The sequence below is a fragment of the Panthera leo genome, chromosome B1 (genome assembly GCF_018350215.1).
Source record: "Panthera leo isolate Ple1 chromosome B1, P.leo_Ple1_pat1.1, whole genome shotgun sequence".
Taxonomy (NCBI): domain Eukaryota; kingdom Metazoa; phylum Chordata; class Mammalia; order Carnivora; family Felidae; genus Panthera; species Panthera leo.
Window position 1 is genome coordinate 194224378 of NC_056682.1, and position 72089 is coordinate 194296466.

Sequence of the window (72089 nt, forward strand, 5' to 3'; positions counted from 1 at the left end):
AGAGGATTCCCCTCTCTTTCCTCACTCTCAACCATGAATACTGTTCTCTGCGGGACCTGCCTGGTGAAGGTCTCTGTGCTAAGCCCTGAAGGCAGAGAGGATGGGAACATTTCAGGGGCAGAGGATGCTTTATTTTCATTCCACTGTCTTTAAAATTTTAATAAATGGGAATTTCTGCTCAAAAACATACACATCACAGGATAAGCTTATTCTTTCTGCACCCCAAGCAAACCACATGGATCACATGGCAGTTGATCATTTTGAGAAGGATTAATGGCAACAGCGGGAACCCTAGTGGGCATTTTTGCTACATTGTATAATTTCAGTCCTTGCAACAACATGTGAGCTTATCATGACAATCTAATTTTACAGATTAGAAAACTGACCTTCAAAATGTTAAGTAGCTTTGCTAGGATCATCCATCATGTATGGGCAGAGTTGGGATTTAAATGCAAATTAGGACAATGTTTACAGTGAAACATATAAGTATCAAATCTCACTTGTGAAAGACATCATAATTCTTACTAGCCCTTCTTTAAGTGAACCCACCTTCTGTCCTTAGACCAACCTCACCAAATTTTCATCTACCTGTAAAAGGTAATATATGTAAATTCTCAGGGATATTACAAAGCTTTTCAGGGGATACTTATATTTCCTCTGGAACACTATTGCATGTTCTGTACCTCATCAGGCAGTAAATAGTTTGCTGGCTTAATTTAATGGATGTTGGGATAGAGAATGTAAGAGCGATTATGTTGCCACATGAAAGACTATGACACCTGAGAGGGGCTTCCTACGTGGGCAATGGAGACCAGAGAGACTTGGCCAGACACCTAGAAGGAAGCACCAAGTGCAACAGGAGGTGGGAATGGTGCCAGAAAGACCTGGGAAACACTGTCTACATTGAAATGATTGATTTCTTTATTCATATGCTTCCTCCTGCACCATCAACTCCTTGGAAGTGGGCGCCATGTCTTAATTGAGCTGGATGCCTAGTTCCTAGCAGTGCCCAACACAGAGTATGTCTTTATTACACAATGTGAGACAACTGGTGACTTCTAGGTAAGATGAAGATTCCAAAAGAGTAGAGTCTTCATGGATAGTGCTGGTGCCTCATAATGCAGGGGTTCTGTGGGATCAACTCCTGCCTCTCTATACAGCCTCATTCACAACACGCACCCTCACTCACTGTGCATGCTCCCACCACACTGAGCTTCCGCTAGTTTCTGGAATAGGACAACGCCCCCTCTGCCTTAGGGTCTTAAGTCACAGTTGCCTGCCTAAGATGATCTTCTCACATTCCACTGCATGACTCTCTCCGTCTTAAGACCTCAAATCATACCCTTCTCTGACCCAGCTTTTGTTCCTCCCTCCTTTCATGAGCTCCCAGAGAATGACATGTTTTACCCACAGCATTTACACAATTGTAAGCTCAATCCTCCCATAGTAAACCTTTGTCATTAGCTGTTTCTTGCACTAGACTAAAATCTCCATGAGGTCGAGAGACTGTCTAGTTAGTTGTTGCGTTATTGTTGTATTTATTATTTACATTATTATTGCTTGCCACAGCGTTAAAGACACAGTAGGTACCCATCACTTGTTGAATAGTTGATCTTCAATAAGCTATGTGCCAGAAATTATGATGCCCAAAGGGATAGGTAAATGTCCCTGCATTTATGCTCTTTATGATTGAAATAAAGAAGATGAAAACCATGGGGAATTGAGTAGTATAGAGAACAGAGGACTTGTGGTGCCATGTACTAGATACTGTGTTAAAGGGGATGGGCATTACTTTTTGTTTAATCAAAAATTTAATATAGTCATGTGCCAAGGGCTTTATACGAGATCTAATATGTGAGTAAAGAACATTGCTGCGTTGACGGTATTAGATATTCCTACATACAGCCTACCACAGCTATCGATTCAAATAAGACAGAAAAATCTAGCACGAGAGTTTTATAGATAAAATGGTGGGTGTATCAGTTACAGTTGTTGGATGGTGTGTGCACATATTATATTTTATGATTCACACAACCTTTTCTTAATCAATCATCAATGCTTTTGATCCTAAGGGTATTAAGATACAACACACGCCTCTTGAGAGTGAAGATCTGTTGATGCTCACTCACCAATGGGAGCCATTTCTGTGAGGGTTGGGATTCTGCAAAAGGAGTTGACAGGACGATTTCATTGGTGCACGTTCACAAAAGATCTTAAATTTAGATTTTTTTTTTAAATGTTACCTACAAATAGAGGTCACTCTGTGTGTGTTTGTATTTATTGTTCATAATCTAGTCTTGACATTTTTTTTTAATCTTTTAGTATCCTGGAATCCTCAAATATATCCTACGTCCTGTGTTTTTGAGAGACCCTGTGTCCATAAAGGACCCATTCAACAGGCACTAGAACCAGCAAGGCTCTAACTTCTCCTTCCTCTGTCCCCAAGAGTCTCTGGGAGCACGAGTGTCACACTCATTTCAAATTTCAGTGCCGTTTTTCTCAGCTCTGTGTTTACTGGTGGATCATGTCACCTCTTTGGGTGTCAGTTTCTCCATCTATTCAATGGCAGTGCAAATTACATTACACAACCCCTATTCCACAATTCTGAAATCCAGGAAAAGTCCTGAAATCTGAAAGATTTTCTTTTTCATAAGTTTGGGGCAAAAGCTATTTTTGTCAGCAAAACCTTTTCTGAATTGGCATACAACTATTTGTCACCGTTTACCACACTTTGTCTCAATATTCACAACACGAGAGCAGAAATATTAACGTGATTATGCTGGAGATGTTATATATTATACAACATATATATTATGCTTTTGTATAACCATGAACTTCTGAATCTCAAAAGCCTGCAGGCTCCAGCAGCTTTATGTGAGGGATTGTGGCCCTGTTCTTCATGGTATTCTTCTTGAGTTTGAAGAAGATAGAGTCCTTGGCTCATAGCAAGAAGTCAACAAATTATATTCACTTTCACAAGGTATTCTTTGGGCTCTCCCTCATTAAACGTTAGCACCGCTGCCCCTTTGCTGTCTATCTGGTTGGTAAACATCTGGCTTTGGATCAAGCTTTCATTCCACTTGTGACAGAATATAATATTAGCAATTGACTGTGTAAGAGAGAGGAGGAGGAATACGAAGAGAGGAAGAAAGATGAAGAAAAAGAAGTGAAAGTATAAACAAAACAAAACCAAGGAGAGACCAAAAAGAGGCAAGGATATAAGAATGAAACATGCCTCAAGGTGCCTGGGTGGCTCCGTTGGTTAAGGGTCCAACTTCGGCTGAAGTCATGATCTCATAGCTCCTGAGTTTGAGCCCTGCATTGGGCTTGCTGCTGTCAGCAAAGAGCCTGCTTCGGATCCCCTGTCCACCTCTCTCTCTCTGCCTTTCCCCCGATCTCTCTCTTTCTCTCTCTCTCTTTCTCAAAAATAAATACACTTAAAAAAAAGAATGAAACATGCCTGTAACCCCATGAGTGGAATGGGTTTCCCCTCATCAGCCCTGTAAAACTGTACTCTCTTGAGTCTCTGGTGATATCCATGTTGCCACATAAAGACTATTAACAGGACATATTACCTTGGTATGATTTAACATCTTGAAAGCCTTTACAAAATTTTGTTCTTTTCATTTCCCTCCTAGTTTTGCTCCTATATCTCAGTCTCACTCACATACTTTTCTTCTCTTTAGCCCTTCCATCAGGATCCCACCTTCTTGTCTGCTCACCTTTAGCATCTCCCTGAGCACTCCAGGGAAGAATTCCTTTCTCTTGCCCATAGTATACCTGAGCAGTTCTAGAGAACTAGTTCCCTGCAGACCCTGATGGAGTCGTTTCGCCAAAAAGGAATGAGAAACTCTAAAAACAAATGATGAATTCACGTAACAATAGTAACAATTGCAGGCCTCCGGTGCACCTGAGACATTGTCCCAGGTGCATTCACATTGTGTCATTCATCCACACACCTGTCCCATGACATTAGAATAATTGGCACCAAGGAAAGAGAGGTGTCAGTGTGAGCAAAGGAAAGAGTGCTCGCCTTGGGAATAAACCCGGTTTCAAACTCGTCCTGTGTCTCTTGACAACTGGGTGACCCTAATATGTTGTTTAAACTTTCTGATCAAAACGAGGATAGGAATATTCATATGGATGGTAGGTAGGTACAAAAATAAAGGACAGAGAAATAGGCCATAGCTAAAAAAAAAATCATACAGGCCTTGCTGGTTGATGGAGAGGGATACATGGCTCAGGAAACACACCTGTGTTCCAGACGGCCTCGAGAAGGTCTGGTGTTGCTGATTTCATCCATCACGAGGCTGTGATTTCAAGACGCTAAGTGAATTTTTAAGGCAAAACTCTTGGCGCTTCATTCTTAAAGCCTTAACACGTGCCTGGCTCCATGTGTCCACTTTAACACCTGATAATGCCAGTGTTTCTCTTGTCATCGTGTTCAGTGATGTCTTGCCATAAAAACCCATTTATTTTAGGATTCAGTTACCTCTGACTGGATGGAAAGTTAGTTATAGGACTCTGTAAGGAAGCAGGGTCTGAGAGATCCATAGAAAGAATTTACCCTAAAGGAATAGGTAGCCAGAATGCCCAAGTAGGGTCTAAGGAAAGGAAGTGAGTGGACAAAGGACTGGGGACTCCCATGATCCTTGTCTACCTTTGGCCACCTTCTATTCCCTACCTACGATGCCCAAATTCCAGCTACTTTGGGCATGGGAAGAAGAGGTCGTAGAAACAAGGCCAATCTCACTAAAATCTCTCTAATTCTTAGAGAGAGAAGACATCCTTTTTTACTTCAGTGTGAGGGTGAGGGGCTCAGGAGTCTGGTCCAAGGGAAGATGTTTTTGACGGTCTCTGATCATGACAAAGCAGAGAACCGGGAAAGAAGACAATCTCAAGCACCCCTGAAAGGCGTGCTGAAGCAGCTGTGAAGAATGTGAAGCTATCTGTATATTCTTCTGACCCAAGTGAAGGTGGCAAAGTTCTGTTTTCTATACGTAGAAATGGTGTGCCTCTATAAATATTTTTACATATAGAAAGTTTGTATTTTGGTAACCATCGGGAAAAAAAATCCCTGGATTAGAGAAATCCTGAAAACACGCTGATACACGAACTGTTGGACCACGTGCAGATAATGAGTGCAATTATGTCGGTCGATACAGCGGCAATCAGCAGCGGTATCTGCTCACTTTGTAAATGGCTAGTGAGGACAAGCTGTATGCAGCTGAGTCGCGAGTCAGGGAAACACCCGCATGAGCAGGAAGGTAGTGACTCCAAAAACCAGCCCTGTGAAAGACCTAGTTTCAGCCACCAGATAGCACCTTTAGGAGATTATGTGCTGCTTATTCAAGAAGCTGGGTGGCTGGCCGTATAAAGAAATCCCTTGCCAGCAAGAACTCTTTTCCTAAGGTAAAGCTAGACCATGCCTTATCATCCCCGGCCTGGTTCCTACTTTTTATTTCTTTCTATTACCATATTTGAACCTCAATTCTCATCTGTGACTCCAGCTGTTGTCTTCTGCACTGGATTCTCTATGCCGTGTGCCCCAGATGCCAAGAAATTGGCTTTGCATCAATACCTGTCCTTGTCCTCGATTCCCAGACTGTGTTTGACGTTTGCCTGCAGCTCAGTTGGAATGGTGACCTCTGAACTACCCTTTAGTCTTCCTGTTCTCCTTGTGGAAGGTCTTCGCTTATACATGCACATGCAGTCCCAAATTCGGCATTGAAACAGGGCAAAAAGATTATCCCTCCCACCCTATCCTTCTCTTAAGATATCTCTGGGCTTTTCTTGTCCACTTGAGGCTACTGACAAATAGTCCGTTAACCCGAGTTTACAACATATTTGCAAATAGGGGTTGAGGGGAAGCCTGATTTTTCTTGGGAGTAAAATTCCATAGGGTAATTCTTTGAATGAAATATTATCACTACCCCTATCAGAAGGAGAGAGAGAAAGCTGATCAGATTTAAAGGCGGAAGAACCCAAGCCGGTGGAGAAGACACTGCCGAGAACACAGAAGAACTTGTTGATGTGATCTGAAGTAAATGACTCTAAACCTACCCAGCTGTCGATTGTAATCAGGGCATTTTGCTCCTGAGGATGGTTCACTGATACACGTAAACACATACAGACCCATAAAGGGTGCCCTTTTGGTGAGTAAGTCATTATTAGCCAGTGATGAACCAGTTGCAATTGTACCTGAGTTCTTCAGTACTTCCCATAAGAACAACAGTGACAGACATTTATATACATGTATAAAAGCTCTAAAACCAACCAAAGCAGTAGTATTAATAGTTACAGCAGAAAAAAAAAAAAAAAAAAAAAAAGAGTGGCATTTCCAGTGAACCATAGAGCACTTTAAAGAAGACTAAAGACCTAACAAAGGTTGTGAGGACCTCCTATTTAACTTTCAAGTCTCCAAGGGCCACCAATCATCCTCAGTCCATTTCAGGTTATTTCCTGAACTGTTACTTCTCTACAGTCTATAAAAACACTCTTTCTCCCTTCATCTAATACCCTTATTAGGATTGATTTATGTCTCAACAAATTAGATTGGTGTCGGCATCTGGCTCATATGGCTCCACTCTATTTGTAGGAAATCCAGAGTCATGGGAAACATCTGGCAGATGTGTTTCAGGGTATTCTAAATGGGTGGCTATGGTGACCGTTAAGAGTCCTTTAAGGGAGGTTGTAAAATTTCTTCTCTCTTGATCATCATTCCACAGACTAGAAATATTCTTCCATGCCAAAGCTGACATGAACTAAAGAAATCCTTTAATCTAATGGATTCCTTGTGCTAACAAGGAAACTGAGGCTCACAGACACTGTGGTATGTATACATCATCCATGTTTAAGAAATTTGAAAAAGTGCTGTTTCAGACGTCATAGTAGAGATAACAAGATCGTTCTCAAACATTGCGTGCTGCCTTTTTTACCCCTCTGGGTGCCTGGCACGCTCCATGCATGCCTACCACATTCACATTTCCTAGCAAATAAAAGTTTCACTCTTCCTTATGCATTTGCTCAGAATAAGTCCTTCATACCACAATATTTGTTTCTGTGGAAGACGTTGTCTTGTCTCCACATGTGCTGTAGTATGTTTGTTGTTGGCCTCACCGCTGAGTCCAAATGACAGTGTGTTTCCACAAGTCCTCTTTCTGAACCAGACTCTCCCAGCCATTTTGTTCTCTTTGGCGAAAATCTTCTCTTGGGGCACTCAGTATTGTCTGCTCACTCCAGTAGAGGGAGGGGCACTTTAAAATCATTTTGATACGAAAACGTGTTTCTTGCATGCATTCTGAGCTAAAAGTGGATCAATACTTCCCCTTCCTAAAAAAAAAAAAAAAAAAAAAAAAAAGCATTACAATGACATTTCCAGTATTCATTCCATAAACAGCCATCTCTGTGTCCTTACTGACCCACATCAATTGTAATTTAAGGTATTTCCCCTAACCGCATCCTGCCTGCTACCATGTAAGTCCCAGGGATCAGTAGAACTTACATGATTGTACCAATTGTACATGGCAGGAAAAATGAGGAAGAGAGCTAGTATTTATTGAGGTTTCCATACATGGTGTGTGGGTCACCCCATCCCCATCATGTGGATATTTAGTTGTTCCAGACTCGTGTATTGATATATTTGTATTTGGTATTTCTATTTGGTATTTTTGTCAAAAATCAATTGACAATATTCATATGAGTTATTTCTGGAATTCCTTTTTCTCTCTGTATGTCTTCAATTATCCTCAAAAAAAATTTTTTTTTTAAATTTCAGCACGTAGACCTAGACATATTTTATTAGTTTCATATTTTTATGTTACTTTATTTATTTTTAAATTTTTAAAAATATTTTATTTATTATTGAGAGAGAGACAGACAGAGAGAGACAGAGAGAGACAGAGTACAAGCTGGGTAGGGGCAGAGAGAGGGAGACACAGAGTCAGAAGCAGGCTCCCGGCTGTGAGCTGTTAGCACAGAGTTCCACACGAGGCTCGAACCCATGAACCGCAAGATCATGACCTGAGCCGAAGCCGGATGCCCAACTGACTAGGCCACCCAGGCATCCCTTTATTGGCTACTTTAAATGATAGTGTTTTTATTTTAAATTCTAAATCTTCACTGCAGTTTATAAAAACAAAATTAATCATTACTATTAATCAAAACATTATTAATTACATTAAATATCATTGCTAAAATCACTGATCATTTCTAGCTCTTGTAGATCCCTTTTGATTTTCTACACTGATGGTAAGTCTTCTTTAAATGGACTGTTTAGCCTTTCCCTTTCCAATTGGTGTGCCTTTTATGTTACCCCAATACAAAGTTGAAGAAAGATGAGGAAAGTGAACATACTGCCTTGTTATTGATTTTAAGGGAAAAGCATTCGGTCTTTCAACATTGCACATAATGTTAGCTAGAGGCTTTCTGGTAGATGCCATTTACTAGAATGAGGAAGTTCCTTTCTATTCCTAATGCTCTGAGGTTTTTTGTTTGTTTGTTTCGTTTTAGTCTCATAGGGTGTGGACTTCCACCCGATGTTTTATTTTGCAACGGTTTAGAGGTTCATATTATTTTTTTCCCTTCATTCTGTGAATATTGTGAATTAAGTTGATTTTTTGAAATGTTAAATCAACCTCATATTCACCAGGATAAACCAAACTTGATCATGCATTATTATGCTTTTATATATTGCTGGATTTATTTCCTAATATTTTTGCTATGAGTATTTGTGTAATAGCTTTATTGAGGTACAATTAAGAAATAAAAATTGCATATATTTAAGGTATGCAATTTGATGTTTGATCTACACATATGCATTGTAAAATTATTACCACAATCAAGCTAATTAACATATCCATCACCTCACATAATTACTGTTTTCTTCTTCTTTCCTTTGTGTGATGAGAACACTTAAGATCTACCCTGGCAGCAAATTTCATGCATACAATACAGAATCATTCACTATAGTCACCATGCTGGGCGCTAGATTTCCAGGGTTCATTCATCTTTCATAACTGAAACTCTGTACCCTTTGAGCAACAGAACCCCATTTCTCCCTCCCCGCAGCTCCCCACCCCCCCCAAAAGCACTATTCCACTCTCTGCTTCTACAAGTTTGACTATTTTAGATTCTACATATAATTGAGATCATGCAGTGATTGTCTTTCTCTGCCTGGCTTATTTCACTTAAAATATATAATCTCTTCCAAGTTCATCCACGTTGTCACAAATAACAGGATTTCCTTCTTTTTAAGGCTAAGTAATATTTCGTTATATATATATATATATATGGGCATATATTATACATGTTATACACACACATACACATGTAGACCACCTCTCCTTTATTCAACTGTCAACAGACATTTAGTGTGTTTCCACATTTTGGCTATTGTGAATAATGCAGCAGTGGGTGTGGGAGCGTAGATCTCTCTTTGAAGTCCTGATTTTCAGTTCCTTTGGATACATACCCAGAAGTTGAAATCTATGCTGAGGGATATGGGTCTGAAGTTCTTCTCACGATGGCCTTGTCAGGTATTGGTATCGAGGTAATGATGGTTGGAAAGGATTCTTTTGTCCTCTATTTTCTGGAATGTTTATATAGAATTCACTTGTGAAGCTCTTTGGGCCCAAGGTTTCCTTTGTGTAGGAATTTTTAATATTATGAATTCAATGCTGTTAATAGTAATAGGGGTATTCAGATTTTCTATTTCTTCTTGAATCAGTTAGGGGGATTTGTGTCTTTCAAAGAATGTTTTGCTTCATTAGTGTAGTTTAAGTAACTGGTATCATTTTCTTCCTTTATCATCATTTTTTTTTGACGAAACTATAATGATTTCCTTTTCATTTCTGATATTGACAATTGGTTTCTTCTCTCTTGTTTCCTTCATTAGCCATATAGTCTAGCCAGAATTTGATCATGTATTGATCTTTCCAATAGACCAACTTTTGATTTCATCGATTTTCTCTAATATTTGTTAGTTTCTTGTTTCATTGGCTTTTGTACTTATTTTTATTATTTCCTGCCTGCTACTGACTTTAGATTCTCTTCCCTCCACTTTTCTAGGTCCCTATTGTAGAACTTTTATAATTGATTTTGTGCCTTTATTATTTTGTCATATGTGCACTTCAAGCTTAAAATTTCATTTTAAACATTGCTTTAGGTGCATACATATATATATATATATATATATATATATATTTTTTTTTTTTTTTTTTACTTTTTACTATTTCAAAGTATTATTTAAATTCTCTTTGATTTATTCTTAGATTCAAGGGCTATTTAGAAGTGTGTTGTTTAATTTCTAAATATTAGATGTTTTCTAGACATGTTTTAAAAATTATTTTTAATGCAATTCAATTGTGGTCAAAAGACATACTCAATCCTTTGAATGCCTTAAGATTAGTTTCATAGCCAGGTGTATGGTCTCTGAGGGAATGTTCTTTTTGTGCTTGCAACAAATGTTTACTTTTCCGTAGTTGGGTGGAGCTTTCTGTAAATGACAATTAGTTCAAGTTGGTTGATAGTCTTATTCAAAACCGGTCTGTCTCTTCAAATTTCTCTCTACTTGGTTTATTGATTACTGAGAGAAGAGTGTCAAAATTTCCAATCATAATTGTGATTTGATCTATATCTACTTTTGCTTCTATCAGTCTTTGCTTCATATAATGAAGCATTTTTATCAAGTGCATACACACTTAAGATTATTAGTTGTACTTTATAAATTCACCTTTTTATCATTTTGAAATTTACCTTTTTGTCTCTGGCATTATTTTTTATTCTGAAATCTATTTTTTCTGGTATTAATATATCCAATGAGACTTTCTGAAGATTATTTGATGGTTTATATTTTTCTAATTTTTTATTTGAAAAACTATTTATGATAATATAGTGGAAAAAAGATTCTTAAAGACAATTATATTTTGACATTGCTCTTTGATCCAGTCAGGAAAACTCTGTCCTTTAATTAAAATGTATAGATAATTTATTAAAAAAAAAAAAAAAACCCTTGTTCAATATTTTTATCTTTTTTAAATTGAAGTATAATTAATATACAGTGCTAGATCAATTTCAAGTGTACAATATAATAATTCAACAATTCTGTACATTATCTCAGTAAGTGTGCTCTTGATCCCCTTTATTTTTTCACCCATTCCCCCACCCACCTTCCCTTTAGAAACCACCAGTTTGTTCTCTACATTTAAAAGTCCTTTTGTTTCCTTAGATAATTTGTTTTGATAATTTAATTTTAATATAATTGTGATATGGTTTAAATCTACTATCTCATTATTTTTTAATTTATCTCATATATTCTATTTTCCTTGCTTTCTCTTTCATAGTTTTCTTCATGAATGAATTGACTATTTCTTTAGTGTTTACTTTTACCTCCATTACTGACTTATTGGCTATATTTAGTTGTGTTATTTAGTAATTTTTCTAAATTTTCTAAATTTTTCATTTAACCTGCCAAAGTCTAATTTCAAATGTGTTAAGAATTTTATTAAGATATACTTCTTTTTCCTCCTCCTTTCACTTAGACAATGTGATACACCACATTATAAAAGAAAGAATCAGAGCCATATGATCCTCTCAATAGATACAGAAAAACCATTTGACAAAATATAGCATCCATTCTTGATAAAACCCTCAACAAAGTAGGCATAGAGGGAACATACTTCAACATCACAAAGGCCATATACGAAAGACTCACAGCTAATATCATCTTCAGTGGGGAAAAACTGAGAGCTTTCCCCCTAAGGTCAGGGACAAGACAGGGATGTCCACTCTTGCCACTGTTATTCAACATAGTATTGGAAGTCTTAGCCTCAGCAATCAGACAACACAAAGAAATAAAAGGCATCCAAATTGGCAAGGAAGAAGTCAAACTTTCACTGTTTGCAGACAACATGGTACTCTAGAAGAGCCAAAAGATTTCACCAAAAAAATTGCTAGAATTGCTGATGCACAAATTCAGCAAAGACTTAGGATATAGAATCAATGTACAGAAAATTATTTCAGGGGGTGCTGAGTGATTTATTCAGCTGGACGTCTGACTCCTGGTTTTGGGTCAGGTCATGGTCTCATGGTTCATGGGTTGGAGCTCTGTGTCATACTCTGTGCTGACAGCACAGAGCCTGCTTGAGATTCTCTCTCTCCCTCTCTCTTTGCCCCTTTCCCACTTGTGCACATGCTCATTCTCTGCCTCTCTCAAAAAAAATAAATAAATTTTTAAAAAAAATTATTTCATATATTTCACTTCATATATTCTATAAATCCCTTAATACATTGCTATTATTCTTACACCATTTAATTACCTTTAAAAGGAATTAAAACATGAGAATAAAAACTGTTTTTAACTTTTTTTTTAACATGTATTTATTTTTGAGAGACAGAGAGAGATACAGAGCATGAGCAGGGGAGGGGTAGAGAGAGAGAAGGACACAGAATCCGAAGCAGGCTCCAGGCTCTGAGGTTTCAGCACAGAGCCTGATGCGGGGCTTGAACCCATGAACTGTGAGATCGTGACCTGAGCTGAAGTCAGATGCTTAACTGACTGAGCCACCCAGGCACCCCGAGAATAAAAACTTTTTTTTATATTCACCCAATATTTGCTATTTCAGTGCTCTTCATTCCTTTGTGTTCATCCAATGTTCCATTTGGTATTATTTTCCTAAAGCCTGACAAAATTCCGTTAACACTTCTTATAGTGTAGGTCTTCCGGGAATGAATTATCTCAGCTTTAGCTTCTCTGACAAATTCTTTATTTCATCTTTATTATTAAAGAATATTATCACTGGATGAAGAGTTGTAACTTGAGAGTATTTTTGCAGTACTTAAAAAATATCTTCCCATTAGTTCTGGCTTGCAGTTTCTGATGACCACTTATTTGAATCTTTGTTTAAATATAGATGACGTATATGGCTTGATATGAGATTTTTTCCCCCTATGAATCATGTTCTGCAATTTGGTTATGACACATTTTGATATTATTTTATTTGTATTTATCTCACTTGATGCTCACTGAATGTTTTGGATAATAAATGCTATCAAATTAGGAAAACATTTGGCTACTTCTTCAAATTTTTTTTTAAACATTGCATAATCCCTCCTTTAGACACTGTGGTTACATTGTATGTTGAGCTGTCTGATACTGTTCCCTGGCCCACTCATGCCCAGCTGATTTCTTTTCTTTGATATTTTATTTTCTCTTCATTCCTTTTTGCATGATTTATATTGATATTTTCCAAGTTCACTGGTATTTTCTTCTGCCATGCCTGATACCACATTAATCCCATCCTATTTTTTAATCTTACTATTAATTTCACATATTATATATTTTCATTTCTGACAGTTCTATTTGGTTATTTTTTTGTGCCTTCTATATCTTCCCTTCTCTGTATTTAAATAATCTTAGATGGTTACATAGTAGCCAGTTTAATCTCTTTCTTGGCTAATTCTGTCTTCTCTTACATTTGTCTGTTTCCATTGACTGTTTCCCCCCCACCCCCCACCCCCCCGTTGTGGTTTATTTATTCCTGCTCCTTTGCATGTCTAGTAATTTTGACGGGATTCTGGATGCCATGATGTTTCATTGTGTATTGCCTGGGATTTGTTGTTTTTATTTGATGAGCATTGGGCTTTGTTCTCGAACACTGTTAATGATTTCCAGTTCAGTGTGAGTTTTTAGGCTTGCCTTTAACCATAGTTAGGGCAGATCTGAACTGTCTTTACTTTGCGGACTATATACTCCCAATAATAAGATGAGGCACTTCTGGGCTTTCTCTTGAATGCCCTGAGTTATCAGTACTTAGTACCCAGGTAGGTCAGAACTCAAATATCCTGCCCTGAATTTGACAATGGGACCATTATGATTTCTCTGTTCCTTGCCCTTCTTCACGGAGTTTCACCCTAGACTTGTGTGCTTTGGTGTTCAGCAACAAGCATAGCTATACAGACTTCTGGAACTTTCTCTTCCTTCCTTCCTTCCTTCCTTCCTTCCTTCCTTCCTTCCTTCCTTCCTTCCCTTCTTTCCTTCCTTCCTTCTTCTTTCTTTCTTTCTTTCTTTCTTTCTTTCTTTCTTTCTTTCTTTCCTCTCTCTTTTGCTCCTTCCTTCCTTCCTTCCTTCCTTCCTTCCTTCCTTCCTTCCCTCCTTTTCTGCTTAGCTCCCTCCTTTATGAACCCCTGCAGCTCTCATTTACCTCAGTCTCCTTGAAGTCCAACCTTTGTTACCTAAATTCAATGAGACCAGCATTCTATTTTTGCACTACTCCTCCTTCTATCCTTGCTCTGTGATCTGACCTTCTAGTCAAAATGCCAGGATGATCATAGGACCCACCTTACTATTGTCATTCTCTTCAGGAGCCACAGAACCTTGCTGACTTTTTTTTTCAATACCTGAAAATAATTGTTTTATGTGTTTTGTCTAGTTTTCTAGTACTAAGTGTTAAAAGAATAATTAGGACTTTGTTATTCCATTATGGCCAGAAAATAGTTCGTACATTTTTCAATTTGCCCCACTTGTGCAAAATAGTTTGATGATGATATTATTGGTGGTATAATGAATGACTGAAAGCCACCAATAAAATAGCAAGTATCGGGTGAGTACTATAATGAGATAGTTAATTAATACTGCAATACTAGATTTACTAAATAATTCAATTCAGCAGTCTCCTGAAACTAATTCAGTGCATTAATAGAGAAGTCTTAAAGTCTTAAAATATTCTCATGGACTGAGGTTAGCAGGAGTCATCATCAGGAGATAAAATCACAAGAACATTACCATACATTTCTTTATTCTGTATTTATATAAAAAGCTGATTTTCAGGAAGAACAGCATCAGAAACAATCGCTAAGACATTTTTTTCAAAAAACACATGCTCCTTGAACATAAGATATAATTTATTATTGAATATGTGCCCTGAATTTGAAAGTATTTTTCAGTATTTTTCATAAGACCTCTGGAGTTATGTTATATATAATATATAATGAATATGTCATATGTTACATAGGCAAAAACTTAAGTGGTTATAAAAATAATTTTAGCTAACTTTGTGTTTCATTTTACCAGGAAAAAAAAATAGTAGTAGTTGTACTTCAGGAATTGAGATTTTGCTTTCAATACACTTTTGTTCATTAGATCTAAACTATGTCATATGGGCATGTAGAACTCATGAAGAAACATAACTTATCAGAAGTTATCATAACAATGTCACAAAGCACCAACCAAGAAACATTTTACCTATTTGTACTTTTACAAAGCTTCGTGGTGGATATGTCCCATTTACAGTACTTACCAGCTCAGTAATATTAAGGAAATTATTTTGCCCTGAAAGATACCCTTTCAGTGTCTCTATCCTCTTCTTTAAAAATGGCAGTTATAATGATTCATACCCTGTAGACATACTGGGAAGGCTAAATGTGCAAGTAATTGTAATGTACTTACACAGACTGTCTCCCATAACAAGTAGTAAACCCACGTTGACCCTCTTATTATTGTTATTAAAGCTAATCCTTCATCTGTGTCCTGATATTTTTATTTTCTTCATTCTTTTCTCTTAAATCATCATTTGGCCTTGATGAGATAAAAGCAAAACCTCTCCCTTGACCATGTGTTTCCCTGTTACCCCAGTCTTTCTCCTTTCTGCACTGTGATTACCATTCTATGATTCTTGTGCTTTTATTTTCTCCCGAACCCTCACCTCACCCTCAGTTACCCACCTGTAATACCAAACTTTCAGTCTTATCTTCTTAGAATCAAGGGTTTTCTTTTTTCATTGTTGAAAAGTTTTCTAATTTGTGAAAGAGCCATGATAATATTTCAAACATGTCTCAGTCTCCCGGATGGAGGAGATGAATGTAACGATACTGAGGACACAGAGTCGTCCCTTTTCGGTTCATCCAGGCCCCAGCTCTGGGCCACACTTCACTTTCCAGAAACACATCATGCATCCTACTGCCATCTTCTCTTCTGTGCTAGTTCCTCTACCTGGAAGGCATTTGACGCCTTGGAGGAATGTCATCTCACTCAGGAAGACTTGCTGACTCAGATGTTCCTCTTCTGTGCTTATTTCATTTGTCACAATGTAACATAATTTTCCAATTATGGCTTTTTTTAAAACCCTGTAGTGAATGAGTTTCAAAAGCAGGGATTGTGACTCATCATTGTATTTTGAGCACTTTACTAAATTTCTGGATCTAGTAAGTGTTCAATAAATGCATGTATGTGTAAACATTTTACTAAGTAAAAGCTTAATATGTGTCTAAATTGTACTGCATTTTTACCATCCAAATTATCTCTTAAAATCCTTCTGAAAGGATTGTGAATATTGTCCTTGTGATGAAGAAACTGAGTCTGAAAAAATCTATATAATTTTCTCCAAGTGCAACTAGTGACCAGAGAGTGAATCAAATGTGTAGAGCTAACCTTTTGTCTGTTCCAGCTATGCATAGGTTTCAATAAAAGGGTTCTCTGTCTGAGCAAGTCCCCCTGTTGTTTTCTGTCCTTGTGATCTAGCCATGTCCTTCATGGTGAGCCGCCCAAGGTTAATGGCGTGTTCATTTATGTGTTTACTTATGCGTCTTCTATCTCTAACGCTAGATTTCAAACTTGTCTCTTCCATGACTTGATTTAAAGAGTGCAGCTCATGTTTGTTCTCTTCACTGACGTACCCTAGCACTTAGCAGAGCTCCCAGCACCCAGCAAACACTCAAGATCAAGGCAAATCGTATTTATACCGACTTCCTTTTTTGTTGTTTTACGTTTTCTTTTTTTCCAAACACAATGCCATTTTTAGGGTGAGTGGGAACGCAATGCAAAGGACCTTTAAGGCAAATTGAGCCCAAATAGCTTTTCCACCAATTTCACCAACTACTTGGAGTAAAACATTTAATCCCACATTTTTCTTCTGTCAAATGGTGCTAACAACGCCTAAATGTCATGGCTAGTATAAGAAACCATTAAAATAATAAATGCAATCAGCCTCAGTTCCAGAACATACTTTGTCCCCATCCCTTCAAGGATGTTTCATCCATATATTACACTCAATGTGGAAAGAAATTTCACTTAAATTGTGAAAACAAAATTGTCATTTTAAAGAACAAACATATTGCTGATTAAAATCATCTGAAAGAAGTTCTAGCCTTTAAACTGAATGAATTCATGAAATGAACATTACCACAGTTTTCTGCCTGTGCTCTGGATAGAATTATTATGAAGGGGGAGATTTTTTTAAAAAGAGAGAAGAAATTCCAGCTGGCCCCCATTTATGAGTTGAAGGGAATGCATACCAAGAACCTATGGAGATGCGTTTAGCAAACGTGGATGGGGCATCTATTATGTGCCTCTTGCAAATTGCCCCTCATCTAAAGGTGATTGTCATGCCCAGAAAAAAGCCGGGAATTTACATTCCTTTTCTGCATGGTTTGGGGCAAATATGCATCCTTTCATGACTTAAGCTTTTACACTTGTAAGAGAAAAAAATCATTCCCAGTCCATCTTCACAAAATGATGGACAATTCCAAGCAAAATGTATGTGAAAGAGTCATTCCTCCATTCATAACACAAATATTAACCAAGTGACTCCCACATGCTAAGTGTTGGCAATACAAGGGTCGACCCCGCATACAAGTTCCTATCTTTCCCGAATTTACACAGTTGCTAAGACAGAAAGTAGTTGACAAATCATGAGTATTTCATAGAGGCTCAAGGTGGTAGAAGAATTCAGCCTAGTTGCAATACTGTGGTAGCATCATGCATTCATTTGCCCGGCATTATCAAGGGTCCAATATGTAACAGCATTTTATTAGCAAAACACAATTCTCCTAGTGAAGAGCATCAATTTCTCAACTCGAGCATTTAGTTTGTATGGTCCAGCTTCCAATGAGCTGGTATAATTTCTGGGACCTTTAGAATGAATTTTCCTAGACTCAAAGTATCCTTCAGAACTATTTAAAACTAGTTATACTATTAACACTGACTTGATTTTAACAGAAAAAAAAAAATCCATCTTTGTATTAGCCAGGGTCATCAAAGCATAGTTCTCTAGGGCTGAGGACTCTTCATAATTATTGGGTAATGTACTCCTGGTTTCCTTTCTGGGGGCAAATCCAGATTGGGAGTGTTTATTGGTTACTCCATAGATAGATCTCCTCAAAGGTCAAATTTTGCATTGCAACAGATAGTTTTATGAATCAGCAATGTAGTCATTTGATGACGGCTGTACTCCTTTACGCGCTGACACATTTCCACATTTCCTTTCTACCTGAGCAAGATTTAGCATAGACACTATAAGGCAGGTAGAAATCAGCTTTTGTTGAATTAATTGTATTTTCTGAATTCCAGGCTCCCACAACAATCTCTGTGTAGCTCTCTCTCAAACCGTTTTCCCACTGTATTATAATAATCCATTGTCAATGCTTGTCCCTCAAATCTTATTTCCACTACTTACCATCTGTCCCATCTCCCTATCTTGTAACACGATGGTAACAATATGTGTCTCACAGGCATGTGACTATGAAATGGTACATACAGTGCCCAATGGAACTATGAGCCCAGCCGTCTTTTTTCTTTTCTTGTTGTTTCACGTAAAAATGGGTCTAGTTAGGGAGGGAAGGTACGTGTGGCAGGGAGGATTTGAAAAAAAATGGCTCTTGCTAACTCATGTGGTGTGTGTCACCAAATGGTAGACCTGCTCCCTTCCATGACAGACACTGTCATCTCCAGGCAGGCTGGTGGTTTGTACCGTCAGATTTTATTCTTTTTAATTTATTTTTTTAATGTTTATTTATTTCTGAGGAAGAGAGAGAGAGACAGAGTGTGAGTGGGGGAGGGGCAGAGAGAGAGGGAGACACAGAATCCGAAGCAGGCTCCAGGCTCCGAGCTGTCAGCACAGAGCCCGATGTGCTCCTAGGTCTGAACCTATCAACCAGGAGATCATGACCTGAGCCGAAGTCGGACGCTTACCCGACTGAGCCACCCAGGTGCCCCTGTACCATCAGATTTTAAACTCTGCAGTTCTCAACATAAACACAAGAAGGAGCCAACAATTTGGAACCACACCCACCTACCCTATGAGGGCTCTGGGTCCAGGGCTCAGAGGTTTGCTCACCTTGGAAGCTCAGTTCTAAGATAAACCTGACACATAGTTGGTGCTCAGTAGATATGTGTTAAGTGGGGAAAATACAGACTTGAATATTATTACAAGATAAAATAAAGCGTAGTTCTAATGACCATGTTGACAAATATAAGAATGAAGTATTTGGGAAACCAGGCTATTCTGCTGAATGGTGTTTTTTACATAATTGACAGTTTACCAAAGCAATTTGGTTTTGATGTACATTTCACTGCGCAAGACCAAGTTTGTGATTTTTGTTCGTTCGTTTGTTCATTTTTGTAATTGCAAGTCAATGAATACCCATTATCATTAAAAAATTAATAGTTTAATAGCTAAGTTAATTTTATTAACTTAGCAGAAAGAACTAAGGAGTTAGTGATTGATTGATCTATGTTTAAAATTCACTAAGCTGCCAAGTACTCTCTCACAAGTTATTTGGAAGGAGAGGATTTTACCGGGGAAATATGAATTTTGAATTTTTAAAGGTCAGGAATGGAATTTCTTACGTCTCACTTTCCTGCTTTGTAAATGGCATTAGTGATTTCTGCCTCATCAGGTTATTAGAAGGATTAAATAAAATAATGACTTGTTAAATGCACTAGGCACTAAGTAATTTATCCCTCTTTCAAGAATGATTGTCTGCATTGTAAGGCAAACATCTATTATAGAGTGATGGGGATTGAAGTAATGTATATGAAGTGCATTTTAAATAATAAATTGCCACTAAAAATATAATAAATAAATAATAAATGGCCATTAAAATGTGTCATTATCAAAACTGAAATTATCAACAGAGTGGAAAATATTTTATTCCAAATATTCTAAAGTCTTCATTTGAGGCGTTTTTTTTTTTTTTTTAAATTGCTTTGGGCATAAATGGGTTTATTTTTAAATTTTAAAAATAGGACAAGTATCAAATTAGACTCCTTGCACTATTTTTAGAACCCACAAAATTTATGTTCTGACTGACAAGGTCTGTGCCAATTTTCTACCAGATGGGATTACCATTGCTCGCTTCTAAATCATGTGCAAAAGCAGATTTTACTGCTGAGTAAATGACACCTGATATGGTCAATAGGGCACTCTTGAAGGAGAAGAAAACTTTTTTTTTTCTTTTGTGACCACAAAGATATTATTTAATACATTATCCCTCAAGTGTGCCCCATATTAGTAGAAGCCTGGAACTGTCCCCAAAGCATGGAATAACAGTTTAGTCGCAGATGACCTCGAGCATATAATATTACAGTTGTAGCTCATTTATCCAACATCACTGGAAAATGTGCTTTCTGATGAGGCAATTTTGCAAACTACTGAAAGCTGTACGTTCGTTCAATACAGCAACTCAATTGGGTTAATTATTTGAATGGAAACTTTATAAATGAATTTTCTCTTTCCCTACTCGACTGGCTAAAATGCTATCAATTTTTATGTTCTGCTGTAATTTAGGGGCATCCTCCTGGATGCGAAGGGTGAAAGCCTGTCTTCCCTGCACCAAATGGCCCCAGTTTGCTGTGCTTGCAAGGATCATGTCTGGCCTTTTACCGGTTTTGGCTTCTCTCTCTGGCAGATCAGTTTCAACTTGTACTGATGCTTCATCCACCGCCACCCACCCGCCGTCTCCTGCCAATACTCTTGAAGGGTGCTGAGAATAGAGTGTCTGACCTCACTTTCCCCTGGTGTCCTGGTTTTCTTTCTTTTTAATCTTTTAATTTTTTAACTTTTTTATTTATTTATTTACTTATTTATTGACAGAGAGAGAGAGAGCGCGCGCGCGAGCATGGTGGGGGAGGGGCAGAGAAAGCAGGATTCAGAGAATCGGAAGTAGGCTCTGGGCTCTGAGCTGTCAGCACAGAGCCCCATACGTGGCTCGACTCATGAACCATGAGATCATGATCTGAGCTGAAGTTTGATGCTTAGCCAACTGAACGTCCCAGGCGCCCCCGGTTTCCTGGTTTTAGTACTGGAAGCCCACATCCTACACCCCTTAGATCAGGGACACTGGGCCAGTTGTCACTCCACTTGCAATTTTCTTAATGAGATCACAGTATGTTAGAAATCATCTACAAAGGCTGAGTAAGTAGAATCCAAATAAGAGCCTGGGGTCTCCTTCATAAGTACAATTAATGAGTTCTGTCAGATGGGTTATCACTGTAATTTTAAGGCCATTTTTTTTTAATTTCCATATTCATCCTAAGCTTAGATCTGGATTGCTGATATTATACGGCCTCCATTTCCTTCCAGACGGGGACCTGTGACCCATATCATCTCAACCAACTCCAGTCAGTTGGATTTTGCTACTTCATAAGCAGTTGCTTAGATGTGCCTAGATGGTGTCCACACAGTGACAAATAATTGGTTACAGAGTTACAAGAAAATCCGAAATCTGGCATTTGTGACTACGTGAATGAACCTGGAGGACATGATGCTTAAGTGAATTAAATCAGCCACAGATGTGCCAATATTGTGTGATTCCACTTACACGAGGCACCTAAAATAGTCAAACTCATAGAAGCAGAGACACAATTTGGTTACCAGGGACTGGGAGGTTGGGGGGCGGGGCGCGGTGCAGAAGCAGGAATGTGTTCAATTGGTATAGAGATTCAGTTACACAAGACGAATGAGTTCGAGAGATCTGCTGTATAGCACGGTACCTAGAATCAACAATTCTACACCATGCACTCAAAAACGAGAGTTTAGACCTTCTGGGCTCCCCATTATGAGAGTATTTAGAAATATACTGCTAGAAATTTAAAACTTGAGTGATTACAGACATTTATGGAAATGTATGGAAAAAACATAAGTTTAAGATAGAATTTGTCATAGACCTTGCATTTGCAATGGGGAATGGGGAGATATTGCCCCCAAAGGGGTGAACATTGGTTCCTGGTGAACGGGGGCAGGGTTTTCCTCTTTTCATGTGCAAAGCACAGATATATGTACAGTACACAAACAGGTGCAGAGTATCTGTGGTATTGAAATTTCATGTCGATTAATTAGGAAAAAGAGAAAAGAAAGTCTGGAAAAGCTCCTAGAGGGTGTTAAAAATAATTGTTTTTAAAGGTAGGAAAAGTCCTAGACACTAAAGTGACATAGGCTGTTTTCAAAATGTAATGCAGTTCAAGAGAGTTAGGTAGAAGCACTTAAAATGGAACCAAACTATGTGTAAATACTTCAAAATTGCATTGTTTACAGCCGGGGAATTCTAGCTTGCACTTTACTTGGAAGGCAAGGACAAAGATAAAATCTGAAAAGCATACTTGTGCGTCACCATATAAAACCACTCCCAAATTGCAAGAACCGCTGATATGGATAATAAATTGTATTTATTAGGGATTTTGGAGGCTTTGGAAATGCTTGTAAATACACAATCTCGTTGGATTTTTACCACAACTTCATGAGGTCAGTATTAATTGGCACCTTAGTGTACGAATGAGGAAACTTCTGCTTTGGGAAGCGAAGGAGGAGAACTCAGCCCCCATTCTTTTACCTTCAGAATGTTGCCTTCCTCAGTAAGCGCAAACATTTAAAGTATTTTCTTCTTGAGTATGTATGATAACAGTGTAACATCAACATTTGTATTATAAATCACTAAAGCAACATAAATTGTTCATCACAATTTAGAAAATTCACTTTTTTCAGCCATGCACTATAATATTTTAACACTATATTTTTTATTTATTTTTTTTAATTTTTTTTAACATTTATTTATTTTTGACACAGAGAGAGACAGAGCATGAACAGGGGAGGGGCACAGAGAGAGGGAGACACAGAATCTGAAACAGGCTCCAGGCTCCGAGCGGTCAGCACAGAGCCTGACACCGGGCTCGAACTCATGGACCGTGAGATCATGACCTGAGCTGAAGTCGGACGCTTAACCGACCGAGCCACCCAGGCGCCCCTAACACTATATGTTTTATATCGTAGCAATAATATCATATCACAACATAATTATTGCTAATTTGAGTACTTTTCCTTGAAGTGTATATTGAATGATCGTTTTCATTAGTGGACTTTTTTTAATGTTTTTTTTTTAAGTTCATTTATTTATTTTGAGAGAGACAGAGACAACACGTGTGGAGGAGGGGCAGAGAGAGAGGGAGACGGAGAATCCCAAGCAAGCTCTGTGATACGAGATGCAGGGCTTGAACTCACAAAACCTCGAGATCATGACCTGAGCCAAAACCAAGGTCAAACGTTTAACCAATTGAGCCACCCAGACACCCCTAAAATGTGGACTTTTTAATTGAGACCTGACCATTGTTACTACCTCATATCTGCTTCACAGACAGTGCTTTGTCAGGACCCCACCATGTGGCGTCTGGGGAAGATGGGCCCTAATACATGAGTCAGATTGAACCTCTTCCTTATCACTAAGGCTGTGGCAAGATGGCTTATTGGGAGACTTCTCTGATCAGATGTTTCTATTTTAACTGAGTTTCTTCAATAAAGAATTGGGAGATTAATTGAGGAGAATCAAAATACCCTTATGAGTTGGTCATCTGACACTCTGCTTCCTGTGTGAATCTGACATTTTCCACCTAAGTAGAGGCCATGATTGTCTGGACAACCATTACTCAAGCTACTATGGTTCCCAATTTCTTTTTGTTTAGTTAGTGTTTATAATTCTGAGGCTCAAGTAGGTATGGAATTGCCTCCCCCGTCAGACTGGAAATTCCTCATAGCAAGCAAGGGCCCATATCCTATCTGTCTGACTGTCCCAGTGAGTATGTATATATTAGTTTGCTAAAGCTTCCATAACAAAGTATTGCAGATTAAGTGGTTTAAACAAGAAAGACTTATTTTCAAAATTTTGGAGGCTAGAAGTGCACAACCAAAGCATCAATAGTGTTAGTTTCTTCTAAGGATTTTTTACTTGTCTTATCGATGGCTCTTTTTACCCTGTGTCTTCACAGTCTTTTTCTGTGTGTTTCTGTGCCCTAATCTCTTCTTCCTTTTTTAAATTATTTTTTTAAGTTTATTTATTTTGACAGAGAGAGAGAGAGCATGCACAAGTGGGATAGGAGCGGAAAGAGAATTCTAAGCAGGCTCCATGCTGTCAGCGCAGAATGTGACACAGGGCTCAACCTCATGAACTGTGAGATCAAAACCTGAGCCGAAATCAAGAGTCAGACACTTAAACAATTGAGCCACCCAGGCTCCCCCATAATTTCTTCTTGTAAGGATACCAGTCATATTGGATTAGGCCCACCCTAATGACCTCATTTAAGTCTAATTGCTCAAGTAAAGATTCTGTCTCCACGTACAGTCACATCCTGAGGTTCTGGATGTTAGGACTCCAACACATGCGTTTTCGGAGAACATAATTCAAACCACAACACAATCATAATAGAGGGTCCATGGTACACTCTTTTTTAAAAAATTTTTCTAAACATTTATTTATTATTGAGAGACAGAGAGACACAGAGTGTGAGCAGGGGAGGGGCAAAGAGAGGGGAAGACACAGAATCTGAAGCAGGCTCCAGGCACTGACCTGTCATCACAGAGCCCGACGCAGGGCTTGAACTCACAAACTGCGAGATCATAACCTGAACCGAAGTTGGTCGCTCAACCAACTGAGCCATCCAGGCGCCCCCCATGGTACACTCTTAATACATGGGTATTGATTGTTTTTACAATCTTATACAAAACACCACAAGATAGTAGGGGAGCTATATATTTTCCTTTTTCTTTGATAAGCCTGATTCCTGAAACATACTATATTTGCATAACATGTACATTTTCAGATTGATCAAGTTATTAAAACGTAGGCAAACTCATGCAACTACCACCACAAGTCAAAATACATAATATTGCCAGTTCCTCTCTGATTCTGACTTCTAACACGGTAAGTTAGTGTAGCCTGTGTTTGAATTTCATGTAAATAAAATCATTGACTTCTTTCACTCCCCATTATGTGAGACTCATTCATATTCATGCATGCAGTGGGAATTTGTTCACTTATATAAATATATGGTATTTCATGCTGTGAATATACCATAACTGGTTTCTTCTATTTACTCATTATGAATATCAGGGTTGTTTCCAGTTTGAGGCTACCATGAATAATACCTACTATGTACATTATCATATATGACCATTTTCACATGTATCCATCCACAGTACCTTTCAGCATATACCTAAGAGAAAACATGCTGAGTCATGGTATTATTATGTTTGTTTTTAGTAGGTAATTATAGTTTTTCATTTCTATCAGCAGTGTTTGAGACGCCCAGGAAATTCACACCCTCTCTAGCACATGGTATTGTCAGTTTTCAACAGTGGGTGTGCATCACCTCATTGTGGATTTTATTTGCATCTCTGATGATTTCTGAGGATGAGTGCCTTTTTATATGTTTATTGAAATTTGAATATCTTTTGTGAAGTATCTGTTCAAATCTTTTGCCTATTTTTAATGGAGTTATTTTTTTTCTTATCAACTTTTTAGGAGTTTCTGTATACTTGAGGTGCTAGCCTTTTGTTCATGATATTGTAAATATTTTCTCTCCCTCTGTGATTTTTTTTGGTTTTATGTTGTTTTAGTAGCTTTAATGAGGTCTATATGGACAGACCATACACCACACAAGTTTACAGTATAAAATTTGAAGTAAGTATACAACAGTGCAAATATTACAATGGTCAAGCTTCCATGTGACCCTTGGTAATCTCTCCCTCCGGCCACTCTATGCCCCTTTCAGTGTATATATTTTCCTTTGACCTGACTTCCATCTCACCGATTTTTGTTAATTGGGTTTAATCTGCCGTTAAGGGTTTTTGAAACCATGTGACATTGACATTTGGGCTGGCTAATTCTTTGCTTGGGGGGCTACCCTGTGTGCTGAAGGATGTTAAGTAGCATCTGTAGTCTCTACTCACAAGATGCCAGTAGCACCTCCCTTTTGGTTTACCCCCAAATGTCTCCAAACATTGCCAAGCATCCATCCGGGGTCAAAATCATCCCTGTTTAAAAAACACAAAACATATCCATTAGGTTCATAGCGTTACTTGTTATATTGCTACATTTCAGAATTTCCATAGGATTCCCTTTTCTATAATTTCCAGCCTTCTGTTGTTTTTTTTTTTTTACATTTGTTTATTATTTATTTTTGAGAGAGAGAGAAGAGGGGCAAAGAGAGAAGGAGAGAGAGAAGATTCCAAGCAGGCTTCTCACTGTCAGCACAGAGACTTATGTGGGGCTCAAACTCATGGAGCATGAGATCATAACCCAAACTGAAACCAAGAGTCAGAAACTGAACATACTGAGGCACCCAGATGCCCCTAAAATTTCCAATTTTCTGTTCATTCTGTTTATGTGTTTCTATTTCATTAGTGTATACTAAGAATTATAAAATATATCTGAAAACTCCAAAACAAGATCTCCAATGATTTCTTTTTTTTCTATTTTATCTTGTTTTTTTAGTCAAATCTTGGTCTATCAAGCTATTTGTCTGCCTGTCATTTCTTAAGGGAAGAAGATATTATTAGTTTAATCAAGCACTAAGGTAGCTGAACTTTAGCTTCAGTCCTTGTGGGGGCAAGCTTTTTTCACGTTTGCCCTGATTTCTAAAGTGTAGCCCTTGAAAGTATTAATAAAAAGCTTGTAATAATATAAGACTGTATCTTAATAATACTTCCATAAAAAGAAAAGAGGGGTACCTGGGTGGCTCTGTCACGTAAACATCCAACTTTGGCTCAGGTCAGGATCTCACAGTTTGTGAGTTCGAGTCCCACATTAGGCTGTCTGCTGTCAGCTCAGAGCCCACTTTGGATCCTCTGCCTCCCCCTCTCTCTGTCCTTCCCCTGCTTGTGTGTGCATTTCTCTCTCTCTCTCTCTCTCTCTCTCTCTCTCTCTCTCAAAAATAAATAAATATTTTTTAAAAAGAAAAGGAAAAAAATACAATATTTACTAGGAACTTTTTTCTTTGCTGGGTCTAGAACTTTCATCTTTGCATCCAGGTTCTGTGATACTGACCATTTGTGTCCAGCTTTTTAGTCTGGAGCCTCTGCTTTAAGAATGGACACTCATCTTATGGAGAAAAGCACCACCAAATGCAAGCTCACCTCTCTCCGCTTTACTTCTCTTTCAGATTTTGACTCAATAATCCCCACTGCCTCGCAAGCTCTGTGTGCCTTAAACAGATGCGATGTATTTTCCAGCCTTCTAGTTGTTCTCACAGGATTGGTTGTTTCAGAACTATCTAGATAGCCAGTGCCAGAAACCCACCGCGCACTTATTTTCCCTTTGTTAAACCTCTATCTGCAGAATTCTGGAATGATTTAGGAACTGGATATGCTCTTACGTTTGTTTTGTTTTTTTTTTTTTTCCTTCTGTACAGTTATCTCTTGTGTAATCAGTTTTAGTTCACAGCCGTAGTTTTATTTTCTCATCTTTTTGTTTTGTTTTTCCAAAAGTATTAAATGATAATGGCAACAAGAAGAGAATCCGAACACAAAATAAGGAAGAGCTAATCACCTTCCCCCAAACCTTTATCTCTCATACCCCGAAAATAAATAATATCAATAGCTTGGTCTATGACACTCCAACTTTTCCTCATGTTCACCTACACACACACACACACACACACACACACACACACACACACTCATTCACATATGCGTGTACTCCTACATGCAGCACCCACAAACACAAAGAATTTCAAACTTTCTCAAGTTTATAAGAGTAGAATAATGTAAGTATATTTATGTATATTCAAGTTTTCTTTCCTTCATTAAAAACGTGTAATGTATTGTGGGCAACCCTTCTGGCCTTTTTGCATGAGGGTCTAGTGCATTATTTTTAAGAACCGCATAATGTCACATAGGATAGACATATCACACTTTTTTTCAACTGCTGTCGTATTGAAAGACAATGAGTTTATGTCATACGATGCTGTAACATCCATTTATATAAATATATTTGTAGAAAAGACCTACCATCAGAGGATTACTGAATCAAAGGGTCTGTATATTTTAATTGTAATACATATTGCCCCATCACTTCCCAAAAAGTTTGAATCCATTAACATTATTACCAGCATTGTTGGTGAATCCATTCAGCTCCCCAAATTATCAGTTCTTCAGGACATTCTTGTGTTATTTGTTTATGTGTGTTTTGTTTTTTTTTTAATTTCAGGCAATCTGAAGGTTAAAATTTTGTTCCTTATCTTTAATTTGCAATTCCCATACCAATAAAAGACTGCTGGAAACCGAATACATATATATAGCCATTTTTTTTAGTCAATACTAAAATCTCTACTAACAATATAAAGTCAAAAATACCTACTCTAAAGTGCCAAGAAAATGGCAAGATGATTTCAGTGTAAATCTATAGAGAGATCATTAGAATGTCAAAATCAAAATTTTAAAAGTCAATACATGTTGAATATACTGACATCTGAGACTGACTCACGTTGTCAAGGTGAGGGAGGTTGAGACTATCTGGGGGGCATTGGGGAGATCAAGCTGGGGAGTCAAGCTAAGTTAGAGGCACAAAGATCTCCTTGCATGAGCTACATTATAAAATTGTGAGATTAGGATGAAATTGAATGTACAAGATTTCTCTCCATAGGGATTTATTCAGTGTAATATTCTAAATCTAGATTTTTCATCTGTCACTCATCTGAAATGAACAGCCTTCTCAAATGGAAATTTATTTTGTTATTACAGAAGACTCAGAGGGAATTGCTCCTGGTCTTACTCATGCTGGACAACTGATTTTTTTTTTTTCCCAATTGCCATATGGCATCCACCCAAGTAGCTATGTATCTATAATAATTCATAAAGGATTATTTAAGTCAGGACTTTTTCTTAGAAATAACCGAGTCCACATTTCATAACAAGAACCCTTTCTTCCTTATTGTAAACACTATTATACAATCTTATATGATAAATTCAATAGAGAGTTCTCGTTAGCGAATTAATTTGCATTAAGTGATCCTCGATACAATTCACAGGTGTGGCTAAAGGAATGCCCCCTGGGCTGCACAAGTCTCTATTTTCTTCTTATGGCTTGTTACACCCTTGTCCGACAAGTTGGTCTACTAGAATGTCTGCACTGGGTTTCATAGCCTTTATTTTAACTTTGTTTAAACATTTCCTTAAGTTTTAAATTATTGATTATACTTTTCTTTCTAAATCTTTTAAAAGTTTTCTCTCACCTGGAACCTTATTATCAGCATTTAAATATCCTCAAGTATCTCAAAACATGAACAAAATCAATAATCTCTAAACCCACACCTGCCTCTAACCCCTGCTCTCTCCCACTGTCCCCCAACAATGAGCCTATCCAAGGGGGGGGGGGGTCTCTCTTCTTCCCTTCCTCCCCCACTCATCCCCACTAACCCCAGTGTATCTTCATCCCCTTCAAATAATTCACACTAAGATCACCAACAACTTCCAGCAGTACTTGATCTCTCAATGGGCACCGTTCCTCAATCCTTTTTCCTTTGTCTCTTGAGCATAATCATTTCTTCCACTATCATGAGATCATAGTCTCAGTTTTTCAATCTAACGCTCTAGCTTTTGCAATGTTCCATTTGCAGGCTCATTCTCGTCAAGCAACCTTCATCTCTCAGCAGGTGCATGAAACAGTCTCTTTAGTAAGCCCCTCATCTTCACTCACCATCACTTTCCTCCCACTCCATAAGGGGTCCAGCATGACATTTCGAAAATGAGCATCTGATACCTTTTTTTCCTCTGAAGCCTTTTCAGTGGCGTCCGATGGTAAGACCCAAGGCCACCACCTGTTACACAAGTCCAGCCTGGTCTGGCTCTGTCCCTTCTCAGACTCACGTGTTTCGTACTTCTCAGGATCCCTGTCTGACACCCAAATTCCGCCACATCCTGTTTCTGTGCTGTCTTGGCAACATGCACCTTTCCTCCATGCCACTCACCACAGTAACTAATTGTACATTACTGGGTGTGAATTTTCTGATTTCTGCATATGTGCTGGAAGCACCCTGAAGACAGGATCCGTTTGTTTGTTTGTTTTTCATTTGTGAGACTGTTTGATCATCGTGCTTTGGGGAAGTTAGAAAAAGCTCTTTAGAAATTTATTACTTAAAAAAGAAAAAACTTGCTTATTACTTTCATAGTAATTGATCTAACAATATTTCACAAACATTTTGAAAAAATTGGTTACATTTTATTTCCCTTAGTACTATTTTATCCATAGTTCAAACATATTTCCATATAATTCAGAAAAATGCGATTTAAAAAATACCTCTATAACTTTGATTTTTCACATTTGTAATTTATTTCATTCATTTGTGTTTTCTTCAATCATTGAAACATTCATAGTTGCTGGTTGTCTTTAATTTTTAGACTACCAATTCTATGTGTGGCATCTGCTGACTCTCTGTATTCTCTGGTTGCTTCTTTCTTTATACTTCTAGATTGTGAGCTCATTCATCTCCAATGAATTTACTTTATACTCCATGAGAATCTCTTGAATGAACTTATAAAGCAGGTCTATGTTGGTTCTGGAGATCTCCCACAGATTTCAAAAATACTTTGCTATTTTCATGTTATTTTCTTAGTTTGGGTTACTGACTCCAAACGTAGCCAAGAATTCAAATCCTATAATCTTTAGTAGTCCAAGTCTGGGATTTAGATTTCACCAGGGATACTGATTTTTTATTTTTATTTTTTATTTTATCCATCCAAGCTCCAGATCATAGGCAAGATTCTTCATTTCATCCATAATCTTACAGAAGCACTTTTTTTTCAAAATCTATATTTGAGGAGATGGTGATGCTTGAACATTTAGAATCTGGGTTCCAGTTTCTCATGATTCATAGTCCAGAGGGCTTGTCTTTTATTCCCATGAAGGCTTTAGAACACCCATCCCCCAGCCATTCTGGCTTTTGATTAGAACTGTCATCTCTATGGCCGCTCATGGTGTCCTTATTATTTCTCTCTACATTTCTTCCACAAACATGTTGTGCTTCCTTGCTTTTGAACTTGGATATAAATATCTGTTTACCTAGAAAATATTTTATATGTATAATTAATTTTTTTCTAAAATCTGTTTTAAAGTTCATAAATATTCAAAATGTTCCACCAGAATTTCTATAAATGTATTGCAGGATTGGGTTTATTTGTGTTTAGTCTTCCACGTCACCTGAAATCACCTCTCTGGCCTTTACAGGTAAGAAGGTTGAGATCAGCCTGAATTAAAACTTTGTTTAATGGTAATAATAAATTTTATTTTCTTCCGTATATCCAAAATACTACCAGTCCAGCAGGCAACCAATATATAAACATTATTAACAAAATAATTTATCATAGTTTCCCCCCACAAAAAGTCTTTGAAATCTAGAATGTATTTTACAATTAAAGTATGGCTCAATTTGGATTAGCTCTATGTGATAATGGCTGTCATACTGGTCAGTGAAGAGCTATTGAAAATCTCTTCTACTTCCTCTATTTCTCTTTAGTGAAGTGTAGGTGACACAATGTTAGCTTTAGTTTTAGATGTACATGTAGTGATTTGACAAGTCTATACTTTATGTTTTGCTCACCACAAATGTGATTACCATCTGTCACCATACAACACTGTTACAATACCATTGAATATATTCCCTATGCTGTATCTTTTATCCCCATGACTTATTCTTTCCTTAACTAGAAGCCTCTACCTCCCTTTCCCCTTAATTCATTTTGCCCATCATCCCACCCACTTCCTCTCTGGCAACCATCAGTTTGTTCTCCGTATTTGTAAGTCTAAGTCTGCTTTTTGTTTGTTTGTTGAGATTCCACACGTAAGTGAAATCACATGGTATTTTTCTTTCTCTGTCTGACTTATTTCACTTAGCCTAATACCCTTTAGGTCTATCCATGTTGTCACAAATGACCAAGGGTCTCGCCTTTTTGTGGCTGAATAATATTGCAATATATATATATATATATATATATATATATATATATATATATCTCACATATGTATATGTGTATACCACATATATGTGTGTGTATATATGTATATATATACATACACATATACATACATGTATATACACATATACATGTATGTATATATATATATATATAGATAGATAGATAGGTAGATAGATAGATAGATAGATAGATATACCACATCTTTACCCATTCATCTATGGATGGACACTTGGGTTGCTTCCATATGTTGGCTATTGTAAATAATGCTGCTTTAAACATCAGGGTGCGTGTATCCATTTGAATTAGTATTTTATTATATGTTCATTATAGGGGTACATATATCTTTTGAAATTAGTGTTTTTGTTTTCTTTGGGTAAATAACCACTGGTGGAATTATTCAATAATATGGTATTTCTATTTTTAATTCTTTGAAAACCCTCCATATTGCTTTCTACAAATTACATTTCACGATTCACCAACAGTGCATGAGGGTTCCTTTTTCTCTACATTCTCCCCAACACTTGATATTTCTTCTCTTTTCAGTTCTAGACATTCTGACAGGTTTAAGGTGATATCTCATTGTGTTTTTGATTTGCATTTCCTTGATGACTAGTGATGGTGAACATCTTTTGATGTGTCTGCTGGCCCTCTGGATGTATTCTTTGGAAAAATGTCTATTCAGGTCTTCTGGCCATGTTTTAATTGAGTTATTTGTGGGGTTTTGTTTCATGTTGACTTATATATATTCTTTATATATTTTGGATATTCACCCCTTATCAGATATATCTTCTCCAATTCTGTAGTTGCCTTTTCAATCTGTTGATGGCTTCCTTTGATGCACAAAAGCTTTTTATTTTGATGTAGTATCAGTAGTTTATTTTTTCTTTTGTTTCCCTTGCCTGAGGAGACATATCTAGAAAAAAAAAAGTTGCTAAGGCCAATGTCAAAGAAATTACTGCCTATGTTTTCTTTTAAGAGTTTTATGGTTTCATGTTTCACATAGGTCTTTATGGATGAAAACTTTTTAAAGAATACACAGTTATTCATTCTTTCTTTTTCTTTTTGAGAGAAGAAGAGAGAAAGAGAGTCTGGATGTGCAAGCAGGGGAGGGGCATAGCGAGAGGGAGAGAGAGACTCTTAAGCAGGCTCAGCGCAGAGCCTGACGTGCAGGCCAATCCCAGGACCATGTGACCATTACCTGAGTCGAAATCAAGAATCAGATGCTTAACTAACTGAGCCACCCAGTCGCCCCCAAAACAGTTACTAAGCTGCAACATCAGACTCAAACGCATATTACAACAGTGTCTAGAATTCTGTCTGACAAATAACAGGGATTCAATAAAGGGTTAATGATTAAATGGCCAAATAAGACAAAGGAAATAAGCATTTTCTTCCTTTGGCATTGCCATCAGTTATGGTGAAGTAGCAAGGCTCTTGCTTTCTGCACTTCACAGTGGAACGGCACTCAAGAGGGAGAGCTGTCCTGGACATTTCTGAATTTGAGATTCTACCAAGGCACCCAAAGGAGAAATTATTAATCCCAGATGCTGTATCCATCAAGACAAGAGAGCTGAGAAGTGACACTGGCATACAAGGATAGCTCAGTTATTTTTCATTCAAGTCCCTTGCAAATGTTATATACGTTACTTCCCCAAACCATGCCAATTCTTCATCTATCCACTTGTCCCATTTAGAATGCAGCAAATGTTAACAGAGGAAAAAGCAGCCAGCGGTTTAATGCAGTTTCAAGTGCTGACAGCATTTCAACTGATTTACAAAGATCTTTAAAGAAGAAAGATCTATTACAAGGTAACCCCCTGCTTTTCCAAGTTTGCATTATGTCACTTCACTTTTATAAAATACCTACATTAGCACTTGGTTTTGCTAACCAAAAGAACTCCAAAGAGGATTTTTCACACACACACACACACACACACACACACACACACACACACACACAGGCAAAATGCAAAATTAATGTTCAGCATTGATTTTGCAGTGAGATGAGCAGGTAGAAAGGTAGCAGGTACCCTGGGGCAGCGAGAGTGGCACTCCCCAGTGCCTTCTTTGGGAACCACACTTAGCATCTCAGCGTCAAGGGCCAGAGCTCTGAGCTGTGTCGGTGAGCATTTGGGCTTTATCTGTATTTACTGTGAACATTCATTAAGAAGATGTGTCCTATGGATCAGGAAAGCCTAAGAGAAGTGATGTTTTGAGTTTGGGAACATTAAAAAAATTGCCATATAAATTAATGGTAATTGCTTTGCTTAACACCATTTCAGTTTATGGAAAGTTTCATAGGAACACCCTATTTTCTGATAGTGGTGAAACCTGTACCTGTATTATATCAAATGAGAAAAAAAAACACCTTTAATTCAGTTACACAAAATATATTAAATTATTCAGTGGAGAAATCACATTTTGATTTTCCAAAATGAGTATTTTATTTAAAACCTTTGGAAGAAGTTTTAACATTTAGAGTACTGTTTGAAATGACTGCCCTGATTCCCAAACTTGTCTCAACAGCTCAGATCTCAACCTCCTACCCTCAATATATAGCACAGTGCCCACACTGATACTGCTAAATATAGGTCAAACTGCATCCCCCTGTGCTCAACAACAATGAAAAGCTCCTTCTACCCGGAGAGTAAGAGTCCAAATTTTAGCAATGACCACAAAGTCCTATAAAATCTGGCCCCACCTCCATGGTCATCTCCTTTGACCATGCCTGCCACTTGGTTGATTCTACTCCAGCCGTGATGGCCTCCTACATGTTTCTTAGACATACCTGCTGGGTCCTCCCCTGGGGCCTCCGTCCTAACTCTTCTCTTGCTTTCATTGTTCCTCCCCTTGAAAATTTCGTAGCTTGCACCCTTTTTCTACTCCATCCAGCCTCAGTCAGGTCAGATGTCATCCTCCTAATGATCTTCCCTGGGTAATCTATTTATACTTGGGATCGGTCTTTCCTGTACCCACCCTGGAACATCTGATTCCTCTCCCCAGTGTTCATTTTTCTTTAGAGCATTTATCACCATTTAATATCACACACACACACACACACACACACACACACACACACGTTTTTAAAAATATATTGTATTTATTATCTGAATGTTCCAGCTAACAGGACAGATTCATGGATTTTGTTTTTTTTATTCCTAATGTATCCGTGCCTCCTGGAACATTGCCTGGCACCTGTAGGCACTTTGTAAACACTGGACGCTGAGTAAGTGAATGAATGAGTGAAAAAATAGTCCTTATTGAATCTTTAACATGTAAGACATGTTTTCTATGCATTTCACATGTATGAATTAATTTAATCTTGTGAGTGCGGTCCTCATATATTCTTCATGTTACAGTTGAGGAAACGAAAGCACACAGATTGCATAACTGTTGCAGGACATCAAATGGAATTTTAAAGTAATTTCTCTGCTCTATTTCAGACTAATTTATATCCGAGTAAATTGACTAATTTTTCCATTTCCGTCTGGGCAAAGTGCCACTATTTTAACTTTGCATCCAAGCTTGTCTGCAATCAGACCCCTGATCATCTTCCTAGATAACTGGCTTATTCCTCACTTTCCAATTATACTGGAAGTTCCTAAGGGGGGGTGGGAGGATGGAAAAATGACAATAATGAGAGGAAGAAGCCTAGTATAATGACCTTTGAGCTCTCGATGTATGCCAGGGACCATGCAAATCTGTCATATGTGCATTAATCCTCACCAAAACCATGTGAGAATGCTGAGGCTTAGAGAATCTAAATCATCTTTCCAAGGTCATACAAGTAGTCAAGAACTAAGCCTATAACTTGACCTGGGCTTTCCTAGTTCTGTGCATGTGAGCCCCAACACAGTCGGGTGCTCTCCTCAGGATAACACTGGGTTGACATCAATGTGTTGACCAGGCTGCATTCCTTCCCAGAAGTTCTGGGGAAGAAGAACTTCTGAACTCATTCAGGTGGTTGAAAGGTTTATTGTCATTCCAGGTTGGGTGGGGTCTTCAGTTCCTAACTGGTGGTCAGCTGTGGGGCTGCTTTCAGAGCCCAGAACCTGTCCACAGTCCTTCCATGTGGCCCCCTTCATCTTCAAAGCCAGCAATCACATTTCAAATTCTTCTCATGATTCGAATCTCTGACCTCCTCTTTTTCTGACCTCTGACCCTTATTCAAAAGTCTCATGTGATCAAGTCAGGTTCATTCCTATCATCTCCCTAAATTAAGGTCAGCTGATTCTAGAGCTTAATTACATCTGGAAAATCCCTTTTGCCATCTACTCAACCATAATCATGGGAGTCATGGACCTGGGGACTAAACAGGGCACGTGAGGGGGTGGGGATATTAACAAACTTCTTAGAACTCTGTTTATCATACCATCCCCCTGCCTTCACTTTCCCTTCACTGCATCAAACATCTACCCATTCTCCTGATAATTACTTTGTCTCTTTCTTGGAAAAATGCCCGTACACACACAGAATCCTGCCCATACCTATAGAAGGTCACCCATGGCCTTGACCCTCCCTCTTGCATTATTGTTCAGAGCCTGAAGGTAGGCACAGAGGAAGGCAAGAGCCAAGCCAGAAGGTTTTGCATGTCATATGTACTTGCTTCCTAGGTCTGCCATAACAAATTATTACAAATTTAGTGGCTTAAAACAACACACAAAAGATATATTACAATTCTTCAGACCAGAAGGTTGATGGGAGTCTCACTGGCCTAAATACAAAGTGCCTGCAGGGCAGCATTCCCTTCTGAAAGCTGTATCTGAGCATACCTTTCCTGCCTTTGCCAGCTTCCAGATGCTGCCTGTGCTCCTGGCTTCAAAGCCCCACTTTTCTCACCCTTACAGCCCTCAATGTTGCCCCTCTCAGACCTCTTACATGGTGAGGGTCTCTCTCTAACCTGATTCAGAAAACGTTCTCCACTTTCAAGGACACATTTGCTCAGATTGGATAATCCAGAATAATCTCAGGATCTGTCCCTGGGATCACATCTGCAGAGGCCTTTTGCCATGTAAGGTAAGCTGTTCACAGGCTCCAGTGTTATGATGTCAATATTTTTGCAGTAAGGTGTGCGATGTTGTTCACACCACATCATGCTAAGCAGTCTGGGCTTTCTTCTGAAGGTGGGTAGAATCACTGAAGGAGTTGTAGCACAAGGTGCCTAAGACAGATCTGCATTTCTGAAAGACTCCTAGGCCCCAGGCTTCAAATTAATGATGGGGAATGGTCATGTTAGCGAACAATAACTACCTTGCTACGGAGTACTAGCCATATTTCTGGCACTGTTTGAAGTATATTGCGATCCTCAGGGCACTTAACCCTTATAAACCAGATGGTACTATACTAACAGTAACCCCATTCTGTGGATGATAAAAGAGACTCACAAAGAATTTAAGTAAATTTAAATTTAAATAAATTGCCCAAGACTGTATAACTAGCAAGTGCCAGAGTGAAGATTCGGTCCAGGCATCTGGCTTCATGAGTCAGTGTTCTAACCACTACATGGAACTGTCTTTAACAGGGTAGAGCACCTCCTCCCAGCCTTTGGAAGAGGGAGAAAGCATGGTCAGGCATACTGGTCAGGGATGCTTTCTAGATGCAGCAGGGCATGCGAAGAGACCACAGAGAAGGGGACCGACTTGCGAAAGTTGAGAGGAATGAAGAAGGGCTTCCACAAATACCTTCATGATCCTCAAGTCCAGGTCCTCCTTTGTCTATAAAATAGGATCCTTGGCCCCTATAATTGCTTGGCTCTTTAAATGTTTGAAAGAGCGAACCGGGGTCATTCCAGAACAATATGTGCTGATGGGTGTAGCCTTCCCCACTTTGATTGCTGCTCTGCAAGTCTCACAAATAACTACCCACCTGAGAGCTCGTCTCTTTCATACTGAATTCCATTTTGATTTTTCATCCCTCTTGATTCTCATCTCTTTGTGCCCAAATTGTATTTTCCCGAAGATGTTTTCAAAAGTGTTTTTGTTCTGATTTAATAGGCTCAGTTTTCAATGTTTGGGCTGAAATTGAGGAGGTGCTTTATGAAAAGTGAATGCATTTGAATGGTGAAGTTTCCTGTGAACAGAAATACAGTATTGTTCTACTCTGAAGTTCCTAAGAGCCAGCTCCTGTTATTTTATTTCTAGATTTCCTTCCATCTTCTTCTTTAAAACTTTTCAAAATGACATCAAACAGCCCTCCTCTTGCTATGAAATAGAGAAAGCCCTTTCATCTGTAGGTAGGCTGATGGTGAGGGAATTATCAAGCAGGGAAAAACTAAATCTATTGTTCTTATAAAATATATTAACTTAAAAAAATAAAAGAAACTTTCTTTGCAGCTACTCACTGTGAAATAGCCCCTCTGTACCTAGAATCCTTAAAATCAGAGATGGTCACAAAAGAGAGCCCATCAAAAACCAGATAGCGAGGGCATCCATGTGCACATCCTTCCAGAAAGGGACAACCACGGCAAAAGAGAGAAGGAGGAAGCACGTGTCGATGATCTATTTTATGCTAAGAAAAGCACTGTGTTATTTATCTTAGGTACCTTAAGTCATTTGGTCTTTTGAACACCCTCTGAGCAACCTACTCTGATACCCATTCGACAGGTGAAGAAACCAAACCATGGAGAATGTAGGCAACTTTCTCAAATTTTTTGCCAGTGACAAGGCCAGGGTTTCCATTCAGGTATTTCTTATATTAATAAATCACATCATTTACCTTGTTAACTTAGTACTGTTCTGAGAAATGACTATTTATGAAGGTTTCTTCTTCTTAAAAGAGACATAAGTGAACCAAGAGCTTAGTAAATTTGCACAGAGAGAAAAATAATCATTTATTGGACATAAGATGTGTTGAATATCTAATGTATGCTTGGACTTACACTTTAAAGCATGACTTAGTAATATATATACTTCCCATTGAATATTTTTTGTTGGGGGGGGTGGAGGGTAGGAGCAAAGGGATGAGAGAGGGGGGGGGAGAGAGAGAGAGAGAGAGAGAGAGAGAGAGAGAGAGAGAGAGAGACTTAAGCAGGCTCCACGCTCAGCACAGAGCCCAATGTGGGACTCGATCTCAGGACTATGAGATCATAACCTGAGCCAAAATTAAGAGTCAGAAGCTTAACCGACTGAGCCACCCAGGCACTCAAAAAGCTTTCTTTTTTTAATTATAGGTTAAAAAAACTAGCATTTCATATCCATAGTACAGCTAATACTGTACTGTTCGATTTTATCACACAGATAGTATTCTCTGGTATTTTTTTAAGCACTTTTGAGTTTGCAAACATTTCCTAATGCATTATCTCACTGAACTTCTTGTGCTTCGGTGAGATAAGCATTACTTGACCTCCTGTACTCTTATTAAGCCGAGGCTTAGAAGCAGTTCAGCAGCATGAGTAAGATAACACAGCTAATAATTTGTGAAGCAAGACCTAGAACATTGTTCTTCAGCTACCAAGACATAATTCTTCAGGCCATGTAGCCTGACATCCTAATTAATCTATGAATAGACACAGTGAAGTCTTACAAATGCAAAGAGAAGACAGACTCTGTAGGGCAGGCCAGGGCAGTTCCCAGTCAGGAATTTTTCATTCTCTAGCATTACCAAAAGAATTTCTGTATCTCTCGCCATGTATTAATCTGGTTGCCTTTGACTTCAACTTCAAACTTGTACCTTCAGCCTTCAGAATTGGTGTGTGTAGACCTTTTCCATGGTGTTGTAGGCTCACCTTTCTTCTACAGTTTTCAGTTGGGCTTGTACCTTTCCACACCAATATCCCCTACAGGGTTAGGATTTTCTACTATGGACGGGGACCCTCAGGATTCGAACCACACATACCTAGGCCAGTTGTGGGTCCTGCTACAGCAACAGGTCGGACCAAAAGTAGCTAATAAAGGTAGACTTCCTAAGGGGAGGCTTGTAGAAGGAGAAAAACAAATGTGGTCTGACAAATGGGTAGGATACCTTGAGGAAAGAGGGAGGACATGGGGAAGAAAAGAAGATTCCACAGCAGGAAAGGGACAAGGGTTAAGTGAGCACGGTGTGTATGGGGGGAGCGAGAGGCAAAACATCATTCATTAAATTCCAAAGTTGCTGCACTGCAGGCTTATTTTATTTCCAGCTCTTGAATTATTTGCAAGCAGACACACGCAAACACACACACACACACACACACACACACACACACACACAAAACATGTTACTAAAGGTTCACAGAATTTTTACTTTCTATTTAGAAACACATGGATGGGGCGCCTGGGTGGCTCGGTCAGTTAAGCGTCTGACTTCGGCTCAGGTCACGATCTCGAGGTCCGTGAGTTCGAGCCCCGCGTCGGGCTCTGTGCTGACTGCTCAGAGCCTGGAGCCTGTTTCCGATTCTGTGTCTCCCTCTCTTTCTGCCCCTCCCCTGTTCATGCTCTGTCTCTCTCTGTCTCAAAAATAAATAAATGTTAAAAAATAATTAAAAAAAAAAAAGAAACACATGGACACAAAGGACTTTGGAGGATTTTGTAAAGATGTAATTATTCCAAATGCACAATTTTGTCAGCTTGCTTTTATAATCAAAGCACTGCATGAATTTCAAAGTAAATACAATCTTTGTTATGTTAGAAAGCTCTGAAGTCACTGTCTTAAAAAATAAAGTAGGGACAGCTTCAGCAAACAGTGCCAAATCTCAAAGACCCACTGTTTTGATGTATGACTCCTATTAGTAATGTCCTGAAGAAGTCCTACCTAATTCATACCATCCATTATCTCCTTGACGCCTTATGATACATAAAGATAAAGGAGGGAAAGGAAGAGATCTAGCAGGTATTGACCACCTACTAAGTGACAAGAACTAAGTGTGCTTCTCCATATTTTTCATGGCGTTATGTTCTCACAACTGTTCTACGTTGTAAATATTACAAGATGACAAAAAGGAGAAACAGGTTAAGTAAGTTTGCCAAGCTCAGATACCTAGTATGTTTTGGAACCAGGCTTCAAGTCTGTTTGTTGCCAAAGGCAATGATCTTCACACATTGTCAATTGCATGATATGATTAGCCAATATATATATTACTTTCCCCTTGGAAAATGTATATATAGGTTCAGAGAATGAATGTATTGTGACCTTGCTTGATTTGTTCTTTTGTTTTATTGATGTATTAATGAACTTAGAAGCAAGTGATAGTTTTCATCTTTGCTTAAGTTCAGGGATGAAATGGATTGGTGTGTATACATAATAAGAATTGTCACTTAGATATCAAAAAACTAATTCCAGAAATTATCTTTACAGAGAATAACAACAAAAACATTTTGCTCCTCCTGTGTTAGAATAGTCTAACATTTAATGAAAAATTCTAAGCGTCCATGGGTTAACATCATACAAGTGCACTGTTCTCTTACTTTATAGTCCAGATGGATTAGTCAGTTAAAAAGTGGCTGGGGGAGGGCTTCTAGTTGGCTCCATGTATTGGGAGATACATCTAAACCTATCCCTTAAGCATATTTTTAAACTTACTTTTACTCTTTTTCCTCTTCATCCACAGCATCCTGCTCCTTCCCCCTCTCGCCCTCCCTCTGAATTTAATGGTAACATGAAACTATCAGGATCCAATATACACCCATAATGAGAACTTTTTGCAATGCTGGAGTCTAATTGGTCTTTGTTGCTCAAAGGCTTTCTCAGCTTGGTTCCCTGCTGTTTTAAGTCTAGAAGCTGGCTTTTCTTTCAATTCAAGTTCTCAAATTTCTAGACTTTTTTATTTATTCTTGCAAACCAGCTGATCCTTTCCCAAATTAATTTCTTTCACGTACTTTGAATAGTCAGTAACTACATGTATACATTGATAACATTCTGTGTTACCAGCCCGTCCCCTTGAAGAAGTTGGTCTGTCACAGTGAAATATGTTCATCATCTTTCCAACGCCATAACATCCATTTCCTTTCCACCCACCAAGACATAGCCTCAAAGAGATATATTTTCTTAGGCAACTCCCTATTTCTGGCACCACATATTCAATCAGTCAGGTTTTGATCAGGAAAATACAAAGAACTAAGAATTTTGAACAAAATATTACTTGGTACAAAGATTTAGAGGCTTATAAAACTATTGAAGTACTTGAGGGCTTTGGGAATTGACACTTTTATATATACATTTGCATATTATTTGGCAAGACTTAATCTTCTTCCATTCAGTGTCTGTGACAACAAATAGAAAAGACAGATTCATATGGCACATACTAAGTATTTATTGGATTAGTTAGTCAGAGTCATAGTTCCATTCCAGAGTCTTGGGGATGAATTTAAAGGTCAGGGTTTCTGCCAATTGGATGCAGAATTCCATCCCCAGACCATTGGATACAAAAGAATAATGAAGGAAAGACAAATCAATATTCCTTGTAATTATTTTACTGCAGGTCCTTGGTATTTCTAAGGAACATGTTTGCATTGATGCATTTGTGCCAAGGGGGAAAAAACATCCATGATCTGTTCTTAAGCCTCTTCATACCTAATGAGCCAGAGGGAAATTTTCAGTCTTTGTGGCCTAGCAGTGTTACTCCACTAAATAGGAAAATAGAGAAAGAATAGCCTGAAGGCATATAGAACCTGAAAGCCCACACTAGCAGAGATCACCATTCAGCCAATCCCATGGGGAAAGAAACCATTTTTATGTCTTTCATATCTGTAGAAACATGATTGTGATTCAGGGTTTAAATGATTCTGTCACTTATGAGCTGTATCATCTTGAGTAAGCTACTTAAATTTTGGAGCAAGGTATCCTCATCATCAAAGCTGGGAAATTCTCATTTCAAAAGTGTCGTGGAAATGACATACACTTAACAAAATGAGTGCTCAATAAAAAGGTAGGAGATTTTACATTACTGAAGGATGAAATGAAGAGAGATAAGAAATTGGGGCGCCTGGGTGGCTCAGTCGGTTGAGCGTCTGACCTTGGCTCAGGTCATGATCTCATGGTCTGTGAGTTCGAGCCCCACATCGGGCTCTGTGCTGACAGCTCGGAGCCTGGAGCCTGCTTCAGATTCTGTGTCTCCCTCTCTCTGACCCTCGCCCATTCATGCTTTGCGTCTCTGTCTCAAAAATAAAAGAAACATTAAAAAAAATTTTTTTTAAGAAAGGAGGGAAGAAGAGAGAAATGGAAAGACAGGGGGAAATGGGGAGAAAAAAATATAAATAAAAGGAACCAGATAATGTGAAAACAGGAAATCATAAACCTAAATATAAAACACATAGTATTCCTAGCAAGCGGGTCAGAGATTAAGTTTACTGTGACTTACTTGCTGATGAATTCTCGTACTGCCTACGTATTTAGTTGTCTTTAACATTGCGTTGTTTCAGTTCACTTCAATATCAAGGACTTGTAGTGCACACATCATGTCCTCTGCCAGCTATTGTCAAGTAGGTCATGCTGAGGGGCTGGAATTGGGGCCTAATGCAGATGGTGTCATGGGTAACTCCAGGAATCTCTACAAGGGTCATCAGAGAAAGCCCTCTGCTTGAACACCATGAGGGGACTGCAGACTCAGCAAAAATGTTACAATAGGAATGGACTGTGGAGGGATTATTTTTCCTTCATCGATGAAGTCCACACTCTCAACAAGATTGCCAGCATGTGGAAGCCGCCATGGAAAGGCCCACTCTTCAGTAGAGTGGTAGGAACACATTGTCATAGCTATAAAGCTGCTGAGAAGTGACAGTGTCCGAATATAGGGTATTGTAGACATTAACAATCACAAAATTACACAAATACAGAAAGACAGAATGGTATTTACTCACCTCAAAATAAACCCTCAGCAGTTCCTTGAGGGCTGACAAAGTACTTCCCAGTAGTTTCAAGGTATGTGTTAAATTATAATAAAAATTTGGGGGTGCCTGGGTGGCTCAGTCGGTTGAGCGTCCGACTTCGGCTCAGGTCATCATCTCGCGATCTGTGAGTTCGAGGCCTGCATGGAGCTCTGTGCTGACAGCTCAGAGCCTGGAGCCTGCTTTGGATTCTGTGTCTCCCTCTCCCTTCCCCCCACCCCCCCATACGCGCTCTCTCTCTCTCTCTGTCAAAAATAAATAAACTTTAAAAAAAATAAATTATAATGAAAATTCTTATTTTAATTAAACCCCTCATCGTTGGTCATAAAAATATTCAGGAGAGGTTATTAACACATCAAAAATTGTTTTGTTTCCAAAACAGCTGTTCTGGAAAATGCTTAAATGATCCATGGACCCTTTAAAAAGCACTTCTTCTTTGGGTAAGAAAAAAACAAGATGCAATGAGCAGGCTTTCATTTTGAACAGATCCAGCTTCAGTACTAATTTTTCTATTCACTACCTTTGAATGCTTGGATATTTTACTTAAACTTCACCTGTACAGTGGGGGGAAAGGTGGTGTTGGAAGTATTGACAATTAATGCATGGAAAACCCCTGTTACTGCGTACATGCTCACACTAAAGAGTAGCTCAAATTCCAGGGCACACTCTGAATTTCTATCACTGTGCCACATCCCGTACAACTCCTTTAAAAAAAAAGAGAGTGAGAGAGATCGATAAAATGGTTGATACCCCTCTTCAGTGTGGCTCTTTCTTTTTTTTGTCTCGTATTCTTACTCTCTGTCACACAAAACTCATTTTCTTTGCTCATCCCAAACATACAGTGGAGATTAATCAAGCCCAGTCCCCATGGTCCGGAATAATTTGGTTCAGAAGAGAGACCAAGAAAAGTCATGCTGTGTCATGCCTGAGACCAACTCTTATTGGACTGTGACAGAAAACATGGGGAGTAAAATTGAAAATGATTTAGAAGAAATAAGAAAGGGCTCCTCTGGGTAAGAAACAAGTCTTTCATGGCTTTGTCAGACTCCTGACATCTAATTGTGTTGATGAGCACCAAATCTACTGAATCATAGAGTCGACAAATAGAGCATCAATTTTTCATTATCTTGACTGGGTATATGTCTTGCTCTTCATTATTCTCAAGGAAATTTTCTCAGATAAGATGCCAACAAATTTTATCAAAAAATACAAATGCAGAAAATACAGGTAGCTATTTGATGAGAGACCTAAGCATCAACATATTCAAGAAGGCTTCTTTCTGTCGGTTTGTATATACGCTACGAGTCCCCTTCTTCCTGCTTTCCTTTGTCAACAAACTTCTTACAAAGGAATTTTAAATATATGACCTCAGCTCTCTCATGTGGATCTTAACTTTCGGATGAAGCTTCACTGTCATCCACGCTATACAAACTCTTTCTCACAAGGTTTTTCTTATGCTTCACCAATTGCCTAAGCCTGTGATTTCCCAGTTTGACCAGCTCCTCCTGACACTATCCCTTTCTCTGGCACTCATGATGTTGTTCTTTTTGGTTCCCTTCATGTGCTTTCAATTATTCCTTCTCCATCTTTGCCAAACTTGCTTCTTTATTTCCACGCCCTGCTCGTGGCATGCTCTCATATCCATTTGCTATACACTTGTCTCTCAATCTCAACATGTCTGAATCTCTCTCTCTTTCTCTGAGTCTTTTCTCTTTAAGAAATGCCCGGCAGTTGTATGAAGTTGGAAAAGGAGTCTTTTCTGTTACTTGTCCTCATTTTTTCAGTTCACAAATACCGAATGCCTATGCTTGGTAAATCATTGTAGTAGATGTTCAAGAAATTGCAATGTCTTATACTCCAAAAGTCCTTAGGCACTCCTTTACTGTAGTACATATAATAATAATTGTCTTATGTTAAAACCACTTATATGAATGCATTATTTCTTCTCAATATTCTGCTTTTAGAATAGAAGTATCTTTATGTCCCCTGTAACAACTGGTTGCCCATAGTTAATAAAAAATACTTGATGAATACATTCCAAAAATATATATATAACAAAATGTGTACTATGTATGCATTAAATATATATCTATAATAGAATGTTGTATTCAGCTGTAAGAAAGGACATATTGTCTTTTGTAATAACATGGATGGACTTTGAGGGCAATATGCTAAGTGAGATAAGTAAGGCAGAGAAAGACAAATACCATATGATCTCACTTTTCTGTGGAATCTGAAACAAACAAACAAACAAGTTTATCGATACAAAGACCAGATTGGTGGCTGCTGGAGGTGGGGGCCAAGGGGTGGGGGTGAAATGTGGGAAGGTGGTCAAAAGGTACAAGCTTCCAGTTATGAAATAAGTGCTAGGGATGTAATGTACAACATGGTGACTATAGTTAACGACATTGTTCGTATATTTGGAAGAGATAAGAGAGTAGACCTTGAAAGTTTTGATTACAAGAAGAACAAATTGTAACTATGCGTGGCAATGGGTGTTAACTAGACTCATCGTAGGGATCATTTTGCAATATATTCAAATACGGAATCATTATGTTGTACATCTGAAACTGATACAATGTTATATGTCAATTATATTTGTTCACTTAAATTTAAATTAAATTCAATTTAAAGTAATTTAAATGTGAAATTTAAAATTAAATAAATAATTATCAGTTCAGATGAATGGCTACATTCAAATGCTTATATCAGAGCAAAACAGGTACCCCCAAAACCCATCTTAAGCCTGATCTACGCAGAGCCTAGATTTTGAAAGTGAGAAAGAGTTTTTGTCCTCTAATTAGCAACAGAGCTCGATTTCTAAGGCCACGAGGGTGGAAAGTTCACAAGAGATAAAATTCCCTAGTTCAAATCCTGGATCTGACCCATAGTGATTTTTTGTGGATTGCACTTTTTATTGAACATTTTTGTTCCTCAATGTCCTCATTTATAGGATGAGGGGGGAAAATGCCTGTTTCCTACCTGTTGCTGTTACATGAGGTTTACATAGGAAAACATAGATAAAAATTCTTCGTAAACTATACAGCACTACACAAATGTATAATGCCGAAATAGAACAGGTTCTAAATATATGTTGAATTAATGACTTAATAATGAAATCAAGCATTGATCTGTTCTGCTTCAACTTCCCCCAGCCCCCACCAGCGAAGCAGGTTTTACGGAACTGAAAAATAGATACAGAGCGTGTTGAGAGGTCCCTTATAGGTTTGAGGGTTGGGTTTTTTTTTTTTTAATAACTAGAACTTTAACATTTTTATTGCTTAGAATGTTTCTCAATGTATTTAGCTAGGCATTCCAAGTGGGAAGCGATCTCACGCTGAATCAAAGATGATTAAGAGCTGTGGCAGATGCTGTAAGTTGCCTACTTAACACCCATTTCCGTGTCTGACTCAACAACCTCTGGACTGTGTTGATGAGGCCAGCTGAATGGTGACTCAAGCCCCCTTGCAGAGAGTGAAGGTGAATGACATATAGGTAGAGGTAGAACCTCCTTCAAAGGTATTTACTCAACCGGCAGACACCCTTTTTGTTCTTCCCTTCTTTCCTTCCTCCTTCTTGAAGCGCGAATGTAAGTCTAGGGCTCCGGTGACCTTCTGTCGCTCACAAGAAAACCTTACGATGAAAATCCAGGTGTTAAGGGTAACAGAGAAGGAAGACAGAGAAGTCCAGGTCTCTGATGCCACCATGTTGGCCACGAACTGACACATCTGACTCCGATATTTTGTGAAAGAAAGATAAACCCTTACTTGGCTTAAGCCACTGTTATTTCAGATCTCTGTCACTAGCGACCGAACGCACACCCTATCGCCTATCGGAGCCTCTCCTTGATTCAAAGTTTTGTTTGTTAACGTTGAAAAGAAGAAGGAGATGTCAAATTAATTATTTTAACAATATAATATATTTTACGTATGTGTGTATGTATGTATTTGATTTTATTTAAATCAAGTTAGTTAACATATAGCGTGGTAATGAGTTCAGTAGAATTTGGTGATTCATCACTTCCATATAAACCCAGTGCTCATCCCAAGAGTGCCCACCTTAATGCCCATCCCCCATTGAGCCCATATCCCACCCAGCACCCTTCCAACAACGCTGTTTGTTCTCTGTATTTAAGAGTCTCATGATTTGCCTCTCTCTCTGTTTTTATCTGATTTTTCCTTCCTTTCCTGTATGCTCATCTGCCGTGTTTCTCATATTTTAGTGAAATATGCATCTAGAACACATTGGAAAGTGAAAAGTAAAGAAATAGCAATACAAACTATTGCCACCGTAATATTTACTAAGTATAACACTTCCCGAAGTGGTATTTAAATTTTGTTTAAAATATAACAATGCTTCTCAAATTCTATGTTTTCTTCAAAGGCTTATAGAGTTTTGAATACTTAATTTTGTAATAATTCACCACCTCTATTCAAGATTATCTCTGCATTAAATAGTGTTGGCTTTCACTAAAGTGTTAATGAAGTCTTTAGAAAAAATTTTTCAAACTTCAATTAACATTATTAAAATATTTGGTAGTGATGGTCATCAATAATTTGTAGGATAAACTTCCTGACTACCACAACTTTTACTCTAACAAGGGGGTCTGGCAAAGGACGTAAGACTTCTTCTAGTATATATCTGACACTTTCAAGAACTGGTTCTTTGCTCACAGAATGTGCACACTCAAGAAAAACACTAGTTCAGATTATGTTGGGGGAAATTTATGTTCACTTACACAAGCCTGGGCAGAATGCTTACTTCATAAAACTTCTTCATGGTGATTTCAAAGTAAATTAGTACTGTGATGTTATGGACTTTATTGCTTCCCCCTAAAATTCACATGTTGCAGCCCTAACATATAGTATGATAGTATTTGAAGGTAAGGAATTTAAGGAGGTAATTAAGGCTAAATGAGATTATAAAGTGAGGCCCTAATCGACCTAAGGGCTGGTGTTCTCATAGGATCAAGGATAGATGCTAGAGATCTCTCTTCCTCTACATGATACAGAGACGAGGCCTTGAGAGAACACAGCGAGAAGATGGCCACCTATATTCAAGGAAAATAGCCCTCACCAGAAATCAAATTTGGTAGCATCTAGATCATGGATTTCTAGCCTCCAGAACTGTGAGACAATAAATGTCTATTGTTTAAGCTACCCAAGCTGTAATATTCTGTTATGACAGCCTGAGCAGACAAATATATACAAAATACCATACACTATACAGGGGAACATATGGAACTTAAGAGTAAATGCTAGTTTTAAAGTCAACATTTATCACACCTGCTTATTAATTGTTATTATTTTCTGATTTTAACCAATATGTTCCTTGTAGAAAATCTGTGAAAGTAAGAGTATGAAAGGAAAAAAAAAAAACATAGACCCAGGCTAGCTTCCCTGCCAAAAACCTTCCTAAATTCCTAATGAAGTCTCCAAGGCAGAAGAGAAAAAATGACATGCTGTTTTGAAAACTTACCAACCTGAGCTCAGAATCTGAGAGAAAATTACATCAACTTTTTATCCGGTTGAACTGAATTAAAGTGTGCAAATGGTGTTCCATCTACGTCTGTGGTACCAGCTGCAAAGAGGGGGACAGTTTCCCTGTTCAGGTGGGGACATTTATCCCGTTCTCCTCCTGTTTCTAGGAGGATCTACCTTCAGAATGTGACACTGTAAGTCCCCCCTTGCCTGTGGGAAGCACAGGCTCGCTTCTTCCATGAGCCTTAGGTCTTGTGGAGGTGGCATCGACAGGTAAAGGCTTGAGTTTGTCTGCTCAGCCTGGAACTGGATACATCTGTCTCATTCAGGGTCAAAAAATAGCAAGCCCATCTTACAATACCCAGTCCTGCAACGTTTCCTTTATTAGCCAGTTTCTCCAGCAGTGTGGAGGCTTCTTGCTGCCAAGCAAGGAGCAATGCCTGTGAGTCGCATAATTTGGGCACAGTCCTGAATGTGTGTCTTTTGGCAACTCACTTTACCTCTCTGAGCCGACATTTCACATACTGCCTTCATTTTTAACAGGATGGACCTGAATATTAATTTTGTTTTTCTTCTAGCTTTATTGAGATAGAGTTAACAAATAAAAATGGCATATACTTAAGGTGTATAATGTGATGATTTGATATGTGTGTGTGTGTACATATGTGTGTGTGTACATATACACACATTGTGAATGGTTTCCACAATCAAGCTAATTAACCCATCCATCATCTCACACACTCACAATTTTTAAAAAGCTATCTTTTAGGGGCACCTGGGTGGTTCAGTCGGTTAAGCATCCGACTCCAGCTCAGGTCATGATCTTGTGGTTTGTGAGTTTGAGCCCCACGTCGGTCTCTGTGCTGACAGCTCAGAGCCTGGAGCCTGCTTCAGATTCCGTATCTCCCTCTCTCTCTGTCCCTTCCCTGTGCTCACTCTCTCTCTCTCTCTCAAAAATGAATAAACATTAAAAAAATTTAAAAGCTTTCATTTATAAGATGAATAGGTTTTGGAGATCTAATCTACAGCATGATGACTCTAGTTCAGAATACTGTATTGTATACTCAAAATTTGCTATGAGATCAATTTTTTTTTAATTTTTTTAATGTTTATTTTTGAGACAGTGAGACACAGCACGAAGAAGAGAGGGAGACACAGAATCCAAAGCAGGCTCCAGGCTCTGAGCTGTCAACACAGAGCCTGATGGGGGCTTGAACTCACAAATTGCGAGATCATGACCTGAGCCAAAGTCGATGGCTTAACCAACTGAGCCACCAGGGTGTCTTTGTGATCAATTCTTAACTTACTTTCATTTTCATTTTAGTTCAATAAATATTTTTAATTAATAATAATAATAATAATAATAATAGCAAGCCCACTTGGATCCGAAATTTAGTCCAAATTCTCCACCAATTTTATTGTAAAAGAAGTGTTTTAATCTCAGTATGCCTGGATTCTATGTCAATTTTACATTGATTCAAAAATCAGCAACATAAAAAAATGTTGCTACGTAACAGTCCACTTAAAATAGCTAAAACCTTTCAAAAGCATGGTTTATGGTTTATTTTCTGTCAGGAAACAGAGTTATTGTCACTGTCGTGTGGATTCTCACCATGTTTCCCAATTGGCATCTCCCCATTCAGAAAATGCAAAGCAGAAATAATGCAAAGCAGAAATAATGCATCTGGAAATTGGGATAAGGATTTGTATGTTGCTGGCAGTAGTAGATTCCATTTTAAGATGAGTAGTAGGGGAGGAAATGGATACATTTCATCCAGGAACATTTTTGGGTGAAAATCCTTTAGATGCTGTTTTATAGGATGAGGATATAAAATAATCTGCTCTTGGTCTCAAAAGGGAACATGATTAGCACCCAACCAGAAATGGTTGGAACCCAGGGCAGCACGCCCGGGATATATTTTGGCACATGCTGAGTCTGGGTGGATATCCCTCTTTCAAAAATGAGTAAAGTAAATTTCTCAAGAAGTTGGTCAATTGTAATAAAGTATAAATTGTGCAACAATTGGTATAACGATTTAAGGATCATGAAAAAAATGTACTGCAGAACAAAGTAAAGGAAATCTGTTCATCAAGACTTGTGAATAATCTCTGAAAATTACTTACAAAGGGAACTGTTTTTATGTTTTCAGTTAATTAATTGTGGAACTCAATGAAGCAGATTTCTACCAGAAGACTTTCCGTGAAATAAGAACATCAAATCGTAAGATATGAAAAAAAAACCAATATGGTGGAATTAAAGGGTGATGGTTGAAATATGAAAGTATTTTATTTGCACATAGAGTAAAACACAGAGAAGACTCTAAGTATGGAAAATAGATAAAAGACATTAGCTTAAAATTTGTAGGTATTCTTTTGGAGAAAAAATGAGAACATTTAGAAGAAAAATCAATGATACATTTCCTTTTAAGATCCTGAGTTAAAGGGCCTAAACATAGAGCTTCAAAGTGTTAATAGAAAACATATGAAAGGATACACATCCAGCCATAATCTGGGGATTACCAGAGTTACACGATTAAAGAAAAAAAAAAGCAAAAAACCCTCCAACAACTCCTCAGGAAGTGATAGTCACTAATAGAAAGAATTGAGTATTCTTAGGCTTTTCTATATCACTAAATGTTACAGGACAAAGGAATAAACCTTCAAACTTTTGGAGAAAATATAAGGTTAGCAGAGAATGTTGTGTCAGCCAAATTATCATTCAAATTTGAAAAGAATAGAAACATTTTCAAATTACTCGAAAATATTGTTACGCAAAGGCACAAAAATATATGGTAAAAATGACCTTAAAAGTCACTTAACGATTTGCTTCAATTGGTGGAGAGACAAATCAAAATTAGAAACAACATAATGGTATGGAAACAACCTAAGTATCCCTTGATGGATGGATTAATAAAGAAAATGTGTATATATAGAAATGTCTATGTATACACAACTCTCTCTCTCTGTGTATACATATATATGTGTGTGTATACATATATGTGTGTGTGTGTGTGTGTGTGTGTGTGTGTGTGATAACACACAGACACACAATGGATTTGGAACATTATTCAGCCTTAAAAAGAAGGAAATCCTATGATTTGTGACAGCATGGATAACCCTGGAGGATATTATGCTGAATGAAATAAGCCAGACAGAAAAACTTCATGGCCTATATACTGCATGGTATCATCTATATGTGGAAACCAAAAAAAAAGTAAACATAAAAAGTTAAACTCATAGAAACAGAAAGTAGAAAATTGGTCACCAGAATCCGAGGGGTGGGAGAAATGGGGAAATCTTGGTGAAAGGGTACCAAATTTCAGTTTCAATCTGAATAAGTTCTGAGGGTCTAACACAGAACATGGGGACTATATCTGATAACATTGTATTGGATAATTGAAATTTGCTAAGAGACTGTAACTTAAATGTTCTCACCACAAAAAAAAAAAAAAGGAGGTAAATATGTCAGGTGAAGGATGTGTTAATAAACTCCATGGTGGGAGGAGGGGATTCTTTCACAATGTATACATAAATCTAATCATCATGTTATACACTTAAAGTATGTTACAATTTAAGCGTTAATGATACCTCAATAAACCAGGAAAGAAAAAAAAAAAACACCATGAAGGAAAATCTTTGTTTTTAAAAAATTGTGGACCTTCCCTTGCTTCATATATACCCCAAATTCTACAATAACCAAGGTCATAGATTTGCAGAGTGCTCCTCCTTTGGGGAAAAAACTTAACCCTTTTTTGCTTTTGTCTTTCAGAGGTATGAGTATGTTCCTTAATAGGCAAGCTTTACCCTTGATGTGTTTCATATCATTAAAAAATTATTGACATTGTTCTTTTCCATTATTTAACTGTGGCCAAATGTTTGGGACCCAGTGCCAAGAAGATTGTCAAACGAACCATGTTTTATTTTTGCTTTTCTCTACATATGGCTATTTTCATTATCAAGGAGATGGAAAAATAAGTTTCTGCAACTATGGAACACATCTGAATTAATTGAGCCATTAAAAAAATCTGAAGGTAAATAAACCAGGCTGGGGCAAATTCTCCTATGTCATTCGCTGTTTCACTATATGATTTGATTGCCAAGTATTATCCCAGATTTTAGGTCTGTGAACAAAATATGCATAATGTTTATATGAGAGATTTTATAGTGTAGCGCATGAGATAGATAGTATGTTAGCAGATGAAATAAGGGTACAGTTTAGGGTAATCACAAATGTCTTCAGAGCACCAGTCTGTTACTGTGAATCCTATGTTGGTTTCTTTCCCTTTTGCCGAACTATCAGTATAGGGAGCCAGATTTCTGCCAGGGAAAATCATGCAATGAACAGTTAGTTACTAGGGACATTATAATTGCGGTCATCTCTAGGTATGAAAAGTATGAGAAATTTTTATCTCTTCTCCTTCTTCTTTAGAATGTTTCCCTAAATACTCAAGCTGAGGTCAGAAAAATCAGAAAACTACACATATAAACATTCGTCTATCTCATGCTACGAAGGTTAAAGAAAGTGAAATAACGCAAGGTTAGAGTTGTCATTTCCCTTTTTACTTTGATGTCTTTTCCAAGTTCCCAGGATAGGTGTGTATTCCTTTAAAATGAGGGAAAACATTTTATTTATTATAGCCTAAGGAAGGAAGTGTGAGATGACAAGTATTAATATTTTATTTGTAAATGTTTAATATTTTGCTTCAACTTGCAATTGAAGCAAATATGCGTGTCTAATTTTTATACTTTTAATACTTTTACATAAGGATTTCCCCATTTTTTATGTACAAGCATTAAAATGTCATTTGAAGCGTCTTCATAAGATTTCCCCGTATGGATATGCCATTGTTGACTTTACCGTTGCTCTAGACATATGGCTGGGATAGCATCCTCACTGTTATAAATAACAGTCCCAGTTTGTACCTAAATATTTGCCTGGATCGCAGAACATTTCCCTATGACAGACTCTCAGACCTAGGAATATGGGATTAATGGGTGCAAGCTTTTTGCCCTTTTGAGATATGGCCCAACAGCTGTCTGTGAATGTTTTACATCTTTACAACCTCTGGGCTCCTGCACAGGCTCTGCTCCAGATCGCAAAGAACTCAACCTCTTGACATCTCACTTTCTTCACCTAGAAGGTAGGGCTAATACCCCCTCATAGTCCAAGAGTAAAGATTAAATGAGAGGGTGCATTCATGGGATTTCGTACATACAGCATTCGGCCCCGAGCAGATGATAGGTAATTATCATTTTCTCTCCCCTTTCTTTGGGATGATAGTTATGTCTGCTGCAGCCCTCCTTTCCTTCCCCAAGTCCTCTCCAAGCCCACTTTTCATGCGGGCAATCAGAACCCCCTAGAGCGCTGCATTTTGTAGCTCCCTCTTCCTTTTTACACTTCTGGTTCCCAACTACATTGCTTGCATTCCATCTATATTAGAAGGAGCTTATCTTATTTCTTCACTCTATAAATAACAGACCGCTGATAAGAATAATAATGGAAAGTCAGATTGCAGCAGAGCAGAATCAGGGGGAAATAAAGGTAACATTGAGTGAACTTGAACAGGGAAGAAAGGATGCATAGTGGATAAATGATTCTATACCCAGAGGTGATGAATGCCAGCAAGCAATAAATTCGCAACGAAAAAGGAAAGAAAAAAAAAAAAAAGAAAGGAAAAGGTCAGTGTGAATACTGACGAGTGAAAAGAAATCATGGAATAGCAAGAAAGCCAAACAGGTACAAAAAGACAGGTCTTGAGCTAAGGGAATTAAAAAAAATGCATCAGGGTATGCATGGACTGGGGGATCAAAGGTAGAGAGAGCAGGGGTGAGAAAGAGGAGTCTGTTATAAATGCCTTTCAGGCACAAAAGGAAGACCACGTCTGTGAAAGAGCCAGTGACGCCAGCAGAGAGCCGTGTGGATAAGGTATTGATGTCTGTGTCCCGGGGAAAACAGATAGGATTTTAATCACCTGTAGACGGACACAGAAAACAAGAGCAAGTATTAAAAATCAATTATCTAAAAACAACCACAAACTTGTGGGATGCTGGTGACTGTATAGCACCTGGTCTGAAGGGTTGAACCATAAACCAACAAATGTGTTTTTGCGTTTAGTTTTTTTTTTTTCTTTTTTAAATAAAATTCTGAAAGTTGAGCCCAGCTTTGAGGTGTGTCCAGCCCTGAGTGGTCCGTGGCCACTATTTCCCCTGTGAGTGGTAAATCTAGGTCTATACGGTTGACTTCTCCTGCTCTTCCTTAGGGTATGTTAAAGAACAAAAAATTCAACAGATTAAATTCAAAGATCTAATTGGATTTATTAAGTGATTCATGAGCCAGGCAGCATCTCATCCAGCGAGTAGAGAGAGACTCTGAGGAGTTGTAGGAAATGAACAGTTTTTATAGGCAGGAGGGTGGGGACAAGGACATGATTAGCAAAAGAAAAGGAAGGATTGTTTGAGACCAGGTCATCTTTTTGGCAGAGAGGGAAAGGCAGAGTTATAACATGCAGATGACCTCACTAGTGCTGATCAGGAAATTTCAGATTGACTTTCAAAAGGTCACATTCTTGAGATGAATTAAAATTGTAATTAAGTCTTGTGGGGGACCGGGGACAAATGATTCCATTTGGGGCTTGTTGTTTCTTTTTTAACAGGGTAGAGTCCCTGGTAAAATTTTCAAGGACAGATTTTCAGTAGATCTCTCTCCGTCTAACGGCGGCTGCCTGATCTTCTTGAAATGCATTTTGGAGAATGTCACCCCCTCACTTCAAAACCTTCAGTGACTTGCCAGGAACGGCAGAGTAGAGCCCAATTCCTGGTCTGGCACCAAGATCTCCACCGCATAGCACTAACTCACCTTTCCATCTGGACTGCCTATATTCCTAATAAGGTGTCTTAGACTCTGAAATCTAGTCACTTCAGTTCTATGCAGATGTCACTGCTTCCTTTCACTTGAATACCCTGAGAAGCAGCATCCAAAGGCCAAGCGGAGGGCTTCCCAAGCTTACATTACGGAGAAAAGACGACTTACCAGGCTCACTTCATGTGGATGATCCTTTAAGAGCCCTGGCAATGATTGACATTTTAAGTGCATGTGTGTGCTATCTCATATGATCCTTCCAGCAACCCCATGAGATAGAAATTGGTTTCCACATCTTACAGATAATGTAGAAATCAGTATGCTCATTTTACTACAGAAGAGTTAAGTAATGTGCCGAAAGCACAAGCTTCAAATTCTGAGTCATTCTCTTGCAAAGCCTATGCTTTAATGACGATGCATTCTTGAGATGTTCTTGAACCAAAGTGTTAATTCTTCCCTAATATTTTACACTGGTATTTTGATCATTTGGACATGGCTTTGTTCGTGCTGAGTCTTCAAGACTCTGTTTTGGAATATTGAATTCTGTTTTGAAACATCTCATGCAGTTCACCTCATGCTAGGAGGTCCTCTGCATGTGTTCTCTCTGAAAAATGGAGGAACTTGGTCATCGTCTTCTCTTTGGACTTTGGAGTCAGAGAGAGCTTAGTTTCAACATCAACTGTGCCGCTTTCTAGGCTGCATATACCAGAGCAAGTGATGAAAATTATCTGTGCCTTCATTTCCTTATCTGTAATGGCAATAATTTCCCTGTCTACCCCCTAGGATTGTTGGAAGGACCAAATTAGACAATGAACATGACTCATCAGATATAAAGTGTTACACAAATGTTTAGAATACTTATGACATTGTCTTGCCATTGTCGTTGTTGTGCCTCGTAATCCAGGCACATACAAAAACTGTCCATAATCCTTGATTGGCCCTTTGAGGCACTTAATTATTACTAAAATGCCGTTGGGTCTTATAATAATTGTTTTAAGATATTGAAAATAATTTCTGAAATGCTTCAATCCTGGGTTGAATTAAAGCTCAGGGATTTTCTTATCTGATCCAAAGGCAAATCATTATCCCAGGACTCACATATGACTTTATATTTTTCTTCACCCTTAGTGTTTTTATCTCTATAAATTTGTGAAAAAGAAGAATGTCAATAAGAAAAGTCAAACCAATGCCCCACAAAGTGATTCATTTCCAGATCCAATAGAGCCATCTAGGAATACGAAAGAATACATTTTCACTAATTTATTGCTTTGTCAATTAAAAAGTAATTGACTGAGATTTCATTATAGCCTCTCCATTGTGAAAAAGGCACAGGAAAAGTTTTAATTTTTTAAAGGCTGGCCTTGTATTTCATCTAAGAAAATTGGAAAACACAAGACTTTTCAAAGTTTTAAAAGAATCTCTAAGTCAGGTTTCAATCTCTCTCTTTTTTCCCCTCAAAACTTGAGGTGAGGGAAAGACAACTTACTTTTTCTTGACTGATGTGTGTGGTTTAAGAAGATGATGAGGTTGTCAGGAATATTAGGAATAAATCTATAATCCAATGATGATAGCAACAGTGTTTATTTTTCAGTCCTTTATAGTTTCTTTTTTCTTTTTTTTTTTTTAACGTTTTATTTATTTTTGAGACAGAGAGAGACAGAGCATGAACGGGGGAGGGTCAGAGAGAGAGGGAGACACAGAATCTGAAACAGGCTCCAGGCTCTGAGCAGTCAGCACAGAGCCCGACTCGGGGCTCGAACTCACATACCGCGAGAGCGTGACCTGAGCCGAAGTCGGACGCTTAACCGACTGAGCCACCCAGGCGCCCCCAGTCCTTTATAGTTTAGAAGCCATGATTTGAATTTATTTCATATTCATCACTAAGCAGTAGATGATATTAATCCCATTTATTCAGAGTGGTAAAATGACATGCTGAGGGAATCAGGTTTAAATACCTAAAACCTGAGCAAGTACTCTAAATATCAGAGTAAAGTTGTATAACAAGATCATTTTACACATAGTATCTTCCATCCTTTAGACAATAGTTTGAGAGAAAACCAATGCTTTCCTTTTGAAAGTTGAAGATATTGAGGCTGTAACAATTAGGCAGTTTCCCCCTTTATCACACAGCCATTGTGGGCAAAGCCAGGGGGTAAATTCAGGACTTTCTGTATCCGGAGCTTTTCATAATTCATGAATTTCCTTCTTGAAATGAATATAAATATCAAATTGTTCACAACTAGAATTTCTTGATAAGAGTATGTCACTATGGCCAGAACAGGATATTTTAGCCAGCTTCTTAGAGCCCAGGCCTTTAATGAGGGTCCTTGGGTGAGGGAAGCATTCACAGTGGCAGCTGGACTCCCCAGGCTGCCTGCTCTGAATACGTTGGAATGAAAAGCTCTTAAACACAGAGAAGTCACGTGGCAACCCTACCAATCTCAGAAGAGCTCATGCACTTCACTCCTGGGAGGTCCCAGGTGCGTGTTCTCTCTGCAAAATGGAAGAGTCTTTCCATAAGCAAGATAGGAGTGTAGCCTCAGGAAACAGAGCTGGCAGAGCCATTCCCAGAAGCCACACAGTGCAGAGAACCATCTCGTTTGTTGCTGAGGAGAGACTAATCACGGCACCCCACACCTTAGGCACTCTCCCCGTAGCCTCAGCTTACCTCCTGTCATGGTCTTCATGGTGTATCCAAGAAATGAACTCACTTCCCCAGGAAGAGCCCCTGCACTGGGCATGGGGTGTGGCTGGAGGTCAGAGGCCTTCTCTTTGACTACTGGTCTGGGGGACTCTGGGGACTTGGGTCGGCCCCACCTGCCAGTTAAGTTGCAAGATCCCTGGCTGTGCAGTGCCATTTACTGGCACAAAGCTACCAAGCTTTATTTTTATGAACCATTTACTTGATTTCTACTTGCCTCTTGGGCTCCGAAGAAGACATTTTCTGTCTAAGTAGCCCTAACTACAAACATTACATACTTATGTCCCGAAGCCCATCCTCACTCCTTTTCTGGCCTGAGAGCAGCAGAGTTGAACCTTGCAATAACTGACCTGATTATCAATATTATGCAACCACACAGGCCCATATTTCTGCTTTGCTCTCAGCCTCTCTCTCTCCCTCTCTCTCTCTCTCTCTCTCTCTCTCTGTGTGTCTGTGTCTGTTTCTGTCTTTTGTTTTCTCTCTTGAATTGCAATGTATATTGAAAAGTCTGGGTATTGGGCTTAGATATTTAAGAAAAAACTATTTAAATTTATATCAATATTTTCACACTTTTATATAAAATTTGCACATATTATGTTAGCTTCACTTTTAAATTTCTAGACACCTTATAATTTGTGTTACTATTAAAAATGCTATTGTTGTTCTAATTGGTTAATTTGGCCTATAGAGACATTGTTTCCAGCAATGCTGTTAAACTCTTCATTTGTGTTTAGTAGGTGTTCCAAACATTCTTTTGATTTTCTATGTCAACAACCTAATAGTCTGTTAATATTGAGATCAATTCTTTGTTCTCACATGTGCTTTATAAATTGGAGTAGACTTAGATTTCTCATTTATAAAATGTAGTTGGCATGAATTTCATTAAACTTATTGGAAACTGTGAAAATTATTGGAGATAACATACCCCAGGTGCTTGGTTCAGTGTGGCTCTTGGCCTGGGTTGGAGTTCAGCCCCAGGGCCAGCTCTAGGGAAGGCCAGGGAATATAGCTTAGCTGTGTTCCAGGAAGGAAAAGAAAGTGTTCCAGTCTTTGCCACAGTGCTTATATCCCTGTCCTCTCATTTGTAGAGATTCTTCTCTTACTTTTCCTAAGATTTACTTTGGATCTAATGACTCCATATTCTCTGCTATAGTTTTTTCTTTCAATTAGTGACATCTGTGCCAAAGGGGAGTGGTTAGAGAATAGAGGAAACAAATTTAAACTAACAAAGACTTTGATAAAAGGATCTTTTAACACTTTAATCTCTATGTGTCTAGAAAACAAAAGCTATGCACATACATGCACACATCGTATATGTATGGTGTTCAGAATAATTAAATAGGATTAATAAAAGAATTTTCAAGGATTTTTCTGTGTAAGTCCAAACTTAAATATTATGGCTTCAGCCTTAGACTGAAAAAGAAACTGAGTTTAGAAGACAAACCAGTAACCAACATGTCATTAAAGATGGACTTCTAAACAGAGTGATACTAAGGTTCATCCTACCAAATGGGTTCAAAAGGGACAAGTCCTCCCCAAATGCATGGCCTCCTGGCAAATTCACTGATATTTATGTAATGTGCAACTCTGCACAGCCCTTAGATACTCTCAAATGCACTGTATATAGTTCTGGCCTCTCTGCAAAATGCCATACATAACTGAACACAAGGATTCACAAAGCTTAGGGCATCTGGGTGGCTCAGTCCATTGAGTGATCAACTCTTGATTTCGGCTTAGGTCATGATCTCATGGTTCATGAGTTTGAGCCACATGTAGGTTCTGTGCTGACAGTGCAGAGCCTGTTTGGGATTCTCTCTCTCTCTCACTCTATGTATTTATCTCAAAATAAATAAATAAACTTAAAAAAAAAAAGATTCATAAAGTTCCATGCATAACTATCTGAGAAACACAGAGCTCCCCTCCAAAGATCATATCATTGTCACCAAGCACACATCTATAAACAAATACAAGTCTGTCCATAGAATGCATGATTTCCTTGGAAATAGGCATCTCCAGTGTATAACAATGGTCAAAACAGAGCAGCCTTCTCTGCTTTCCACTCGGCCTGGGAGTATAGTGCACAGACTAGGTGCCATGCATAACATCCGATGACTAATGAGATATGTTTATTAAGTCTTAAATGTTCTAACATGATTCCCACTTGTCTCCAACTTACAGATGACAAAAGGAAGGCTTAGGGAGCTTTGGGAAAGTTGTCAAAGATCCCCCAAGCTAACAGGTAGCATTTTTGTCCCATAAGCCCAGGTCTGGTTGTTGCAGTCTACTGGGCAAAAAGTGTGCCCGGATGAAGACATCTCAGATGTGAGAAAGATCAGGACAAGCCCTTGGTAAGGAGCAGCAGACACACTGTGGAATTAGAAAGCAGTTCAGCTCATCAGGCACAAAGGACCCGATAGAAGGAACTAGTTAGAGATACAAGTGGAAAAATAGATTGCAGTTCTTGGGAGCTGTATTAGGAATTATTGAAGATCAGGAAAACTGCACATTTTCTGTGCTCAGGTAGCCAAGGCATAGTATCAGAGGAATATAGGTTCTCGTCCTGACTACTACCCATTCGCTGTGTTTCCAAATGAGATTCTTAATTTCTCTGCACCTTAATTTCCTTATCTTAAACATGAGGCTAATAATGGCATCTGCTGATGAAAGGACGAGATAATTAAACATTATTATTACCATTATTACTAGGGAATCAATTTCAACACAGCAATTTTATCTATGGGACAGTGCAGGGGATATGGATCCAGAGGCCTCCAGGAAAATGCTATATCAACTAAATTCTGACTGAGTGGTTATTCACAGGTGATCAATTTCTTTGGCTTCAATTGACCCGTATGTAAAATGGAGGTGAGTGTAAACCATGCCACATCTCCTGCACAGGCTTATGAGGATCAGATAAAATTACAAGGAACAGAAAGTACTTTCTAAGGTAGAAATTTTCACCCTGTGGCATTCATCTTCACATAATGAGTTACCTGGAGTTCTTCCTACAGGTGCTAACCATCCTCATTTTCCCGAAACTGAGGCGATTTTCTGGATACAGGACTTCCATTGTTAATACTCTGGGACAGTCCAGAACAAACCAAGGCAATTGGTCACCTTATTCTTCTCTTAGGATCAGAGGGACTAAAGGGCTATTGAAGAAGGAGTTGCCGTGGACAGAACCATGGGAGGCATGTCACTAGAACCTGGAGGAGAAATTGGCTTTATGGAAGCACATATTCACAGCTGTGACTCATTGAATCCTGCCCGTGGTGTCCCTTAGTAACAGAACCTGGCCAAGGTCTGTCTGCACCGTCAGCAGACTCTGGACCCCTGGGAGCATCAGAGCTCCTAGAGTCACATGGAAGATTGACAAAGCATACCCTGATCAGCTCCTCCTGGAGCTTGTCTCCTCACTCTAGAGATCCCTTAGTGGTACTGAAATTTCTCTTTCTGTGGCTTATAAACAATAGGCCCATGGAGGTGTTTTCAAAGAAAGAGTGCCCCAGAACTAATAGCACCCTCGAAGCCTCCTACATCTCACCGAAGGTACAAATCTCTCATTTCCTTTTCTCTGTGTCTTGGGTTTTCTTCTCTGTCTCTGCCACGAAAGTGATGGTGTTCTCAATTCTGTGCTGCGTCTTCCCTGATCTTCAGCCAGGAGCACTGGAGACTCACTCAAACCCTCCTGCATTGCCCCCTGCTGAAGAACCAATCTCTTCCCCTGTAGCATGAATGATCTCAACCTGTTGTTTCACTTAAAAAAAAAAAAAGTTTCTTCTGATAATATACGCACATGGCTTAAAAATGAAGGCAAAAGCAGTAAAATAGTGTTTATAATGGAAAGCAACAATTCCCACCTTACTTACTCGTCCTTCCTTCTAGGCCCACCCTGAAGAAGTGCAAAGATCGCTGCTGTTTTTATACTGCTCTCTCCTGATTTACCCGCTGTAGGTATATTCTGCTGTGGATGATGTCAGTCTCTCTCCTTCAACCCCCTCCACTTTTCTCACCCCTTTCTCCCAATTTTCATTCTTTTTGTTGGTTTTCTTTCTCAATTTATGAATGCATGCATTTGAAAGTTTGTTTCTTTTTCATGAAATATAAATGTATTTCTTGACTCCCCCTCTGCATAAGAATTCCAACACCCTTTCCCTCTCCTGCAGACTCTTCCTACTTCTGCCTTCCAACTCCCATTATCTTTGTTTTTTTCAGTGTCAAAATTGGTATCACTACATCCTAATCTGTAACCACCTTCCATGCTTCATCTGTGTGTTGATTCTCAATGTTAACAATAAGTAATTTCCATAATTATGATTGTATAAATAACAAGGTAAATAAACTATGGCTCATTTCCTTTTGTGGTCAGTACTTACTTTACTACACTTGCAACTTGCCTTGGTCTATTTATTTATTGTTTCTTAAACTATTGGCCTTAAACATAACTTTTGGTGTGTTGGTTGACTAATTGTATCATCTGTTCTTTTGAGACCTCTTTTTTTTCCCCCCTGGGGCCTCCCTCCAAGAATCCCCTCCCCCATTTTCATTGAATGAACATTAATTACCCTAAAGTCCCAAAGCTGTATTTTTAGGATTTTCTTTACTAGCTCTCCCAACATGGTTGCATGATCCTATATCCCATGTTCTTGGTTTTGCTGGAATGTATTTTCAGGTATTGTAGCAAAAAATCGCTTTAAGGAGGTCAAATTTTAGAGTCCTTTCAGGTCTAAAAAGTGCCACACTCATTGCTACCTGCAAAAGTGAATGTTAGTTTGGTTGGGTAAGGAGTTGCCACGCCAAATCCACATTTCACATACGTGTCCACTTCAGACGCCAATATCCACTGTCCTTCCAGGATTCAAGTCCTTAGTTCTCTCAACAACAAATATATTAATATCAGTAAGGTTATATATGCTTCATATTAAAAGCAGAATGGGATAAACCCTGCAGGAAAGCAGAAGAATTTTAGAGGTCCTTACCTATTCTCCGTGATTCTATTAAAGGATAAATCATTTTAAAGCCCGGACATCTGCTTATAAACTTCAGTTTTTATCGCTTCTGTTTATTCTAGCTCTGTGCTTCTCAAACTTTAGAGTGCTTAAGAACACCCTTCATGATAAATATATGTGCCATGCTATGCACCAGCTTTAGAAAGGCAATTTAAAGGGTTTTCAGAGGTAATTCTTAACTATTGAAATATGTTGACACTAAATTACATCTTTTCATGTGTAAATATCCAAAATCAAGATGCATCTTGTAAAACAAGGGCATTTTATGATTTTATCAATGTTTTTATTTTGCACTTTTTATAGGTATATAAAATAACACAGCTTCCTGAAGTTAATGGTGTATTAGTTACATTGAAATACGGTAGACTTCACAAGAGAACTCAAGAGAATTTTGGAGGCATTGCTTTTTTTGTGGTATTTAGGCCCTCTCTCTTGCTCAACAAAAGCTGATGTCATGTTTCTTTTCAGGTAACATTCAGCATCTTCTTATCCTCAGTGTTTGTACAGTTCCTAGTGCTGCTCCAAATGAGGGTCATTTGCTATTTTCCTTCATCACACTTAGCGATCGGTGGCCTCTTTTCATGTGAAATTCCATGTCAGTCAGCTCTTGTAAATTATCTTCTGTTATTCCTTGAATAAGTTTCTCTCCTCTGTTGTCAGTGATTTCTTATTCTGAAATTCCTTTATCCCCCTATCTATTAAAAGAGCAGGATGAATGCGCAAAGAAGAAAGGATTGAGAGATCCCAGTTCTGATTGTCTACAGTATAGATCCAAAAATGGGACTTCTGGATGATATGGTAGTTCTGTTTTTAATTTTTGAGGAGGAGACTTCCTACAGTTTTCTGCAATGGCTGCAGCATTTTGCATGCCCACAGACAGTGTGCAATATTGCACCTGGAACTCTTCCTTACCTTCCATTCTCCATGTGCCCTGGCCTTGCTCTCTCACCTGCATCAGAGATGTGTGTCTACCCGTCTTATCTGCTTTTCTTTGTTTCTGTAGTCAAAATCAAACTGCTTGTGTGTGTTTAGATCCCGTGTGTTTATATTTTCTTGACAGACCATCATATGATTTTCCCACATCATGAGGATCTTTCAAAACATTATATTTAATAACCGTTCAAATCATGAATTGAAAACTCATGAATTTTCCTGATATGATAGATTCTTTCCATTTTCATCCCATTCCCAAAGCATCATTTTTGACAGAAAAGATATGTATGAATATCCAATTTTTAAATGAGTTTTATACTAAAAGAGTGAATATCACTCATTTTATACAACAGTGGTTTAGTAATTTTGTTTCTTATGGTTCTTATTGAGAGCACTACTTAAATGATTTTTTTTTTTACAAGAATGGGTCAAAGAGCCATCTTCTTATAGGAGATTGATTTTCTGTGCTTCCTTCATAAAAGGCTACTTGTTAAGATGAAGGATTCCTGGGTCATGGCCATTTTCCCTAAAAATTCACCAGCTGTTGCTCAGTTGTTTTCTCTTCTCTGCTGTCGAGATGCTAAGTCCGAAACATCGATTTAATTTCTCTGGAAGTAACCTACATTTATCTGCCCTGGAGGGATATGGAATTTTTCTTGATTTTTTAAATTATTTCTTAATGTGATCAGAAAGTGGTCTATTCATTTTGTTTCCCTGGAATGTAACGAGCTCTTAGCTTTCTAGTCTCCGTTATTATTTCTCCTAAGGAATTTTAATTTCTTACTGATCTTAAGGCAGCTTCTAATATTCCACTAATATTCTCTTTTTGGTCAGGTTTCTGGTCTCTCCTTTCCAAACTTCTAATTTTCTTTGCCATGATTTTCACCCTTTTGTTCTTTTGTTTTATTCTGGGAGATCATTTTTAGTTTTTGTCACTCAACAATAATTTGACAGTATGCAATGCCAGTGCTGTTAATTATGCTATCCAGGATAGGATTTAATTTCGTACTGGGTTTTGCCATCACCTTTTATTTCATACAGATCTCTTTCCACTGTGCTTTATTTTCTATCCCTCTTGCTGTTTTCTTTCCGGGTCCAGCTCTCTCTGATACTCAAAACAAAGAAAGTCCCTGAAAACCACCAAGGCTCCCCTCCTTCGTCTCTTTTAAGCACACTTTCTGAAGATGTACACACAGTAATAACCCTGTGAGCCTGAAAGTAAAAGGAATACAGACTTTAATTATGTGAAAATTTCATGTGGAGCCACCTTGGGGACTAGATTTCCATTATAATTAGTGATATTTGGGAGATATGAATTCAGATTCAGATCAGCTGCTCAGTCCAGGAGGGCTGGTGTTGAGGAAGTTTTGCTAATGATAATGCCTCATATGAGGGTCAAATGAGTTTTATAAGTCGAGCCACAGAAATGAGAGATTATTAATGCACACTAGGGAAAAACAAACAGGATTTAACGGTTGAGAAGAGGAAAAGCAGGTGAAACAAATCGAAGACAAGGAACAACTTTTGCCAGGCAACTTTGGTGGGAAAAGATGAGTAAAGATGCCTCAGTGCCTTTCCGTCTACACTGGCAAGGTGGGAGCTGAGCTCGGCTGGTGTCTGAGGAGAGAGTTGGCAGTCAGCACGGCTCTGGTCTTTTCTGACATGGAATGAATATGTCATTCCTGACCATGGGCACTGATCTACAGTGTTTAGCTGTTCAACATGTTTTTTGGCCCAATGATTATTTTAGCATTAAGAGAAACATAGTACAGGTTCTCCTCTCTATCCCAAAACAGACTATTCTTGTGAAACCTTTCATAAGCTAAAATGACATTGAGCAAAGACGCAATTACCATTAATTTATTTGGAAACATTTTGAGCATTCCCGGACCCTCAAAATCACTTTTGGTAGGCTTTTCTGGTACCTTAGGACACATCTTGTTAATAGATGCACACAATAGACAGAGGTAAAACCCAGATGCTCACAGACAGGGCTCAGAGCTCTGGCAGTTTGATGCTGAAATGCTGAGTGTGGTTCCCTGGGAAGGAGCTGGGGGTGCCACTCTCGCTGTCCTGGGGGAGGGTGGTGGTGATGGTGCACACTGCCTCTATATAGACTCAGTCACTCTATGGGGCGCTGCCTGGGTGGCTCAGTCGGTTAAGTGTCCAACTTCGGCTCAGGTCATGATCTCACGGTCCGTGAGTTTGAGCCCTGCATCGAGCTCTGTGCTGACAGCTCGGAGCCTGGAGCCTGTTTCAGATTCTGTGTCTCCCTCTCTCTCTGACCCTCCCCCGTTCATGCTCCATCTCTCTCTGTCTCAAAAATAAATAAACGTTTAAAAAATTTAAAAAAAACATGTTATATAGGCTCAGTCACTGTAAAACACTGAACACTGTTTTTGCTTTTTGCCTTATTTTGTGAAAGAGAAAATCCTTTGAAAATCTTTAGGTTAACAAAAACAAATACCAATGTGGGTTTTTCATAAAAATGAAGAGCATAACCCTAACTTTCTCGAAGTGGAGTATACCTGGATCGTTCCAGGAAAAACTGTGATCGATCTTTATCTGAAATATTGATTTGCAGGCTCTATTGCTAGAGACTGTCCACATGGGTTGATGAATGGATGGCCATTTCATGTGTGTCTGTGATGGAAGTGGAGTTTAATATAGAAGGTGATCTAATAAAATCTCTACTGGTTTCAGTCCTCGTCTCTCCAAAGATAGTCTATTATTAGTTGCTTTCAAGAAATAAAATGGAGCTACTTTAGTCTTTTCTCACCTAACTTCCCAGCATCATTTGACCCTGAGGACTGTGCCTTTGATATAAAACCTCAGCTCTTACCCTCTATGGTGTTCTTAGGGATTCCATACAGCATTTTTCTATTTCTTCTCTGCCTTCTTGCTTTGTTTCCCTTCCCCTATTTCACCAACTGTTTCTCAATGTTAAATTTTAGGCTCACTATTTTGCTCTCTGTCTCTTAATAGACTTAGATCCTGTCCATTCCCTTGGCTGTAACCATATTCAGGCAATTCACCAAAGTGTATTTCAAAGCACATAGCCCCATTCTCAAATCATACACACATATCTAAATGTTTGCTTCACATTTTTTTTTGTATTTGTATTTCTATTTTTGTATTTTTATTGATCCTATGGTCCAGAATGAACCACTTCATTATTCCCTAACAAACTATTCCCTCTTTTACCGTTTTTTTTTTATTTCATTATAAAACTAAACCATCTGTTGAATTAAGAAAGCCAGAAGTCTTGGGGCGCCTGGGTGGCTTAGTCGATTAAGCATCCGACTTTGGCTCAGGTCATGATCTCACAGTTTGTGGTTTCAAGCCCCATGTCGGGCTCTGTGCTGATAGCCCAGAGACTGGAGCCTGCTTCAAATTCTGTGTTTCCCTTTCTCTCTGCCCCTCCCCTGTTCTCACTCTGTCACTGTGTCTCTCAAAAATAAATAAACATTAAATTTTTAAAAAAGCCAGAAATCTAGGAGTCATCCTGACACAGCCTTCACTCTCTAAGTGTCCTAGATAATCTATCACCAAAATATTGCACAAACCATCCCACTAGCCCAAGGTAATGAGGCTTTGTTACCAACAGCCTCCTAACTTGCTTACCACCATCCATCCCCAGAAATCCAGCTGCAGCCGAGTGAGCTTTTACAAACTTGTATCTGCTCACAGTCTACCCAGTTAGAGCTTTTCAGTCCTATCATAACTCAGAAGATAAAGGCAGCACTCTTTCCTATGGATTATAAGGCCACACCTACCTCCTCAAGCTCCTCTCTGCCATGTTCTTGAACTGTAAGCACAAGAACACCGGCATTCTTTCTGATTCTGCTGCCTGCCTTGCTGCCCTTGATACAAAACATCCGTGCTCATTGTTCTTAATCTCTTTTTTTCTCCTGCATAAATCGAATTCTCTTATTTTTAAACTTTAAAAACATTTATTTATTTTGAGAGAGAAAGACAGAGAGAGAGAGAAGGAGAGAGAATCCCAAGCAGGCTCCACACTGTCAGCACAGAGTCAGATGTGGGGCTCGATCTCACAAACTGTGAGATCATGGCCTGAGCCGAAATCAAGAGTCAGACACTTAGCCGACTGAGTCACCCAGGTGCCCAGAATTCTTCTTCAGATTTCAGCTCAAATATAACTCTTCTAGGAAGCCAACAGCCCTCCCATGAAGCTAATTTCCCCACCTCCATAGCATAGCACTCTTCCTTTATGCTGTATTTGCCCACCTGAAATTTTATGCTTGTTTGTGCAATTATTTCATGTTTTACATCCTGATTACATGACTGCAAGAGCCATTTTGCTCACCCAACAGCTACCCTGGTACCTGGCTCATAACAGGATCTCAAAATGTTTATTGGAAGAATAATGAATGAATAATAATACGAGTGAATTGCATTTAGCACATACTGTCTCAAATCTTCAATGCACATTCACATCTGATATTGATTTCCACATATTAATCCTAGGAGTATCTCAGAGAAAAGGTAATTACCCTCACTTTTTGGCTGGTGAAGCTTAATAGTATATTGCATTGTCATGGGGACTGGTAAAAAGATGCTTGGTTCCTCCAGGCCCTGAATCTTTGTAAAAGCAGGAAGCCTGTTGAATGTGTTTCTCTGCACTTCTGGCTAAGAAGCTAACATTTTTTAAAATGCCTATCATTTCAGGCATGCTGCTAGACACTTTTATGTAGGTTTTATTGTACTGGCTCTATGATCTTTTCAAATAGGTATTATAAGTCCCATTTTATAGATACAGCAATTAAAGCTCAGAAACTTTAAGAGACTGACCAAGGTCATATGGCTCTCTTGAGGAGATCTGAAATTATTCTCCCTTAACTGGAGCTTTTGATGTTAAGCTATTAGGTACACAGGCAACAACAGGTTCATATTTATTCTGGGAGATCCTATTTGTTGACTTATAATCCATTTTGGCTCCACTGAGATCAATCCTCACAGCAAAATAATAATGCCTTTCCCTGAAACCAAAGTGACAGCCTTATTTGAGAGGGTTTGACAGGTTTCTAATTCTGACAGAGGGTCCCTCCTCTTTCCCTCCATTTTGTTCTCAGTTGCTTCAGTATAAATTGAAGAAAAAAATAAATAAATCCCTAGGCATTGATCATGCTGTGATTTAATGTATTTCTGATGCTACCTAGTTTATGGAAATAGACAGAAAGCTCAATTGGCATCATATATTAAACAACTTCTTTTTTAATGCTTACTTATTTAATTTGAGAGAGGAAGAAAGAGAGCAAAGGAGGGGCAGAGAGAGGGGGAGATAGAGAATCCTAAGCACGGTCCGCTCTGTCAGCACAAGTCTAATGTGGGGCTCGATCTTACAAACCAGGAGATCATGACCTGAGTTGAAATCAAGAGTCAGACATTTAAATGACTGAGCCACCCAGGCACCCCTATTAAACAACTTCTCCAAAATTGTGACATCAACCCTAAAAGGGACAGCACAGAAAACAGAACAGTTGCTTTAGCAAGGGAACAAGAAGGTAATGGAGTTTTACTATAATAATTACATACATATCGAGACGTTAATAGAATCCCCATCATCCAAGCATGGAACTGGTAGCTACATAGCTATTCCACTGTCTCATGACCTCAGAACAGGTCTCCCCAAAGGAGGCACCAAATATTTAAATAACTGGTACCTTAAACACATATGTAGGAAGATGAAACTCTATTGGGTATGCTTGCTGGTCATATAGAGCCAGAAACGTAGAGCAGATTAACAAATTCCTTTAGCAGGTGATTTTTTTGGCGAGGGGTGGCAGGGGAGGGAGGTTCAATGTCATGGAATCAGTTTAACCTTTGACATCAAATTGAGCTTGTTTTGCCTCTGTGACCTACCATGGAAAAGTGTATGACACTGCTCAGTTATTAGAAATCAAGGGATTATATTTCCCAATTTCTCAGAGATTGGAGGGCCATCTTAATGAAAAGGGTATAGCTCTCATCTCCTTCCTTGATATGCAGTTAGCTGTCCGTAGAGTCTTAGATAACAATGACAACGTCAATGGCATATTGATATTAACACATTGCTGATAACAGTTGGCCCTAACTACATTCTGGGCTATGCTTTATTTTGCTTAGCCCTCAACAGAGCTATGAGCCTGATAGCATTATTTTCAGTTTTCAGTTGAGGAAACTGACTTTAGGAAAAGACAGTGACATGACCACGGTCTCACAGACACTGCGTGTTGCACCTGGGACTCATACCCTAACTGATTACGAAGACTTGGGATCTCAATTTCCTCATCTTCAGACTGTGGGTAGGTCAGGTAACATATACTTGTCTATTTAAAACACTTCCATAATAGGATGAAACAGACTATAGTTCTGCCTCAGACCTACACAAAGCACTCTGTGGGATGTTTATTTGTTCTGGAGAGGGACACTGCTTCTCCAAATCCCCATTACACACCTCTTTTTGGGACCTTCTGTCTGAGCCAGTACATTAAGCATTCTCCTAGAACTTGGGCAGCCAGGAGCTGAGAGGGTCAGAATAAGAACTTCCTTAAATGCTTATCCTGCTGTGGGCAAGCTTCTTCCCAGGGATATGTGTCCTGTTTGTTATCGTGACATTTGTTTAGAGGCACTTGGACTCACAGATGCTCCCGTGCCCCCTTCAGCATTTAGCAGGTACTGCCTTCATTAAGCAACATTGCTACTGAGAAGACAGGAAGAGAAAAAAGATCCCTGCAGTCATTGGACATACATTCACAGAAAAGGTTTTATATGCCCCTTGCTATTAGATTGTATCACCTGCAATCTAAGAGTTGAGAGTTTTGTTAGGATCTTAGGAATAGCACATAGTAAGCATCTTTCCTTTACCTTATTCACCTGTCATTCTATGAGCTTTCCTTCTAAACACTCTAGAATTTGAGTATCTTGACCTTTTCAACTCAAGTGAACTTTAGCTCCATCTTCCTTTCAAAGAGCTACTCCTATGATTACACCTCAAACTATGTCAAGACCCAGAGCCACTCCACTTCTGAGATCTTGAACTTAAAAACTTTGTTCAGTCTCTGTGCCTTACAGCTTCCTCACTTTCTTACACCCACCATTTCTGTTCTATGACTCAAATGATCTTTTGGCCTTTCTATCCCTCTGCTTCATTCAGCCCGTAAGGCTCTTCTAATCTTAGAGTTTCCCAACCAAGCTAGACCTTGTGTTTGGTCATTCAAATTGCTCCCCCTTTTAAAAAATTTTTAATAATCTCAACTCCATGACATCTTATCTTCTGCCACATCCAAGTCTCCACTTG